The following is a 72089-nucleotide window of genomic DNA, read 5'->3' as shown; positions in this document are numbered from 1 at the left end:
AACTCTGTTAGCTGAATGCACAGATCAGAAAGAAGTTTCACAGAATGATTCTGTGTAGTTCATATTTGGAGACATTCCTTTTTCCACTATTACCCCCTTAGCGCTCCGAATATCCACTTGCATTTTCTACAGAAAGACTGTTTCAGAACGGCTCAATCAAAACTAAGGTTCAACTCTTTTAGTTGAACAAACAGAACAGAAAGAAGTTTCACACAATTCTTCTGTGTAGTTTTTATTTGTAGACATTCTTTTTCCCAATATAGGCCTCTTAGCGCTCAGAATGTCCAATTGCAGTTTCTACAGAAAGAGTGTTTCAGAACGGCTCAATCAAAAGTAAGGTTCAACTCTGTTAGTTGAATGCACAGAACAGAAAGAAGTTTCATACAATGCATCTGTGTAGTTTATATTTGAACATATTCTTTTTTCCACTATTACCCACTTAGCGCTACGAATGTCCAGTTGCATTTTCTACAGACAGAGTGTTTCAAAACTGCTCAATCAAAAGTATGGTTTAACTCTGTTAGCTGAATGCACAGATCAGAAAGAAGTTTCACCGAATGATTCTGTGTAGTTTATATTTGAAGACATTCCTTTTTCCACTATTACCCACTTAGCGCTCCGAAACTCCACTTGCATTTTCTACAAAAAGAGTGTTTCATAACTGCTCATTCAAAAATATGTTTTATCTCTGTTAACTGAATTTACAGATCAGAAATAAGTTTCACAGAATGCATCTGTGTAGTTTTTATTTGAAGATATTCTTTTTCCCAATGTAGGCCTCTTAGCGCTTAGCATGTCCAATTGCAGTTTCTACAGAAAGAGTGTTTCAGAACGGCTCAATCAAAAGTAAGGTTCAACTCTGTTAGTTGAATGCACAGAACAGAAAGAATTTTCACAGAATGCTACTGTGTAGTTTATATTTGAATATATTCTTTTTCCACTATTACCCTCTTAGCGCTCCGAATGTCCACTTGCATTTTCTACAGAAAGAGTGTTCAGAACTGCGCAATCAAAAGTATGATTTAACTCTGTTAGCTTAATGAACATATCAGAAATAAGTTTCACACAATGCTTCTGTGTAGTTTTTATTTGAAGATATTATTTTTCCCAATAGAGGCCTCTTAGCGCTCAGAATGTCTAATTGCTGTTTCTACAGAAAGAGTGTTTCAGAAAGGCTCAATCAAAAGTAAGGTTCAACTCTGTTAGTTGAATGCACAGAACAGAAAGAAGTTTCATACAATGCTTCTGTGTAGTTTATATTTGAACATATTCTTTTTTCCACTATTACCCACTTAGCGCCACGAATGTCCAGTTGCATTTTCTACAGACAGAGTGTTTCAAAACTGCTCAATCAAAAGTATGGTTTAACTCTGTTAGCTGAATGCTCAGATCAGAAAGAAGTTTCACAGAATGCTTCTGTGTAGTTTATATTTGAATATATTCCTTTTTCCACTACTACTCTCTTAGCGCTCCAAATGTCCAGTTGCATTTTCTACCGAAAGAGTGTTCAGATCTGCTCAATCAAAAGTATGGTTTAACTCTGTTAGCTGAATGCACAGATCAGAAAGAAGTTTCACAGAATGATTCTGTGTAGTTTATATTTGGAGACATTCCTTTTTCGACTATTACCCTCTTAGCGCTCCGAATCTCCACTTGCATTTTCTACAGAAAGAGTGTTTCAGAACGGCTCAATCAAAACTAAGGTTCAACTCTTTTAGTTGAACAAACAGAACAGAAAGAAGTTTCACACAATTCTTCTGTGTAGTTTTTATTTGTAGACATTCTTTTTCCCAATATAGGCCTCTTAGCGCTCAGAATGTCCAATTGCAGTTTCTACAGAAAGAGTGTTTCAGAACGGCTCAATCAAAAGTAAGGTTCAACTCTGTTAGTTGAATGCACAGAACAGAAAGAAGTTTCATACAATGCTTCTGTGTAGTTTATATTTGAACATATTCTTTTTTCCACTATTACCCACTTAGCGCTACGAATGTCAAGTTGCATTTTCTACAGACAGAGTGTTTCAAAACTGCTCAATCAAAAGTATGGTTTAACTCCGTTAGCTGAATGCTCAGATCAGAAAGAAGTTTCACAGAATGCTTCTGTGTAGTTTATATTTGAATATATTCCTTTTTCCACTACTACGCTCTTAGCGCTCCAAATGTCCAGTTGCATTTTCTACAGAAAGAGTGTTCAGATCTGCTCAATCAAAAGTATGGTTTAACTCTGTTAGCTGAATGCTCAGATCAGAAAAAAGTTTCACAGAATGCTTCTGTGTAGTTTATATTTGAATATATTCCTTTTTCCACTACTACGCTCTTAGCGCTCCAAATGTCCAGTTGCATTTTCTACAGAAAGAGTGTTCAGATCTCCTCAATCAAAAGTATGGTTTAACTCTGTTAGCTGAATGCACAGATCAGAAAGAACTTTCACCGAATGATTCTGTGTAGTTTATATTTGAAGACATTCCTTTTTCCACTATTACCCTCTTAGAGCTCCGAATCTCCACTTGCATTTTCTACAAAAAGAGTGTTTCAAAACTGCGCAATCAAAAGTATGGTTTAACTCTGTTAGCTTAATGAACATATCAGAAAGAAGTTTCACACAATGCTTCTGTGTAGTTTTTATTTGAAGATATTATATTTCCCAATAGAGGCGTCTTAGCGCTCAGAATGTCCAATTGCAGTTTCTACAGAAAGAGTGTTTCAGAAAGGCTCAATCAAAAGTAAGGTTCAACTCTGTTAGTTGAATGCACAGAACAGAAAGAAGTTTCATACACTGCTTCTGTGTAGTTTATATTTGAACATATTCTTTTTTCCACTATTACCCACTTAGCGCTACGAATGTCCAGTTGCATTTTCTACAGACAGAGTGTTTCAAAACTGCTCAATCAAAAGTATGGTTTAACTCTGTTAGCTGAATGCTCAGATCAGAAAGAAGTTTCACAGAATCCTTCTGTGTAGTTTATATTTGAATATATTCCTTTTTCCACTACTACACTCTTAGCGCTCCAAATGTCCAGTTGCATTTTCTACAGAAAGAGAGTTCAGATCTGCTCAATCAAAAGTATGGTTTAACTCTGTTAGCTGAATGCACAGATCAGAAAGAAGTTTCACAGAATGATTCTGTGTAGTTTATATTTGGAGACATTCCTTTTTCGACTATTACCCTCTTAGCGCTCCGAATCTCCACTTGCATTTTCTACAGAAAGAGTGTTTCAGAACGGCTCAATCAAAACTAAGGTTCAACTCTTTTAGTTGAACAAACAGAACAGAAAGACGTTTCACACAATTCTTCTGTGTAGTTTTTATTTGTAGACATTCTTTTTCCCAATATAGGCCTCTTAGCGCTCAGAATGTCCAATTGCAGTTTCTACAGAAAGAGTGTTTCAGAACGGCTCAATCAAAAGTAAGGTTCAACTCTGTTAGTTGAATGCACAGAACAGAAAGAAGTTTCATACAATGCTTCTGTGTAGTTTATATTTGAACATATTCTTTTTTCCACTATTACCCACTTAGCGCTCCGAATGTCAAGTTGCATTTTCTACAGACAGAGTGTTTCAAAACTGCTCAATCAAAAGTATGGTTTAACTCTGTTAGCTGAATGCTCAGATCAGAAAGAAGTTTCACAGAATGCTTCTGTGTAGTTTATATTTGAATATATTCCTTTTTCCACTACTACGCTCTTAGCGCTCCAAATGTCCAGTTGCATTTTCTACAGAAAGAGTGTTCAGATCTGCTCAATCAAAAGTATGGTTTAACTCTGTTAGCTGAATGCTCAGATCAGAAAAAAGTTTCACAGAATGCTTCTGTGTAGTTTATATTTGAATATATTCCTTTTTCCACTACTACGCTCTTAGCGCTCCAAATGTCCAGTTGCATTTTCTACAGAAAGAGTGTTCAGATCTCCTCAATCAAAAGTATGGTTTAACTCTGTTAGCTGAATGCACAGATCAGAAAGAAGTTTCACCGAATGATTCTGTGTAGTTTATATTTGAAGACATTCCTTTTTCCACTATTACCCTCTTAGCGCTCCGAATCTCCACTTGCATTTTCTACAAAAAGAGTGTTTCAAAACTGCGCAATCAAAAGTATGGTTTAACTCTGTTAGCTTAATGAACATATCAGAAAGAAGTTTCACACAATGCTTCTGTGTAGTTTTTATTTGAAGATATTATTTTTCCCAATAGAGGCGTCTTAGCGCTCAGAATGTCCAATTGCAGTTTCTACAGAAAGAGTGTTTCAGAAAGGCTCAATCAAAAGTAAGGTTCAACTCTGTTAGTTGAATGCACAGAACAGAAAGAAGTTTCATACACTGCTTCTGTGTAGTTTATATTTGAACATATTCTTTTTTCCACTATTACCCACTTAGCGCTACGAATGTCCAGTTGCATTTTCTACAGACAGAGTGTTTCAAAACTGCTCAATCAAAAGTATGGTTTAACTCTGTTAGCTGAATGCTCAGATCAGAAAGAAGTTTCACAGAATCCTTCTGTGTAGTTTATATTTGAATATATTCCTTTTTCCACTACTACTCTCTTAGCGCTCCAAATGTCCAGTTGCATTTTCTACAGAAAGAGAGTTCAGATCTGCTCAATCAAAAGTATGGTTTAACTCTGTTAGCTGAATGCACAGATCAGAAAGTAGTTTCACCGAATGATTCTGTGTAGTTTATATTTGAAGACATTCCTTTTTCCACTATTACCCTCTTAGCGCTCCGAATCTCCACTTGCATTTTCTACAAAAAGAGTGTTTCATAACTGCTCATTCAAAAATATGTTTTATCTCTGTTAACTGAATTTACAGATCAGAAATAAGTTTCACAGAATGCATCTGTGTAGTTTATATTTGAAGATATTCTTTTTCCCAATGTAGGCCTCTTAGCGCTTAGCATGTCCAATTGCAGTTTCTACAGAAAGTGTTTCAGAACGGCTCAATCAAAAGTAAGGTTCAACTCTGTTAGTTGAATGCACAGAACAGAAAGAATTTTCACAGAATGCTACTGTGTAGTTTATATTTGAATATATTCCTTTTTCCACTATTACCCTCTTAGCGCTCCGAATGTCCACTTGCATTTTCTACCGAAAGAGTGCTCAGAACTGCGCAATCAAAAGTATGGTTTAACTCTGTTAGCTTAATGAACGTATCAGAAAGAAGTTTCACACAATGCTTCTGTGTAGTTTTTATTTGAAGATATTATTTTTCCCAATAGAGGCCTCTTAGCGCTCAGAATGTCCAATTGCAGTTTCTACAGAAAGAGTGTTTCAGAAAGGCTCAATCAAAAGTAAGGTTCAACTCTGTTAGTTGAATGCACAGAACAGAAAGAAGTTTCATACACTGCTTCTGTGTAGTTTATATTTGAACATATTCTTTTTTCCACTATTACCCACTTAGCGCTACGAATGTCCAGTTGCATTTTCTACAGACAGAGTGTTTCAAAACTGCTCCATCAAAAGTATGGTTTAACTCTGTTAGCTGAATGCACAGATCAGAAAGAAGTTTCACAGAATGATTCTGTGTAGTTTATATTTGGAGACATTCCTTTTTCCACTATTACCTTCTTAGCGCTCCGAATCTCCACTTGCATTTTCTACAGAAAGTGTGTTTCAGAACGGCTCAATCAAAACTAAGGTTCAACTCTTTTAGTTGAACAAACAGAACAGAAAGAAGTTTCACACAATTCTTCTGTGTAGTTTTTATTTGTAGACATTCTTTTTCCCAATATAGGCCTCTTAGCGCTCAGAATGTCCAATTGCAGTTTCTACAGAAAGAGTGTTTCAGAACGGCTCAATCAAAAGTAAGGTTCAACTCTGTTAGTTGAATGCACAGAACAGAAAGAAGTTTCATACAATGCTTCTGTGTAGTTTATATTTGAACATATTCTTTTTTCCACTATTACCCACTTAGCGCTACAAATGTCAAGTTGCATTATCTACAGACAGAGTGTTTCAAAACTGCTCAATCAAAAGTATGGTTTAACTCTGTTAGCTGAATGCTCAGATCAGAAAGAAGTTTCACAGAATGCTTCTGTGTAGTTTATATTTGAATATATTCCTTTTTCCACTACTACGCTCTTAGCGCTCAAAATGTCCAGTTGCATTTTCTACAGAAAGAGTGTTCAGATCTGCTCAATCAAAAGTATGGTTTAACTCTGTTAGCTGAATGCACAGATCAGAAAGAAGTTTCACCGAATGATTCTGTGTAGTTTATATTTGAAGATATTCCTTTTTCCACTATTACCCTCTTAGCGCTCCGAATCTCCACTTGCATTTTCTACAAAAAGAGTGTTTCATAACTGCTCAATCAAAAATATGTTTTATCTCTGTTAACTGAATTTACAGATCAGAAATAAGTTTCACAGAATGCATCTGTGTAGTTTTTATTTGAAGATATTCTTTTTCCCAATGTAGGCCTCTTAGCGCTTAGCATGTCCAATTGCAGTTTCTACAGAAAGAGTGTTTCAGAACGGCTCAATCAAAAGTAAGGTTCAACTCTGTTAGTTGAATGCACAGAACAGAAAGAATTTTCACAGAATGCTACTGTGTAGTTTATATTTGAATATATCCCTTTTTCCACTATTACCCTCTTAGCGCTCCGAATGTCCACTTGCATTTTCTACCGAAAGAGTGTTCAGAACTGCGCAATCAAAAGTATGGTTTAACTCTGTTAGCTTAATGAACATATCAGAAAGAAGTTTCACACAATGCTTCTGTGTAGTTTTTATTTGAAGATATTATTTTTCCCAATAGAGGCCTCTTAGCGCTCAGAATGTCCAATTGCAGTTTCTACAGAAAGAGTGTTTCAGAAAGGCTCAATCAAAAGTAAGGTTCAACTCTGTTAGTTGAATGCACAGAACAGAAAGAAGTTTCATACACTGCTTCTGTGTAGTTTATATTTGAAAATATTCTTTTTTCCACTATTACCCACTTAGCGCTACGAATGTCCAGTTGCATTTCCTACAGACAGAGTGTTTCAAAACTGCTCAATCAAAAGTATGGTTTAACTCTGTTAGCTGAATGCTCAGATCAGAAAGAAGTTTCACAGAATCCTTCTGTGTAGTTTATATTTGAATATATTCCTTTTTCCACTACTACTCTCTTAGCGCTCCAAATGTCCAGTTGCATTTTCTACAGAAAGAGAGTTCAGATCTGCTCAATCAAAAGTATGGTTTAACTCTGTTAGCTGAATGCACAGATCAGAAAGAAGTTTCACAGAATGATTCTGTGTAGTTTATATTTGGAGACATTCCTATTTCCACTATTACCCTCTTAGCGCTCCGAATCTCCACTTGCATTTTCTACAGAAAGAGTGTTTCAGAAAGGCTCAATCAAAAGTAAGGTTCAACTCTGTTAGTTGAATGCACAGAACAGAAAGAAGTTTCATACAATGCTTCTGTGTAGTTTATATTTGAACATATTCTTTTTTCCACTATTACCCACTTAGCGCTACGAATGTCCAGTTGCATTTTCTACAGACAGAGAGTTTCAAAACTGCTCAATCAAAAGTATGGTTTAACTCTGTTATATGAATGCTCAGATCAGAAAAAAGTTTCACAGAATGCTTCTGTGTAGTTTATATTTGAATATATTCCTTTTTCCACTACTACGCTATTAGCGCTCCAAATGTCCAGTTGCATTTTCTAGAGAAAGAGTGTTCAGATCTGCTCAATCAAAAGTATGGTTTAACTCTGTTAGCTGAATGCACAGATCAGAAAGAAGTTTCACCGAATGATTCTGTGTAGTTTATATTTGAAGACATTCCTTTATCCACTATTACCCTCTTAGCGCTCCGAATCTCCACTTGCATTTTCTACAAAAAGAGTGTTTCATAACTGCTCAATCAAAAATATGTTTTATCTCTGTTAACTGAATTTACAGATCAGAAATTAGTTTCACAGAATGCATCTGTGTAGTTTTTATTTGAAGATATTCTTTTTCCCAATGTAGGCCTCTTAGCGCTTAGCATGTCCAATTGCAGTTTCTACAGAAAGAGTGTTTCAGAACGGCTCAATCAAAAGTAAGGTTCAACTCTGTTAGTTGAATGCACAGAACAGAAAGAATTTTCACAGAATGCTACTGTGTAGTTTATATTTGAATATATTCCTTTTTCCACTATTACCCTCTTAGCGCTGTGAATGTCCACTTGCATTTTCTACAGAAAGAGTGTTCAGAACTGCGCAATCAAAAGTATGGTTTAACTCTGTTAGCTTAATGAACATATCAGAAATAAGTTTCACACAATGCTTCTGTGTAGTTTTTATTTGAAGATATTATTTTTCCCAATAGAGGTCTCTTAGCGCTCAGAATGTCCAATTGCAGTTTCTACAGAAAGAGTGTTTCAGAAAGGCTCAATCAAAAGTAAGGTTCAACTCTGTTAGTTGAATGCACAGAACAGAAAGAAGTTTCATACACTGCTTCTGTGTAGTTTATATTTGAACATATTCTTTTTTCCACTATTACCCACTTAGCGCTACGAATGTCTAGTTGCATTTTCTACAGACAGAGTGTTTCAAAACTGCTCAATCAAAAGTATGGTTTAACTCTGTTAGCTGAATGCTCAGATCAGAAAGAAGTTTCACAGAATCCTTCTGTGCAGTTTATATTTGAATATATTCCTTTTTCCACTACTACTCTCTTAGCGCTCCAAATGTCCAGTTGCATTTTCTACAGAAAGAGAGTTCAGATCTGCTCAATCAAAAGTATGGTTTAACTCTGTTAGCTGAATGCACAGATCAGAAAGAAGTTTCACAGAATGATTCTGTGTAGTTTATATTTGGAGACATTCCTTTTTCCACTATTACCCCGTTAGCGCTCCGAATCTCCACTTGCATTTTCTACAGAAAGAGTGTTTCAGAACGGCTCAATCAAAACTAAGGTTCAACTCTTTTAGTTGAACAAACAGAACAGAAAGAAGTTTCACACAATTCTTCTGTGTAGTTTTTGTTTGTAGACATTCTTTTTCCCAATATAGGCCTCTTAGCGCTCAGAATGTCCAATTGCAGTTTCTACAGAAAGAGTGTTTCAGAAAGGCTCAATCAAAAGTAAGGTTCAACTCTGTTAGTTGAATGCACAGAACAGAAAGAAGTTTCATACAATGCTTCTGTGTAGTTTATATTTGAACATATTCTTTTTTCCACTATTACCCACTTAGCTCTACGAATGTCCAGTTGCATTTTCTACAGACAGAGTGTTTCAAAATTGCTCAATCAAAAGTATGGTTTAACTCTGTTAGATGAATGCTCAGATCAGAAAAAAGTTTTACAGAATGCTTCTGTGTAGTTTATATTTGAATATATTCCTTTTTCCACTACTACGCTCTTAGCGCTGCAAATGTCCAGTTGCATTTTCTAGAGAAAGAGTGTTAAGATCTGCTCAATCAAAACTATGGTTTAACTCTGTTAGCTGAATGCACAGATCAGAAAGAAGTTTCACCGAATGATTCTGTGTAGTTTATATTTGAAGACATTCCTTTTTCCACTATTACCCTCTTAGCGCTCCGAATCTCCACTTGCATTTTCTACAAAAAGAGTGTTTCATAACTGCTCAGTCAAAAATATGTTTTATCTCTGTTAACTGAATTTACAGATCAGAAATAAGTTTCACAGAATGCATCTGTGTAGTTTTTATTTGAAGATATTCTTTTTCCCAATGTAGGCCTCTTAGCGCTGAGCATGTCCAATTGCAGTTTCTACAGAAAGAGTGTTTCAGAACGGCTCAATCAAAAGTAAGGTTCAACTCTGTTAGTTGAATGCACAGAACAGAAAGAATTTTCACAGAATGCTACTGTGTAGTTTATATTTGAATATATTCCTTTTTCCACTATTACCCTCTTAGCGCTCCGAATGTCCACTTGCATTTTCTACAGAAAGAGTGTTCAGAACTGCGCAATCAAAAGTATGGTTTAACTCTGTTAGCTTAATGAACATATCAGAAATAAGTTTCACACAATTCTTCTGTGTAGTTTTTATTTGAAGATATTATTTTTCCCAATATAGGCCTCTTAGCGCTCAGAATGTCGAATTGCAGTTTCTACACAAAGATTGTTTCAGAAAGGCTCAATCAAAAGTAAGGTTCAACTCTGTTAGTTGAATGCACAGAACAGAAAGAAGTTTCATACAATGCTTCTGTGTAGTTTATATTTGAACATATTCTTTTTTCCACTATTACCCACTTAGCGCTACGAATGTCCAGTTGCATTTTCTACAGACAGAGTGTTTCAAAACTGCTCAATCAAAAGTATGGTTTAACTCTGTTAGCTGAATGCTCAGATCAGAAAGAAGTTTCACAGAATGCTTCTGTGTAGTTTATATTTGAATATATTCCTTTTTCCACTACTACTCTCTTAGCGCTCCAAATGTCCAGTTGCATTTTCTACAGAAAGAGAGTTCAGATCTGCTCAATCAAAAGTATGGTTTAACTCTTTTAGCTGAATGCACAGATCAGAAAGAAGTTTCACCGAATGATTCTGTGTAGTTTATATTTGGAGACATTCCTTTTTCCACTATTACCCTCTTAGCGCTCCGAATCTCCACTTGCATTTTCTACAGAAAGAGTGTTTCAGAACGGCTCAATCAAAACTAAGGTTCAACTCTTTTAGTTGAAAAAACAGAACAGAAAGAAGTTTCACACAATTCTTCTGTGTAGTTTTTATTTGTAGACATTCTTTTTCCCAATATAGGCCTCTTAGCGCTCAGAATGTCCAATTGCAGTTTCTACAGAAAGAGTGTTTCAGAACGGCTCAATCAAAAGTAAGGTTCAACTCTGTTAGTTCAATGCACAGAACAGAAAGAAGTTTCATACAATGCTTCTGTGTAGTTTATATTTGAACATATTCTTTTTTCCACTATTACCCACTTAGCGCTACGAATGTCCAGTTGCATTTTCTACAGACAGAGTGTTTCAAAACTGCTCAATCAAAAGTATGGTTTAACTCTGTTAGCTGAATGCTCAGATCAGAAAGAAGTTTGACAGAAGGCTTCTGTGTAGTTTATATTTGAATATATTCCTTTTTCCACTACTACGCTCTTAGCGCTCCAAATGTCCAGTTGCATTTTCTACAGAAAGAGTGTTCAGATCTGCTCAATCAAAAGTATGGTTTAACTCTGTTAGCTGAATGCACAGATCAGAAAGAAGTTTCACCGAATGATTCTGTGCAGTTTATATTTGAAGACATTCCTTTTTCCACTATTACCCTCTTAGCGCTCCGAATCTCCACTTGCATTTTCTACAAAAAGAGTGTTTCATAACTGCTCAATCAAAAATATGTTTTATCTCTGTTAACTGAATTTACAGATCAGAAATAAGTATCACAGAATGCATCTGTGTAGTTTTTATTTGAAGATATTCTTTTTCAAAATGTAGGCCTCTTAGCGCTTAGCATGTCCAATTGCAGTTTCTACAGAAAGAGTGTTTCAGAACGGCTCAATCAAAAGTAAGGTTCAACTCTGTTAGTTGAATGCACAGAACAGAAAGAATTTTCACAGAATGCTACTGTGTAGTTTATAGTTGAATATATTCCTTTTTCCACTATTACCCTCTTAGCGCTCCGAATGTCCACTTGCATTTTCTACAGAAAGAGTGTTCAGAACTGCGCAATCAAAAGTATGGTTTAACTCTGTTAGCTTAATGAACATATCAGAAATAAGTTTCACACAATGCTTCTGTGTAGTTTTTATTTGTAGATATTATTTTTCCCAATATAGGCCTCTTAGCGCTCAGAATGTCGAATTGCAGTTTCTACAGAAAGAGTGTTTCAGAAAGGCTCAATCAAAAGTAAGGTTCAACTCTGTTAGTTGAATGCACAGAACAGAAAGAAGTTTCATACAATGCTTCTGTGTAGTTTATATTTGAACATATACTTTTTTCCACTATTACCCACTTAGCGCTACGAATGTCCAGTTGCATTTTCTACAGACAGAGTGTTTCAAAACTGCTCAATCAAAAGTATGGTTAAACTCTGTTAGCTGAATGCCCAGATCAGAAAGAAGTTTCACAGAATGCTTCTGTGTAGTTTATATTTGAATATATTCCTTTTTCCACTACTAATCTCTTAGCGCTCCAAATGTCCAGTTGCATTTTCTACAGAAAGAGAGTTCAGATCTGCTCAATCAAAAGTATGGTTTAACCCTGATAGCTGAATGCACAGATCAGAAAGAAGTTTCACCGAATGATTCTGTGTAGTTTATATTTGGAGACATTCCTTTTTCCACTATTACCCTCTTAGCGCTCCGAATCTCCACTTGCATTTTCTACAGAAAGAGTGTTTCAGAACGGCTCAATCAAAACTAAGGTTCAACTCTTTTAGTTGAACAAACAGAACAGAAAGTAGTTTCACACAATTCTTCTGTGTAGTTTTTATTTGTAGACATTCTTTTTCCCAATATAGGCCTCTTAGCGCTCAGAATGTCCAATTGCAGTTTCTACAGAAAGAGTGTTTCAGAACGGCTCAATCAAAAGTAAGGTTCAACTCTGTTAGTTGAATGCACAGAACAGAAAGAAGTTTCATACAATGCTTCTGTGTAGTTTATATTTGAACATATTCTTTTTTCCACTATTACCCACTTAGCGCTACGAATGTCCAGTTGCATTTTCTACAGACAGAGTGTTTCAAAACTGCTCAATCAAAAGTATGGTTTAACTCTGTTAGCTGAATGCTCAGATCAGAAAGAAGTTTCACAGAATGCTTCTGTGTAGTTTATATTTGAAAATATTCCTTTTTCCACTACTACGCCCTTAGCGCTCCGAATCTCCACTTGCATTTTCTACAAAGGAGTGTTTCATAACTGCTCAATCAAAAATATGTTTTATCTCTGTTAACTGAATTTACAGATCAGAAATAAGTTTCACAGAATGCATCTGTGTAGTTTTTATTTGAAGATATTCTTTTTCCCAATGTAGGCCTCTTAGCGCTTAGCATGTCCAATTGCAGTTTCTACAGAAAGAGTGTTTCAGAACGGCTCAATCAAAAGTAAGGTTCAACTCTGTTAGTTGAATGCACAGAACAGAAAGAATTTTCACAGAATGCTACTGTGTAGTTTATATTTGAATATATTCCTTTTTCCACTATTACCCTCTTAGCGCTCCGAATGTCCACTTGCATTTTCTACAGAAAGAGTGTTCAGAACTGCGCAATCAAAAGTATGGTTTAACTCTGTTAGCTTAATGAACATATCAGAAATAAGTTTCACACAATGCTTCTGTGTAATTTTTATTTGAAGATATTATTTTTCCCAATAGAGGCCTCTTAGCGCTCAGAATGTCCAATTGCAGTTTCTACAGAAAGAGTGTTTCAGAAAGGCTCAATCAAAAGTAAGGTTCAACTCTGTTAGTTGAATGCACAGAACAGAAAGAAGTTTCATACAATGCTTCTGTGTAGTTTATATTTGAACATATTCTTTTTTCCACTATTACCCACTTAGCGCTACGAATGTCCAGTTGCATTTTCTACAGACAGAGTGTTTCAAAACTGCTCAATCAAAAGTATGGTTTAACTCTGTTAGCTGAATGCTCAGATCAGAAAGAAGTTTGACAGAAGGCTTCTGTGTAGTTTATATTTGAATATATTCCTTTTTCCACTACTACGCTCTTAGCGCTCCAAATGTCCAGTTGCATTTTCTACAGAAAGAGTGTTCAGATCTGCTCAATCAAAAGTATGGTTTAACTCTGTTAGCTGAATGCACAGATCAGAAAGAAGTTTCACCGAATGATTCTGTGCAGTTTATATTTGAAGACATTCCTTTTTCCACTATTACCCTCTTAGCGCTCCGAATCTCCACTTGCATTTTCTACAAAAAGAGTGTTTCATAACTGCTCAATCAAAAATATGTTTTATCTCTGTTAACTGAATTTACAGATCAGAAATAAGTTTCACAGAATACATCTGTGTAGTTTTTATTTGAAGATATTCTTTTTCCCTATGTAGGCCTCTTAGCGCTTAGCATGTCCAATTGCAGTTTCTACAGAAAGAGTGTTTCAGAACGGCTCAATCAAAAGTAAGGTTCAACTCTGTTAGTTGAATGCACAGAACAGAAAGAATTTTCACAGAATGCTACTGTGTAGTTTATATTTGAATATATTCCTTTTTCCACTATTACCCTCTTAGCGCTCCGAATGTCCACTTGCATTATCTACAGAAAGAGTGTTCAGAACTGCGCAATCAAAAGTATGGTTTAACTGTGTTAGCTTAATGAACATATCAGAAATAAGTTTCACACAATGCTTCTGTGTAGTTTTTATTTGAAGATATTATTTTTCCCAATATAGGCCTCTTAGCGCTCAGAATGTCCAATTGCAGTTTCTACAGAAAGAGTGTTTCACAAAGGCTCAATCAAAAATAAGGTTCAACTCTGTTAGTTGAATGCACAGAACAGAAAGAAGTTTCATACAATGCTTCTGTGTAGTTTATATTTGAACATATTCTTTTTTCCACTATTACCCACTTAGCGCTACGAATGTCCAGTTGCATTTTCTACAGACAGAGTGTTTCAAAACTGCTCAATCAAAAGTATGGTTTAACTCTGTTAGCTGAATGCTCAGATCAGAAAGAAGTTTCACAGAATGCTTCTGTGTAGTTTATATTTGAATATATTCCTTTTTCCACTACTACGCTCTTAGCGCTCCAAATGTCCAGTTGCATTTTCTACAGAAAGAGAGTTCAGATCTGCTCAATCAAAAGTATGGTTTAACTCTGTTAGCTGAATGCACAGATCAGAAAGAAGTTTCACAGAATGATTCTGTGTAGTTTATATTTGGAGACATTCCTTTTTCCACTATTACCCCCTTAGCGCTCCGAATCTCCACTTGCATTTTCTACAGAAAGAGTGTTTCAGAACGGCTCAATCAAAACTAAGGTTCAACTCTTTTAGTTGAACAAACAGAACAGAAAGAAGTTTCACACAATTCTTCTGTGTAGTTTTTATTTGTAGACATTCTTTTTCCCAATATAGGCCTCTTAGCGCTCAGAATGTCAAATTGCAGTTTCTACAGAAAGAGTGTTTCAGAACGGCTCAATCAAAAGTAAGGTTCAACTCTGTTAGTTGAATGCGCAGAACAGAAAGAAGTTTCATACAATGCTTCTGTGTAGTTTATATTTGAACATATTCTTTTTTCCACTATTACCCACTTAGCGCTACGAATGTCCAGTTGCATTTTCTACAGACAGAGTGTTTCAAAACTGCTCAATCAAAAGTATGGTTTAACTCTGTTAGATGAATGCTCAGATCAGAAAAAAGTTTCACAGAATGCTTCTGTGTAGTTTATATTTGAATATATTCCTTTTTCCACTACTACGCTATTAGCGCTCCAAATGTCCAGTTGCATTTTCTAGAGAAAGAGTGTTCAGATCTGCTCAATCAAAAGTATGGTTTAACTCTGTTAGCTGAATGCACAGATCAGAAAGAAGTTTCAGCGAATGATTCTGTGTAGTTGATATTTGAAGACATTCCTTTTTCCACTATTACCCTCTTAGCGCTCCGAATCTCCACTTGCATTTTCTACAAAAAGAGTGTTTCATAACTGCTCAATCAAAAATATGTTTTATCTCTGTTAACTGAATTTACAGATCAGAAATAAGTTTCACAGAATGCATCTGTGTAGTTTTTATTTGAAGATATTCTTTTTCCCAATGTAGGCCTCTTAGCGCTTAGCATGTCCAATTGCAGTTTCTACAGAAAGAGTGTTTCAGAACGGCTCAATCAAAAGTAAGGTTCAACTCTGTTAGTTGAATGCACAGAACAGAAAGAATTTTCACAGAATGCTACTGTGTAGTTTATATTTGAATATATTCCTTTTTCCACTATTACCCTCTTAGCGCTCCGAATGTCCACTTGCATTTTCTACAGAAAGAGTGTTCAGAACTGCGCAATCAAAAGTATGGTTTAACTCTGTTAGCTTAATGAACATATCAGAAATAAGTTTCACACAATGCTTCTGTGTACTTTTTATTTGAAGATATTATTTTTCCCAATATAGGCCTCTTAGCGCTCAGAATGTCGAATTGCAGTTTCTACACAAAGATTGTTTCAGAAAGGCTCAATCAAAAGTAAGGTTCAACTCTGTTAGTTGAATGCACAGAACAGAAAGAAGTTTCATACAATGCTTCTGTGTAGTTTATATTTGAACATATTCTTTTTTCCACTATTACCCACTTAGCGCTACGAATGTCCAGTTGCATTTTCTACAGACAGAGTGTTTCAAAACTGCTCAATCAAAAGTATGGTTTAACTCTGTTAGCTGAATGCTCAGATCAGAAAGAAGTTTCACAGAATGCTTCTGTGTAGTTTATATTTGAATATATTCCTTTTTCCACTACTACTCTCTTAGCGCTCCAAATGTCCAGTTGCATTTTCTACAGAAAGAGAGTTCAGATCTGCTCAATCAAAAGTATGGTTTAACTCTTTTAGCTGAATGCACAGATCAGAAAGAAGTTTCACCGAATGATTCTGTGTAGTTTATATTTGGAGACATTCCTTTTTCCACTATTACCCTCTTAGCGCTCCGAATCTCCACTTGCATTTTCTACAGAAAGAGTGTTTCAGAACGGCTCAATCAAAACTAAGGTTCAACTCTTTTAGTTGAAAAAACAGAACAGAAAGAAGTTTCACACAATTCTTCTGTGTAGTTTTTATTTGTAGACATTCTTTTTCCCAATATAGGCCTCTTAGCGCTCAGAATGTCCAATTGCAGTTTCTACAGAAAGAGTGTTTCAGAACGGCTCAATCAAAAGTAAGGTTCAACTCTGTTAGTTCAATGCACAGAACAGAAAGAAGTTTCATACAATGCTTCTGTGTAGTTTATATTTGAACATATTCTTTTTTCCACTATTACCCACTTAGCGCTACGAATGTCCAGTTGCATTTTCTACAGACAGAGTGTTTCAAAACTGCTCAATCAAAAGTATGGTTTAACTCTGTTAGCTGAATGCTCAGATCAGAAAGAAGTTTCACAGAATGCTTCTGTGTAGTTTATATTTGAATATATTCCTTTTTCCACTACTACGCTCTTAGCGCTCCAAATGTCCAGTTGCATTTTCTACAGAAAGAGTGTTCAGATCTGCTCAATCAAAAGTATGGTTTAACTCTGTTAGCTGAATGCACAGATCAGAAAGAAGTTTCACCGAATGATTCTGTGTAGTTTATATTTGAAGACATTCCTTTTTCCACTATTACCCTCTTAGCGCTCCGAATCTCCACTTGCATTTTCTACAAAAAGAGTGTTTCATAACTGCTAAATCAAAAATATGTTTTATCTCTGTTAACTGAATTTACAGATCAGAAATAAGTATCACAGAATGCATCTGTGTAGTTTTTATTTGAAGATATTCTTTTTCAAAATGTAGGCCTCTTAGCGCTTAGCATGTCCAATTGCAGTTTCTACAGAAAGAGTGTTTCAGAACGGCTCAATCAAAAGTAAGGTTCAACTCTGTTAGTTGAATGCACAGAACAGAAAGAATTTTCACAGAATGCTACTGTGTAGTTTATATTTGAATATATTCCTTTTTCCACTATTACCCTCTTAGCGCTCCGAATGTCCACTTGCATTTTCTACAGAAAGAGTGTTCAGAACTGCGCAATCAAAAGTATGGTTTAACTCTGTTAGCTTAATGAACATATCAGAAATAAGTTTCACACAATGCTTCTGTGTAGTTTTTATTTGTAGATATTATTTTTCCCAATATAGGCCTCTTAGCGCTCAGAATGTCGAATTGCAGTTTCTACAGAAAGAGTGTTTCAGAAAGGCTCAATCAAAAGTAAGGTTCAACTCTGTTAGTTGAATGCACAGAACAGAAAGAAGTTTCATACAATGCTTCTGTGTAGTTTATATTTGAACATATACTTTTTTCCACTATTACCCACTTAGCGCTACGAATGTCCAGTTGCATTTTCTACAGACAGAGTGTTTCAAAACTGCTCAATCAAAAGTATGGTTAAACTCTGTTAGCTGAATGCCCAGATCAGAAAGAAGTTTCACAGAATGCTTCTGTGTAGTTTATATTTGAATATATTCCTTTTTCCACTACTAATCTCTTAGCGCTCCAAATGTCCAGTTGCATTTTCTACAGAAAGAGAGTTCAGATCTGCTCAATCAAAAGTATGGTTTAACCCTGATAGCTGAATGCACAGATCAGAAAGAAGTTTCACCGAATGATTCTGTGTAGTTTATATTTGGAGACATTCCTTTTTCCACTATTACCCTCTTAGCGCTCCGAATCTCCACTTGCATTTTCTACAGAAAGAGTGTTTCAGAACGGCTCAATCAAAACTAAGGTTCAACTCTTTTAGTTGAACAAACAGAACAGAAAGTAGTTTCACACAATTCTTCTGTGTAGTTTTTATTTGTAGACATTCTTTTTCCCAATATAGGCCTCTTAGCGCTCAGAATGTCCAATTGCAGTTTCTACAGAAAGAGTGTTTCAGAACGGCTCAATCAAAAGTAAGGTTCAACTCTGTTAGTTGAATGCACAGAACAGAAAGAAGTTTCATACAATGCTTCTGTGTAGTTTATATTTGAACATATTCTTTTTTCCACTATTACCCACTTAGCGCTACGAATGTCCAGTTGCATTTTCTACAGACAGAGTGTTTCAAAACTGCTCAATCAAAAGTATGGTTTAACTCTGTTAGCTGAATGCTCAGATCAGAAAGAAGTTTCACAGAATGCTTCTGTGTAGTTTATATTTGAAAATATTCCTTTTTCCACTACTACGCCCTTAGCGCTCCGAATCTCCACTTGCATTTTCTACAAAGGAGTGTTTCATAACTGCTCAATCAAAAATATGTTTTATCTCTGTTAACTGAATTTACAGATCAGAAATAAGTTTCACAGAATGCATCTGTGTAGTTTTTATTTGAAGATATTCTTTTTCCCAATGTAGGCCTCTTAGCGCTTAGCATGTCCAATTGCAGTTTCTACAGAAAGAGTGTTTCAGAACGGCTCAATCAAAAGTAAGGTTCAACTCTGTTAGTTGAATGCACAGAACAGAAAGAATTTTCACAGAATGCTACTGTGTAGTTTATATTTGAATATATTCCTTTTTCCACTATTACCCTCTTAGCGCTCCGAATGTCCACTTGCATTTTCTACAGAAAGAGTGTTCAGAACTGCGCAATCAAAAGTATGGTTTAACTCTGTTAGCTTAATGAACATATCAGAAATAAGTTTCACACAATGCTTCTGTGTAATTTTTATTTGAAGATATTATTTTTCCCAATAGAGGCCTCTTAGCGCTCAGAATGTCCAATTGCAGTTTCTACAGAAAGAGTGTTTCAGAAAGGCTCAATCAAAAGTAAGGTTCAACTCTGTTAGTTGAATGCACAGAACAGAAAGAAGTTTCATACAATGCTTCTGTGTAGTTTATATTTGAACATATTCTTTTTTCCACTATTACCCACTTAGCGCTACGAATGTCCAGTTGCATTTTCTACAGACAGAGTGTTTCAAAACTGCTCAATCAAAAGTATGGTTTAACTCTGTTAGCTGAATGCTCAGATCAGAAAGAAGTTTGACAGAAGGCTTCTGTGTAGTTTATATTTGAATATATTCCTTTTTCCACTACTACGCTCTTAGCGCTCCAAATGTCCAGTTGCATTTTCTACAGAAAGAGTGTTCAGATCTGCTCAATCAAAAGTATGGTTTAACTCTGTTAGCTGAATGCACAGATCAGAAAGAAGTTTCACCGAATGATTCTGTGCAGTTTATATTTGAAGACATTCCTTTTTCCACTATTACCCTCTTAGCGCTCCGAATCTCCACTTGCATTTTCTACAAAAAGAGTGTTTCATAACTGCTCAATCAAAAATATGTTTTATCTCTGTTAACTGAATTTACAGATCAGAAATAAGTTTCACAGAATACATCTGTGTAGTTTTTATTTGAAGATATTCTTTTTCCCTATGTAGGCCTCTTAGCGCTTAGCATGTCCAATTGCAGTTTCTACAGAAAGAGTGTTTCAGAACGGCTCAATCAAAAGTAAGGTTCAACTCTGTTAGTTGAATGCACAGAACAGAAAGAATTTTCACAGAATGCTACTGTGTAGTTTATATTTGAATATATTCCTTTTTCCACTATTACCCTCTTAGCGCTCCGAATGTCCACTTGCATTATCTACAGAAAGAGTGTTCAGAACTGCGCAATCAAAAGTATGGTTTAACTGTGTTAGCTTAATGAACATATCAGAAATAAGTTTCACACAATGCTTCTGTGTAGTTTTTATTTGAAGATATTATTTTTCCCAATATAGGCCTCTTAGCGCTCAGAATGTCCAATTGCAGTTTCTACAGAAAGAGTGTTTCACAAAGGCTCAATCAAAAATAAGGTTCAACTCTGTTAGTTGAATGCACAGAACAGAAAGAAGTTTCATACAATGCTTCTGTGTAGTTTATATTTGAACATATTCTTTTTTCCACTATTACCCACTTAGCGCTACGAATGTCCAGTTGCATTTTCTACAGACAGAGTGTTTCAAAACTGCTCAATCAAAAGTATGGTTTAACTCTGTTAGCTGAATGCTCAGATCAGAAAGAAGTTTCACAGAATGCTTCTGTGTAGTTTATATTTGAATATATTCCTTTTTCCACTACTACGCTCTTAGCGCTCCAAATGTCCAGTTGCATTTTCTACAGAAAGAGAGTTCAGATCTGCTCAATCAAAAGTATGGTTTAACTCTGTTAGCTGAATGCACAGATCAGAAAGAAGTTTCACAGAATGATTCTGTGTAGTTTATATTTGGAGACATTCCTTTTTCCACTATTACCCCCTTAGCGCTCCGAATCTCCACTTGCATTTTCTACAGAAAGAGTGTTTCAGAACGGCTCAATCAAAACTAAGGTTCAACTCTTTTAGTTGAACAAACAGAACAGAAAGAAGTTTCACACAATTCTTCTGTGTAGTTTTTATTTGTAGACATTCTTTTTCCCAATATAGGCCTCTTAGCGCTCAGAATGTCAAATTGCAGTTTCTACAGAAAGAGTGTTTCAGAACGGCTCAATCAAAAGTAAGGTTCAACTCTGTTAGTTGAATGCGCAGAACAGAAAGAAGTTTCATACAATGCTTCTGTGTAGTTTATATTTGAACATATTCTTTTTTCCACTATTACCCACTTAGCGCTACGAATGTCCAGTTGCATTTTCTACAGACAGAGTGTTTCAAAACTGCTCAATCAAAAGTATGGTTTAACTCTGTTAGATGAATGCTCAGATCAGAAAAAAGTTTCACAGAATGCTTCTGTGTAGTTTATATTTGAATATATTCCTTTTTCCACTACTACGCTATTAGCGCTCCAAATGTCCAGTTGCATTTTCTAGAGAAAGAGTGTTCAGATCTGCTCAATCAAAAGTATGGTTTAACTCTGTTAGCTGAATGCACAGATCAGAAAGAAGTTTCAGCGAATGATTCTGTGTAGTTGATATTTGAAGACATTCCTTTTTCCACTATTACCCTCTTAGCGCTCCGAATCTCCACTTGCATTTTCTACAAAAAGAGTGTTTCATAACTGCTCAATCAAAAATATGTTTTATCTCTGTTAACTGAATTTACAGATCAGAAATAAGTTTCACAGAATGCATCTGTGTAGTTTTTATTTGAAGATATTCTTTTTCCCAATGTAGGCCTCTTAGCGCTTAGCATGTCCAATTGCAGTTTCTACAGAAAGAGTGTTTCAGAACGGCTCAATCAAAAGTAAGGTTCAACTCTGTTAGTTGAATGCACAGAACAGAAAGAATTTTCACAGAATGCTACTGTGTAGTTTATATTTGAATATATTCCTTTTTCCACTATTACCCTCTTAGCGCTCCGAATGTCCACTTGCATTTTCTACAGAAAGAGTGTTCAGAACTGCGCAATCAAAAGTATGGTTTAACTCTGTTAGCTTAATGAACATATCAGAAATAAGTTTCACACAATGCTTCTGTGTACTTTTTATTTGAAGATATTATTTTTCCCAATATAGGCCTCTTAGCGCTCAGAATGTCGAATTGCAGTTTCTACACAAAGATTGTTTCAGAAAGGCTCAATCAAAAGTAAGGTTCAACTCTGTTAGTTGAATGCACAGAACAGAAAGAAGTTTCATACAATGCTTCTGTGTAGTTTATATTTGAACATATTCTTTTTTCCACTATTACCCACTTAGCGCTACGAATGTCCAGTTGCATTTTCTACAGACAGAGTGTTTCAAAACTGCTCAATCAAAAGTATGGTTTAACTCTGTTAGCTGAATGCTCAGATCAGAAAGAAGTTTCACAGAATGCTTCTGTGTAGTTTATATTTGAATATATTCCTTTTTCCACTACTACTCTCTTAGCGCTCCAAATGTCCAGTTGCATTTTCTACAGAAAGAGAGTTCAGATCTGCTCAATCAAAAGTATGGTTTAACTCTTTTAGCTGAATGCACAGATCAGAAAGAAGTTTCACCGAATGATTCTGTGTAGTTTATATTTGGAGACATTCCTTTTTCCACTATTACCCTCTTAGCGCTCCGAATCTCCACTTGCATTTTCTACAGAAAGAGTGTTTCAGAACGGCTCAATCAAAACTAAGGTTCAACTCTTTTAGTTGAAAAAACAGAACAGAAAGAAGTTTCACACAATTCTTCTGTGTAGTTTTTATTTGTAGACATTCTTTTTCCCAATATAGGCCTCTTAGCGCTCAGAATGTCCAATTGCAGTTTCTACAGAAAGAGTGTTTCAGAACGGCTCAATCAAAAGTAAGGTTCAACTCTGTTAGTTCAATGCACAGAACAGAAAGAAGTTTCATACAATGCTTCTGTGTAGTTTATATTTGAACATATTCTTTTTTCCACTATTACCCACTTAGCGCTACGAATGTCCAGTTGCATTTTCTACAGACAGAGTGTTTCAAAACTGCTCAATCAAAAGTATGGTTTAACTCTGTTAGCTGAATGCTCAGATCAGAAAGAAGTTTCACAGAATGCTTCTGTGTAGTTTATATTTGAATATATTCCTTTTTCCACTACTACGCTCTTAGCGCTCCAAATGTCCAGTTGCATTTACTACAGAAAGAGTGTTCAGATCTGCTCAATCAAAAGTATGGTTTAACTCTGTTAGCTGAATGCACAGATCAGAAAGAAGTTTCACCGAATGATTCTGTGTAGTTTATATTTGAAGACATTCCTTTTTCCACTATTACCCTCTTAGCGCTCCGAATCTCCACTTGCATTTTCTACAAAAAGAGTGTTTCATAACTGCTAAATCAAAAATATGTTTTATCTCTGTTAACTGAATTTACAGATCAGAAATAAGTATCACAGAATGCATCTGTGTAGTTTTTATTTGAAGATATTCTTTTTCAAAATGTAGGCCTCTTAGCGCTTAGCATGTCCAATTGCAGTTTCTACAGAAAGAGTGTTTCAGAACGGCTCAATCAAAAGTAAGGTTCAACTCTGTTAGTTGAATGCACAGAACAGAAAGAATTTTCACAGAATGCTACTGTGTAGTTTATATTTGAATATATTCCTTTTTCCACTATTACCCTCTTAGCGCTCCGAATGTCCACTTGCATTTTCTACAGAAAGAGTGTTCAGAACTGCGCAATCAAAAGTATGGTTTAACTCTGTTAGCTTAATGAACATATCAGAAATAAGTTTCACACAATGCTTCTGTGTAGTTTTTATTTGTAGATATTATTTTTCCCAATATAGGCCTCTTAGCGCTCAGAATGTCGAATTGCAGTTTCTACAGAAAGAGTGTTTCAGAAAGGCTCAATCAAAAGTAAGGTTCAACTCTGTTAGTTGAATGCACAGAACAGAAAGAAGTTTCATACAATGCTTCTGTGTAGTTTATATTTGAACATATACTTTTTTCCACTATTACCCACTTAGCGCTACGAATGTCCAGTTGCATTTTCTACAGACAGAGTGTTTCAAAACTGCTCAATCAAAAGTATGGTTAAACTCTGTTAGCTGAATGCCCAGATCAGAAAGAAGTTTCACAGAATGCTTCTGTGTAGTTTATATTTGAATATATTCCTTTTTCCACTACTAATCTCTTAGCGCTCCAAATGTCCAGTTGCATTTTCTACAGAAAGAGAGTTCAGATCTGCTCAATCAAAAGTATGGTTTAACCCTGATAGCTGAATGCACAGATCAGAAAGAAGTTTCACCGAATGATTCTGTGTAGTTTATATTTGGAGACATTCCTTTTTCCACTATTACCCTCTTAGCGCTCCGAATCTCCACTTGCATTTTCTACAGAAAGAGTGTTTCAGAACGGCTCAATCAAAACTAAGGTTCAACTCTTTTAGTTGAACAAACAGAACAGAAAGTAGTTTCACACAATTCTTCTGTGTAGTTTTTATTTGTAGACATTCTTTTTCCCAATATAGGCCTCTTAGCGCTCAGAATGTCCAATTGCAGTTTCTACAGAAAGAGTGTTTCAGAACGGCTCAATCAAAAGTAAGGTTCAACTCTGTTAGTTGAATGCACAGAACAGAAAGAAGTTTCATACAATGCTTCTGTGTAGTTTATATTTGAACATATTCTTTTTTCCACTATTACCCACTTAGCGCTACGAATGTCCAGTTGCATTTTCTACAGACAGAGTGTTTCAAAACTGCTCAATCAAAAGTATGGTTTAACTCTGTTAGCTGAATGCTCAGATCAGAAAGAAGTTTCACAGAATGCTTCTGTGTAGTTTATATTTGAAAATATTCCTTTTTCCACTACTACGCCCTTAGCGCTCCGAATCTCCACTTGCATTTTCTACAAAGGAGTGTTTCATAACTGCTCAATCAAAAATATGTTTTATCTCTGTTAACTGAATTTACAGATCAGAAATAAGTTTCACAGAATGCATCTGTGTAGTTTTTATTTGAAGATATTCTTTTTCCCAATGTAGGCCTCTTAGCGCTTAGCATGTCCAATTGCAGTTTCTACAGAAAGAGTGTTTCAGAACGGCTCAATCAAAAGTAAGGTTCAACTCTGTTAGTTGAATGCACAGAACAGAAAGAATTTTCACAGAATGCTACTGTGTAGTTTATATTTGAATATATTCCTTTTTCCACTATTACCCTCTTAGCGCTCCGAATGTCCACTTGCATTTTCTACAGAAAGAGTGTTCAGAACTGCGCAATCAAAAGTATGGTTTAACTCTGTTAGCTTAATGAACATATCAGAAATAAGTTTCACACAATGCTTCTGTGTAATTTTTATTTGAAGATATTATTTTTCCCAATAGAGGCCTCTTAGCGCTCAGAATGTCCAATTGCAGTTTCTACAGAAAGAGTGTTTCAGAAAGGCTCAATCAAAAGTAAGGTTCAACTCTGTTAGTTGAATGCACAGAACAGAAAGAAGTTTCATACAATGCTTCTGTGTAGTTTATATTTGAACATATTCTTTTTTCCACTATTACCCACTTAGCGCTACGAATGTCCAGTTGCATTTTCTACAGACAGAGTGTTTCAAAACTGCTCAATCAAAAGTATGGTTTAACTCTGTTAGCTGAATGCTCAGATCAGAAAGAAGTTTGACAGAAGGCTTCTGTGTAGTTTATATTTGAATATATTCCTTTTTCCACTACTACGCTCTTAGCGCTCCAAATGTCCAGTTGCATTTTCTACAGAAAGAGTGTTCAGATCTGCTCAATCAAAAGTATGGTTTAACTCTGTTAGCTGAATGCACAGATCAGAAAGAAGTTTCACCGAATGATTCTGTGCAGTTTATATTTGAAGACATTCCTTTTTCCACTATTACCCTCTTAGCGCTCCGAATCTCCACTTGCATTTTCTACAAAAAGAGTGTTTCATAACTGCTCAATCAAAAATATGTTTTATCTCTGTTAACTGAATTTACAGATCAGAAATAAGTATCACAGAATGCATCTGTGTAGTTTTTATTTGAAGATATTCTTTTTCAAAATGTAGGCCTCTTAGCGCTTAGCATGTCCAATTGCAGTTTCTACAGAAAGAGTGTTTCAGAACGGCTCAATCAAAAGTAAGGTTCAACTCTGTTAGTTGAATGCACAGAACAGAAAGAATTTTCACAGAATGCTACTGTGTAGTTTATAGTTGAATATATTCCTTTTTCCACTATTACCCTCTTAGCGCTCCGAATGTCCACTTGCATTTTCTACAGAAAGAGTGTTCAGAACTGCGCAATCAAAAGTATGGTTTAACTCTGTTAGCTTAATGAACATATCAGAAATAAGTTTCACACAATGCTTCTGTGTAGTTTTTATTTGTAGATATTATTTTTCCCAATATAGGCCTCTTAGCGCTCAGAATGTCGAATTGCAGTTTCTACAGAAAGAGTGTTTCAGAAAGGCTCAATCAAAAGTAAGGTTCAACTCTGTTAGTTGAATGCACAGAACAGAAAGAAGTTTCATACAATGCTTCTGTGTAGTTTATATTTGAACATATACTTTTTTCCACTATTACCCACTTAGCGCTACGAATGTCCAGTTGCATTTTCTACAGACAGAGTGTTTCAAAACTGCTCAATCAAAAGTATGGTTAAACTCTGTTAGCTGAATGCCCAGATCAGAAAGAAGTTTCACAGAATGCTTCTGTGTAGTTTATATTTGAATATATTCCTTTTTCCACTACTAATCTCTTAGCGCTCCAAATGTCCAGTTGCATTTTCTACAGAAAGAGAGTTCAGATCTGCTCAATCAAAAGTATGGTTTAACCCTGATAGCTGAATGCACAGATCAGAAAGAAGTTTCACCGAATGATTCTGTGTAGTTTATATTTGGAGACATTCCTTTTTCCACTATTACCCTCTTAGCGCTCCGAATCTCCACTTGCATTTTCTACAGAAAGAGTGTTTCAGAACGGCTCAATCAAAACTAAGGTTCAACTCTTTTAGTTGAACAAACAGAACAGAAAGTAGTTTCACACAATTCTTCTGTGTAGTTTTTATTTGTAGACATTCTTTTTCCCAATATAGGCCTCTTAGCGCTCAGAATGTCCAATTGCAGTTTCTACAGAAAGAGTGTTTCAGAACGGCTCAATCAAAAGTAAGGTTCAACTCTGTTAGTTGAATGCACAGAACAGAAAGAAGTTTCATACAATGCTTCTGTGTAGTTTATATTTGAACATATTCTTTTTTCCACTATTACCCACTTAGCGCTACGAATGTCCAGTTGCATTTTCTACAGACAGAGTGTTTCAAAACTGCTCAATCAAAAGTATGGTTTAACTCTGTTAGCTGAATGCTCAGATCAGAAAGAAGTTTCACAGAATGCTTCTGTGTAGTTTATATTTGAAAATATTCCTTTTTCCACTACTACGCCCTTAGCGCTCCGAATCTCCACTTGCATTTTCTACAAAGGAGTGTTTCATAACTGCTCAATCAAAAATATGTTTTATCTCTGTTAACTGAATTTACAGATCAGAAATAAGTTTCACAGAATGCATCTGTGTAGTTTTTATTTGAAGATATTCTTTTTCCCAATGTAGGCCTCTTAGCGCTTAGCATGTCCAATTGCAGTTTCTACAGAAAGAGTGTTTCAGAACGGCTCAATCAAAAGTAAGGTTCAACTCTGTTAGTTGAATGCACAGAACAGAAAGAATTTTCACAGAATGCTACTGTGTAGTTTATATTTGAATATATTCCTTTTTCCACTATTACCCTCTTAGCGCTCCGAATGTCCACTTGCATTTTCTACAGAAAGAGTGTTCAGAACTGCGCAATCAAAAGTATGGTTTAACTCTGTTAGCTTAATGAACATATCAGAAATAAGTTTCACACAATGCTTCTGTGTAATTTTTATTTGAAGATATTATTTTTCCCAATAGAGGCCTCTTAGCGCTCAGAATGTCCAATTGCAGTTTCTACAGAAAGAGTGTTTCAGAAAGGCTCAATCAAAAGTAAGGTTCAACTCTGTTAGTTGAATGCACAGAACAGAAAGAAGTTTCATACAATGCTTCTGTGTAGTTTATATTTGAACATATTCTTTTTTCCACTATTACCCACTTAGCGCTACGAATGTCCAGTTGCATTTTCTACAGACAGAGTGTTTCAAAACTGCTCAATCAAAAGTATGGTTTAACTCTGTTAGCTGAATGCTCAGATCAGAAAGAAGTTTGACAGAAGGCTTCTGTGTAGTTTATATTTGAATATATTCCTTTTTCCACTACTACGCTCTTAGCGCTCCAAATGTCCAGTTGCATTTTCTACAGAAAGAGTGTTCAGATCTGCTCAATCAAAAGTATGGTTTAACTCTGTTAGCTGAATGCACAGATCAGAAAGAAGTTTCACCGAATGATTCTGTGCAGTTTATATTTGAAGACATTCCTTTTTCCACTATTACCCTCTTAGCGCTCCGAATCTCCACTTGCATTTTCTACAAAAAGAGTGTTTCATAACTGCTCAATCAAAAATATGTTTTATCTCTGTTAACTGAATTTACAGATCAGAAATAAGTTTCACAGAATACATCTGTGTAGTTTTTATTTGAAGATATTCTTTTTCCCTATGTAGGCCTCTTAGCGCTTAGCATGTCCAATTGCAGTTTCTACAGAAAGAGTGTTTCAGAACGGCTCAATCAAAAGTAAGGTTCAACTCTGTTAGTTGAATGCACAGAACAGAAAGAATTTTCACAGAATGCTACTGTGTAGTTTATATTTGAATATATTCCTTTTTCCACTATTACCCTCTTAGCGCTCCGAATGTCCACTTGCATTATCTACAGAAAGAGTGTTCAGAACTGCGCAATCAAAAGTATGGTTTAACTGTGTTAGCTTAATGAACATATCAGAAATAAGTTTCACACAATGCTTCTGTGTAGTTTTTATTTGAAGATATTATTTTTCCCAATATAGGCCTCTTAGCGCTCAGAATGTCCAATTGCAGTTTCTACAGAAAGAGTGTTTCACAAAGGCTCAATCAAAAATAAGGTTCAACTCTGTTAGTTGAATGCACAGAACAGAAAGAAGTTTCATACAATGCTTCTGTGTAGTTTATATTTGAACATATTCTTTTTTCCACTATTACCCACTTAGCGCTACGAATGTCCAGTTGCATTTTCTACAGACAGAGTGTTTCAAAACTGCTCAATCAAAAGTATGGTTTAACTCTGTTAGCTGAATGCTCAGATCAGAAAGAAGTTTCACAGAATGCTTCTGTGTAGTTTATATTTGAATATATTCCTTTTTCCACTACTACGCTCTTAGCGCTCCAAATGTCCAGTTGCATTTTCTACAGAAAGAGAGTTCAGATCTGCTCAATCAAAAGTATGGTTTAACTCTGTTAGCTGAATGCACAGATCAGAAAGAAGTTTCACAGAATGATTCTGTGTAGTTTATATTTGGAGACATTCCTTTTTCCACTATTACCCCCTTAGCGCTCCGAATCTCCACTTGCATTTTCTACAGAAAGAGTGTTTCAGAACGGCTCAATCAAAACTAAGGTTCAACTCTTTTAGTTGAACAAACAGAACAGAAAGAAGTTTCACACAATTCTTCTGTGTAGTTTTTATTTGTAGACATTCTTTTTCCCAATATAGGCCTCTTAGCGCTCAGAATGTCAAATTGCAGTTTCTACAGAAAGAGTGTTTCAGAACGGCTCAATCAAAAGTAAGGTTCAACTCTGTTAGTTGAATGCGCAGAACAGAAAGAAGTTTCATACAATGCTTCTGTGTAGTTTATATTTGAACATATTCTTTTTTCCACTATTACCCACTTAGCGCTACGAATGTCCAGTTGCATTTTCTACAGACAGAGTGTTTCAAAACTGCTCAATCAAAAGTATGGTTTAACTCTGTTAGATGAATGCTCAGATCAGAAAAAGTTTCACAGAATGCTTCTGTGTAGTTTATATTTGAATATATTCCTTTTTCCACTACTACGCTATTAGCGCTCCAAATGTCCAGTTGCATTTTCTAGAGAAAGAGTGTTCAGATCTGCTCAATCAAAAGTATGGTTTAACTCTGTTAGCTGAATGCACAGATCAGAAAGAAGTTTCAGCGAATGATTCTGTGTAGTTGATATTTGAAGACATTCCTTTTTCCACTATTACCCTCTTAGCGCTCCGAATCTCCACTTGCATTTTCTACAAAAAGAGTGTTTCATAACTGCTCAATCAAAAATATGTTTTATCTCTGTTAACTGAATTTACAGATCAGAAATAAGTTTCACAGAATGCATCTGTGTAGTTTTTATTTGAAGATATTCTTTTTCCCAATGTAGGCCTCTTAGCGCTTAGCATGTCCAATTGCAGTTTCTACAGAAAGAGTGTTTCAGAACGGCTCAATCAAAAGTAAGGTTCAACTCTGTTAGTTGAATGCACAGAACAGAAAGAATTTTCACAGAATGCTACTGTGTAGTTTATATTTGAATATATTCCTTTTTCCACTATTACCCTCTTAGCGCTCCGAATGTCCACTTGCATTTTCTACAGAAAGAGTGTTCAGAACTGCGCAATCAAAAGTATGGTTTAACTCTGTTAGCTTAATGAACATATCAGAAATAAGTTTCACACAATGCTTCTGTGTACTTTTTATTTGAAGATATTATTTTTCCCAATATAGGCCTCTTAGCGCTCAGAATGTCGAATTGCAGTTTCTACACAAAGATTGTTTCAGAAAGGCTCAATCAAAAGTAAGGTTCAACTCTGTTAGTTGAATGCACAGAACAGAAAGAAGTTTCATACAATGCTTCTGTGTAGTTTATATTTGAACATATTCTTTTTTCCACTATTACCCACTTAGCGCTACGAATGTCCAGTTGCATTTTCTACAGACAGAGTGTTTCAAAACTGCTCAATCAAAAGTATGGTTTAACTCTGTTAGCTGAATGCTCAGATCAGAAAGAAGTTTCACAGAATGCTTCTGTGTAGTTTATATTTGAATATATTCCTTTTTCCACTACTACTCTCTTAGCGCTCCAAATGTCCAGTTGCATTTTCTACAGAAAGAGAGTTCAGATCTGCTCAATCAAAAGTATGGTTTAACTCTTTTAGCTGAATGCACAGATCAGAAAGAAGTTTCACCGAATGATTCTGTGTAGTTTATATTTGGAGACATTCCTTTTTCCACTATTACCCTCTTAGCGCTCCGAATCTCCACTTGCATTTTCTACAGAAAGAGTGTTTCAGAACGGCTCAATCAAAACTAAGGTTCAACTCTTTTAGTTGAAAAAACAGAACAGAAAGAAGTTTCACACAATTCTTCTGTGTAGTTTTTATTTGTAGACATTCTTTTTCCCAATATAGGCCTCTTAGCGCTCAGAATGTCCAATTGCAGTTTCTACAGAAAGAGTGTTTCAGAACGGCTCAATCAAAAGTAAGGTTCAACTCTGTTAGTTCAATGCACAGAACAGAAAGAAGTTTCATACAATGCTTCTGTGTAGTTTATATTTGAACATATTCTTTTTTCCACTATTACCCACTTAGCGCTACGAATGTCCAGTTGCATTTTCTACAGACAGAGTGTTTCAAAACTGCTCAATCAAAAGTATGGTTTAACTCTGTTAGCTGAATGCTCAGATCAGAAAGAAGTTTCACAGAATGCTTCTGTGTAGTTTATATTTGAATATATTCCTTTTTCCACTACTACGCTCTTAGCGCTCCAAATGTCCAGTTGCATTTTCTACAGAAAGAGTGTTCAGATCTGCTCAATCAAAAGTATGGTTTAACTCTGTTAGCTGAATGCACAGATCAGAAAGAAGTTTCACCGAATGATTCTGTGTAGTTTATATTTGAAGACATTCCTTTTTCCACTATTACCCTCTTAGCGCTCCGAATCTCCACTTGCATTTTCTACAAAAAGAGTGTTTCATAACTGCTAAATCAAAAATATGTTTTATCTCTGTTAACTGAATTTACAGATCAGAAATAAGTATCACAGAATGCATCTGTGTAGTTTTTATTTGAAGATATTCTTTTTCAAAATGTAGGCCTCTTAGCGCTTAGCATGTCCAATTGCAGTTTCTACAGAAAGAGTGTTTCAGAACGGCTCAATCAAAAGTAAGGTTCAACTCTGTTAGTTGAATGCACAGAACAGAAAGAATTTTCACAGAATGCTACTGTGTAGTTTATATTTGAATATATTCCTTTTTCCACTATTACCCTCTTAGCGCTCCGAATGTCCACTTGCATTTTCTACAGAAAGAGTGTTCAGAACTGCGCAATCAAAAGTATGGTTTAACTCTGTTAGCTTAATGAACATATCAGAAATAAGTTTCACACAATGCTTCTGTGTAGTTTTTATTTGTAGATATTATTTTTCCCAATATAGGCCTCTTAGCGCTCAGAATGTCGAATTGCAGTTTCTACAGAAAGAGTGTTTCAGAAAGGCTCAATCAAAAGTAAGGTTCAACTCTGTTAGTTGAATGCACAGAACAGAAAGAAGTTTCATACAATGCTTCTGTGTAGTTTATATTTGAACATATACTTTTTTCCACTATTACCCACTTAGCGCTACGAATGTCCAGTTGCATTTTCTACAGACAGAGTGTTTCAAAACTGCTCAATCAAAAGTATGGTTAAACTCTGTTAGCTGAATGCCCAGATCAGAAAGAAGTTTCACAGAATGCTTCTGTGTAGTTTATATTTGAATATATTCCTTTTTCCACTACTAATCTCTTAGCGCTCCAAATGTCCAGTTGCATTTTCTACAGAAAGAGAGTTCAGATCTGCTCAATCAAAAGTATGGTTTAACCCTGATAGCTGAATGCACAGATCAGAAAGAAGTTTCACCGAATGATTCTGTGTAGTTTATATTTGGAGACATTCCTTTTTCCACTATTACCCTCTTAGCGCTCCGAATCTCCACTTGCATTTTCTACAGAAAGAGTGTTTCAGAACGGCTCAATCAAAACTAAGGTTCAACTCTTTTAGTTGAACAAACAGAACAGAAAGTAGTTTCACACAATTCTTCTGTGTAGTTTTTATTTGTAGACATTCTTTTTCCCAATATAGGCCTCTTAGCGCTCAGAATGTCCAATTGCAGTTTCTACAGAAAGAGTGTTTCAGAACGGCTCAATCAAAAGTAAGGTTCAACTCTGTTAGTTGAATGCACAGAACAGAAAGAAGTTTCATACAATGCTTCTGTGTAGTTTATATTTGAACATATTCTTTTTTCCACTATTACCCACTTAGCGCTACGAATGTCCAGTTGCATTTTCTACAGACAGAGTGTTTCAAAACTGCTCAATCAAAAGTATGGTTTAACTCTGTTAGCTGAATGCTCAGATCAGAAAGAAGTTTCACAGAATGCTTCTGTGTAGTTTATATTTGAAAATATTCCTTTTTCCACTACTACGCCCTTAGCGCTCCGAATCTCCACTTGCATTTTCTACAAAGGAGTGTTTCATAACTGCTCAATCAAAAATATGTTTTATCTCTGTTAACTGAATTTACAGATCAGAAATAAGTTTCACAGAATGCATCTGTGTAGTTTTTATTTGAAGATATTCTTTTTCCCAATGTAGGCCTCTTAGCGCTTAGCATGTCCAATTGCAGTTTCTACAGAAAGAGTGTTTCAGAACGGCTCAATCAAAAGTAAGGTTCAACTCTGTTAGTTGAATGCACAGAACAGAAAGAATTTTCACAGAATGCTACTGTGTAGTTTATATTTGAATATATTCCTTTTTCCACTATTACCCTCTTAGCGCTCCGAATGTCCACTTGCATTTTCTACAGAAAGAGTGTTCAGAACTGCGCAATCAAAAGTATGGTTTAACTCTGTTAGCTTAATGAACATATCAGAAATAAGTTTCACACAATGCTTCTGTGTAATTTTTATTTGAAGATATTATTTTTCCCAATAGAGGCCTCTTAGCGCTCAGAATGTCCAATTGCAGTTTCTACAGAAAGAGTGTTTCAGAAAGGCTCAATCAAAAGTAAGGTTCAACTCTGTTAGTTGAATGCACAGAACAGAAAGAAGTTTCATACAATGCTTCTGTGTAGTTTATATTTGAACATATTCTTTTTTCCACTATTACCCACTTAGCGCTACGAATGTCCAGTTGCATTTTCTACAGACAGAGTGTTTCAAAACTGCTCAATCAAAAGTATGGTTTAACTCTGTTAGCTGAATGCTCAGATCAGAAAGAAGTTTGACAGAAGGCTTCTGTGTAGTTTATATTTGAATATATTCCTTTTTCCACTACTACGCTCTTAGCGCTCCAAATGTCCAGTTGCATTTTCTACAGAAAGAGTGTTCAGATCTGCTCAATCAAAAGTATGGTTTAACTCTGTTAGCTGAATGCACAGATCAGAAAGAAGTTTCACCGAATGATTCTGTGCAGTTTATATTTGAAGACATTCCTTTTTCCACTATTACCCTCTTAGCGCTCCGAATCTCCACTTGCATTTTCTACAAAAAGAGTGTTTCATAACTGCTCAATCAAAAATATGTTTTATCTCTGTTAACTGAATTTACAGATCAGAAATAAGTTTCACAGAATACATCTGTGTAGTTTTTATTTGAAGATATTCTTTTTCCCTATGTAGGCCTCTTAGCGCTTAGCATGTCCAATTGCAGTTTCTACAGAAAGAGTGTTTCAGAACGGCTCAATCAAAAGTAAGGTTCAACTCTGTTAGTTGAATGCACAGAACAGAAAGAATTTTCACAGAATGCTACTGTGTAGTTTATATTTGAATATATTCCTTTTTCCACTATTACCCTCTTAGCGCTCCGAATGTCCACTTGCATTATCTACAGAAAGAGTGTTCAGAACTGCGCAATCAAAAGTATGGTTTAACTGTGTTAGCTTAATGAACATATCAGAAATAAGTTTCACACAATGCTTCTGTGTAGTTTTTATTTGAAGATATTATTTTTCCCAATATAGGCCTCTTAGCGCTCAGAATGTCCAATTGCAGTTTCTACAGAAAGAGTGTTTCACAAAGGCTCAATCAAAAATAAGGTTCAACTCTGTTAGTTGAATGCACAGAACAGAAAGAAGTTTCATACAATGCTTCTGTGTAGTTTATATTTGAACATATTCTTTTTTCCACTATTACCCACTTAGCGCTACGAATGTCCAGTTGCATTTTCTACAGACAGAGTGTTTCAAAACTGCTCAATCAAAAGTATGGTTTAACTCTGTTAGCTGAATGCTCAGATCAGAAAGAAGTTTCACAGAATGCTTCTGTGTAGTTTATATTTGAATATATTCCTTTTTCCACTACTACGCTCTTAGCGCTCCAAATGTCCAGTTGCATTTTCTACAGAAAGAGAGTTCAGATCTGCTCAATCAAAAGTATGGTTTAACTCTGTTAGCTGAATGCACAGATCAGAAAGAAGTTTCACAGAATGATTCTGTGTAGTTTATATTTGGAGACATTCCTTTTTCCACTATTACCCCCTTAGCGCTCCGAATCTCCACTTGCATTTTCTACAGAAAGAGTGTTTCAGAACGGCTCAATCAAAACTAAGGTTCAACTCTTTTAGTTGAACAAACAGAACAGAAAGAAGTTTCACACAATTCTTCTGTGTAGTTTTTATTTGTAGACATTCTTTTTCCCAATATAGGCCTCTTAGCGCTCAGAATGTCAAATTGCAGTTTCTACAGAAAGAGTGTTTCAGAACGGCTCAATCAAAAGTAAGGTTCAACTCTGTTAGTTGAATGCGCAGAACAGAAAGAAGTTTCATACAATGCTTCTGTGTAGTTTATATTTGAACATATTCTTTTTTCCACTATTACCCACTTAGCGCTACGAATGTCCAGTTGCATTTTCTACAGACAGAGTGTTTCAAAACTGCTCAATCAAAAGTATGGTTTAACTCTGTTAGATGAATGCTCAGATCAGAAAAAAGTTTCACAGAATGCTTCTGTGTAGTTTATATTTGAATATATTCCTTTTTCCACTACTACGCTATTAGCGCTCCAAATGTCCAGTTGCATTTTCTAGAGAAAGAGTGTTCAGATCTGCTCAATCAAAAGTATGGTTTAACTCTGTTAGCTGAATGCACAGATCAGAAAGAAGTTTCAGCGAATGATTCTGTGTAGTTGATATTTGAAGACATTCCTTTTTCCACTATTACCCTCTTAGCGCTCCGAATCTCCACTTGCATTTTCTACAAAAAGAGTGTTTCATAACTGCTCAATCAAAAATATGTTTTATCTCTGTTAACTGAATTTACAGATCAGAAATAAGTTTCACAGAATGCATCTGTGTAGTTTTTATTTGAAGATATTCTTTTTCCCAATGTAGGCCTCTTAGCGCTTAGCATGTCCAATTGCAGTTTCTACAGAAAGAGTGTTTCAGAACGGCTCAATCAAAAGTAAGGTTCAACTCTGTTAGTTGAATGCACAGAACAGAAAGAATTTTCACAGAATGCTACTGTGTAGTTTATATTTGAATATATTCCTTTTTCCACTATTACCCTCTTAGCGCTCCGAATGTCCACTTGCATTTTCTACAGAAAGAGTGTTCAGAACTGCGCAATCAAAAGTATGGTTTAACTCTGTTAGCTTAATGAACATATCAGAAATAAGTTTCACACAATGCTTCTGTGTACTTTTTATTTGAAGATATTATTTTTCCCAATATAGGCCTCTTAGCGCTCAGAATGTCGAATTGCAGTTTCTACACAAAGATTGTTTCAGAAAGGCTCAATCAAAAGTAAGGTTCAACTCTGTTAGTTGAATGCACAGAACAGAAAGAAGTTTCATACAATGCTTCTGTGTAGTTTATATTTGAACATATTCTTTTTTCCACTATTACCCACTTAGCGCTACGAATGTCCAGTTGCATTTTCTACAGACAGAGTGTTTCAAAACTGCTCAATCAAAAGTATGGTTTAACTCTGTTAGCTGAATGCTCAGATCAGAAAGAAGTTTCACAGAATGCTTCTGTGTAGTTTATATTTGAATATATTCCTTTTTCCACTACTACTCTCTTAGCGCTCCAAATGTCCAGTTGCATTTTCTACAGAAAGAGAGTTCAGATCTGCTCAATCAAAAGTATGGTTTAACTCTTTTAGCTGAATGCACAGATCAGAAAGAAGTTTCACCGAATGATTCTGTGTAGTTTATATTTGGAGACATTCCTTTTTCCACTATTACCCTCTTAGCGCTCCGAATCTCCACTTGCATTTTCTACAGAAAGAGTGTTTCAGAACGGCTCAATCAAAACTAAGGTTCAACTCTTTTAGTTGAAAAAACAGAACAGAAAGAAGTTTCACACAATTCTTCTGTGTAGTTTTTATTTGTAGACATTCTTTTTCCCAATATAGGCCTCTTAGCGCTCAGAATGTCCAATTGCAGTTTCTACAGAAAGAGTGTTTCAGAACGGCTCAATCAAAAGTAAGGTTCAACTCTGTTAGTTCAATGCACAGAACAGAAAGAAGTTTCATACAATGCTTCTGTGTAGTTTATATTTGAACATATTCTTTTTTCCACTATTACCCACTTAGCGCTACGAATGTCCAGTTGCATTTTCTACAGACAGAGTGTTTCAAAACTGCTCAATCAAAAGTATGGTTTAACTCTGTTAGCTGAATGCTCAGATCAGAAAGAAGTTTCACAGAATGCTTCTGTGTAGTTTATATTTGAATATATTCCTTTTTCCACTACTACGCTCTTAGCGCTCCAAATGTCCAGTTGCATTTTCTACAGAAAGAGTGTTCAGATCTGCTCAATCAAAAGTATGGTTTAACTCTGTTAGCTGAATGCACAGATCAGAAAGAAGTTTCACCGAATGATTCTGTGTAGTTTATATTTGAAGACATTCCTTTTTCCACTATTACCCTCTTAGCGCTCCGAATCTCCACTTGCATTTTCTACAAAAAGAGTGTTTCATAACTGCTAAATCAAAAATATGTTTTATCTCTGTTAACTGAATTTACAGATCAGAAATAAGTATCACAGAATGCATCTGTGTAGTTTTTATTTGAAGATATTCTTTTTCAAAATGTAGGCCTCTTAGCGCTTAGCATGTCCAATTGCAGTTTCTACAGAAAGAGTGTTTCAGAACGGCTCAATCAAAAGTAAGGTTCAACTCTGTTAGTTGAATGCACAGAACAGAAAGAATTTTCACAGAATGCTACTGTGTAGTTTATATTTGAATATATTCCTTTTTCCACTATTACCCTCTTAGCGCTCCGAATGTCCACTTGCATTTTCTACAGAAAGAGTGTTCAGAACTGCGCAATCAAAAGTATGGTTTAACTCTGTTAGCTTAATGAACATATCAGAAATAAGTTTCACACAATGCTTCTGTGTAGTTTTTATTTGTAGATATTATTTTTCCCAATATAGGCCTCTTAGCGCTCAGAATGTCGAATTGCAGTTTCTACAGAAAGAGTGTTTCAGAAAGGCTCAATCAAAAGTAAGGTTCAACTCTGTTAGTTGAATGCACAGAACAGAAAGAAGTTTCATACAATGCTTCTGTGTAGTTTATATTTGAACATATACTTTTTTCCACTATTACCCACTTAGCGCTACGAATGTCCAGTTGCATTTTCTACAGACAGAGTGTTTCAAAACTGCTCAATCAAAAGTATGGTTAAACTCTGTTAGCTGAATGCCCAGATCAGAAAGAAGTTTCACAGAATGCTTCTGTGTAGTTTATATTTGAATATATTCCTTTTTCCACTACTAATCTCTTAGCGCTCCAAATGTCCAGTTGCATTTTCTACAGAAAGAGAGTTCAGATCTGCTCAATCAAAAGTATGGTTTAACCCTGATAGCTGAATGCACAGATCAGAAAGAAGTTTCACCGAATGATTCTGTGTAGTTTATATTTGGAGACATTCCTTTTTCCACTATTACCCCCTTAGCGCTCCGAATCTCCACTTGCATTTTCTACAGAAAGAGTGTTTCAGAACGGCTCAATCAAAACTAAGGTTCAACTCTTTTAGTTGAACAAACAGAACAGAAAGTAGTTTCACACAATTCTTCTGTGTAGTTTTTATTTGTAGACATTCTTTTTCCCAATATAGGCCTCTTAGCGCTCAGAATGTCCAATTGCAGTTTCTACAGAAAGAGTGTTTCAGAACGGCTCAATCAAAAGTAAGGTTCAACTCTGTTAGTTGAATGCACAGAACAGAAAGAAGTTTCATACAATGCTTCTGTGTAGTTTATATTTGAACATATTCTTTTTTCCACTATTACCCACTTAGCGCTACGAATGTCCAGTTGCATTTTCTACAGACAGAGTGTTTCAAAACTGCTCAATCAAAAGTATGGTTTAACTCTGTTAGCTGAATGCTCAGATCAGAAAGAAGTTTGACAGAAGGCTTCTGTGTAGTTTATATTTGAATATATTCCTTTTTCCACTACTACGCTCTTAGCGCTCCAAATGTCCAGTTGCATTTTCTACAGAAAGAGTGTTCAGATCTGCTCAATCAAAAGTATGGTTTAACTCTGTTAGCTGAATGCACAGATCAGAAAGAAGTTTCACCGAATGATTCTGTGCAGTTTATATTTGAAGACATTCCTTTTTCCACTATTACCCTCTTAGCGCTCCGAATCTCCACTTGCATTTTCTACAAAAAGAGTGTTTCATAACTGCTCAATCAAAAATATGTTTTATCTCTGTTAACTGAATTTACAGATCACAAATAAGTTTCACAGAATACATCTGTGTAGTTTTTATTTGAAGATATTCTTTTTCCCTATGTAGGCCTCTTAGCGCTTAGCATGTCCAATTGCAGTTTCTACAGAAAGAGTGTTTCAGAACGGCTCAATCAAAAGTAAGGTTCAACTCTGTTAGTTGAATGCACAGAACAGAAAGAATTTTCACAGAATGCTACTGTGTAGTTTATATTTGAATATATTCCTTTTTCCACTATTACCCTCTTAGCGCTCCGAATGTCCACTTGCATTATCTACAGAAAGAGTGTTCAGAACTGCGCAATCAAAAGTATGGTTTAACTGTGTTAGCTTAATGAACATATCAGAAATAAGTTTCACACAATGCTTCTGTGTAGTTTTTATTTGAAGATATTATTTTTCCCAATATAGGCCTCTTAGCGCTCAGAATGTCCAATTGCAGTTTCTACAGAAAGAGTGTTTCACAAAGGCTCAATCAAAAATAAGGTTCAACTCTGTTAGTTGAATGCACAGAACAGAAAGAAGTTTCATACAATGCTTCTGTGTAGTTTATATTTGAACATATTCTTTTTTCCACTATTACCCACTTAGCGCTACGAATGTCCAGTTGCATTTTCTACAGACAGAGTGTTTCAAAACTGCTCAATCAAAAGTATGGTTTAACTCTGTTAGCTGAATGCTCAGATCAGAAAGAAGTTTCACAGAATGCTTCTGTGTAGTTTATATTTGAATATATTCCTTTTTCCACTACTACGCTCTTAGCGCTCCAAATGTCCAGTTGCATTTTCTACAGAAAGAGAGTTCAGATCTGCTCAATCAAAAGTATGGTTTAACTCTGTTAGCTGAATGCACAGATCAGAAAGAAGTTTCACAGAATGATTCTGTGTAGTTTATATTTGGAGACATTCCTTTTTCCACTATTACCCCCTTAGCGCTCCGAATCTCCACTTGAATTTTCTACAGAAAGAGTGTTTCAGAACGGCTCAATCAAAACTAAGGTTCAACTCTTTTAGTTGAACAAACAGAACAGAAAGAAGTTTCACACAATTCTTCTGTGTAGTTTTTATTTGTAGACATTCTTTTTCCCAATATAGGCCTCTTAGCGCTCAGAATGTCAAATTGCAGTTTCTACAGAAAGAGTGTTTCAGAACGGCTCAATCAAAAGTAAGGTTCAACTCTGTTAGTTGAATGCGCAGAACAGAAAGAAGTTTCATACAATGCTTCTGTGTAGTTTATATTTGAACATATTCTTTTTTCCACTATTACCCACTTAGCGCTACGAATGTCCAGTTGCATTTTCTACAGACAGAGTGTTTCAAAACTGCTCAATCAAAAGTATGGTTTAACTCTGTTAGATGAATGCTCAGATCAGAAAAAAGTTTCACAGAATGCTTCTGTGTAGTTTATATTTGAATATATTCCTTTTTCCACTACTAATCTCTTAGCGCTCCAAATGTCCAGTTGCATTTTCTACAGAAAGAGAGTTCAGATCTGCTCAATCAAAAGTATGGTTTAACCCTGATAGCTGAATGCACAGATCAGAAAGAAGTTTCACCGAATGATTCTGTGTAGTTTATATTTGGAGACATTCCTTTTTCCACTATTACCCTCTTAGCGCTCCGAATCTCCACTTGCATTTTCTACAGAAAGAGTGTTTCAGAACGGCTCAATCAAAACTAAGGTTCAACTCTTTTAGTTGAACAAACAGAAAAGAAAGTAGTTTCACACAATTCTTCTGTGTAGTTTTTATTTGTAGACATTCTTTTTCCCAATATAGGCCTCTTAGCGCTCAGAATGTCCAATTGCAGTTTCTACAGAAAGAGTGTTTCAGAACGGCTCAATCAAAAGTAAGGTTCAACTCTGTTAGTTGAATGCACAGAACAGAAAGAAGTTTCATACAATGCTTCTGTGTAGTTTATATTTGAACATATTCTTTTTTCCACTATTACCCACTTAGCGCTACGAATGTCCAGTTGCATTTTCTACAGACAGAGTGTTTCAAAACTGCTCAATCAAAAGTATGGTTTAACTCTGTTAGCTGAATGCTCAGATCAGAAAGAAGTTTCACAGAATGCTTCTGTGTAGTTTATATTTGAAAATATTCCTTTTTCCACTACTACGCCCTTAGCGCTCCGAATCTCCACTTGCATTTTCTACAAAGGAGTGTTTCATAACTGCTCAATCAAAAATATGTTTTATCTCTGTTAACTGAATTTACAGATCAGAAATAAGTTTCACAGAATGCATCTGTGTAGTTTTTATTTGAAGATATTCTTTTTCCCAATGTAGGCCTCTTAGCGCTTAGCATGTCCAATTGCAGTTTCTACAGAAAGAGTGTTTCAGAACGGCTCAATCAAAAGTAAGGTTCAACTCTGTTAGTTGAATGCACAGAACAGAAAGAATTTTCACAGAATGCTACTGTGTAGTTTATATTTGAATATATTCCTTTTTCCACTATTACCCTCTTAGCGCTCCGAATGTCCACTTGCATTTTCTACAGAAAGAGTGTTCAGAACTGCGCAATCAAAAGTATGGTTTAACTCTGTTAGCTTAATGAACATATCAGAAATAAGTTTCACACAATGCTTCTGTGTAATTTTTATTTGAAGATATTATTTTTCCCAATAGAGGCCTCTTAGCGCTCAGAATGTCCAATTGCAGTTTCTACAGAAAGAGTGTTTCAGAAAGGCTCAATCAAAAGTAAGGTTCAACTCTGTTAGTTGAATGCACAGAACAGAAAGAAGTTTCATACAATGCTTCTGTGTAGTTTATATTTGAACATATTCTTTTTTCCACTATTACCCACTTAGCGCTACGAATGTCCAGTTGCATTTTCTACAGACAGAGTGTTTCAAAACTGCTCAATCAAAAGTATGGTTTAACTCTGTTAGCTGAATGCTCAGATCAGAAAGAAGTTTGACAGAAGGCTTCTGTGTAGTTTATATTTGAATATATTCCTTTTTCCACTACTACGCTCTTAGCGCTCCAAATGTCCAGTTGCATTTTCTACAGAAAGAGTGTTCAGATCTGCTCAATCAAAAGTATGGTTTAACTCTGTTAGCTGAATGCACAGATCAGAAAGAAGTTTCACCGAATGATTCTGTGCAGTTTATATTTGAAGACATTCCTTTTTCCACTATTACCCTCTTAGCGCTCCGAATCTCCACTTGCATTTTCTACAAAAAGAGTGTTTCATAACTGCTCAATCAAAAATATGTTTTATCTCTGTTAACTGAATTTACAGATCAGAAATAAGTTTCACAGAATACATCTGTGTAGTTTTTATTTGAAGATATTCTTTTTCCCTATGTAGGCCTCTTAGCGCTTAGCATGTCCAATTGCAGTTTCTACAGAAAGAGTGTTTCAGAACGGCTCAATCAAAAGTAAGGTTCAACTCTGTTAGTTGAATGCACAGAACAGAAAGAATTTTCACAGAATGCTACTGTGTAGTTTATATTTGAATATATTCCTTTTTCCACTATTACCCTCTTAGCGCTCCGAATGTCCACTTGCATTATCTACAGAAAGAGTGTTCAGAACTGCGCAATCAAAAGTATGGTTTAACTGTGTTAGCTTAATGAACATATCAGAAATAAGTTTCACACAATGCTTCTGTGTAGTTTTTATTTGAAGATATTATTTTTCCCAATATAGGCCTCTTAGCGCTCAGAATGTCCAATTGCAGTTTCTACAGAAAGAGTGTTTCACAAAGGCTCAATCAAAAATAAGGTTCAACTCTGTTAGTTGAATGCACAGAACAGAAAGAAGTTTCATACAATGCTTCTGTGTAGTTTATATTTGAACATATTCTTTTTTCCACTATTACCCACTTAGCGCTACGAATGTCCAGTTGCATTTTCTACAGACAGAGTGTTTCAAAACTGCTCAATCAAAAGTATGGTTTAACTCTGTTAGCTGAATGCTCAGATCAGAAAGAAGTTTCACAGAATGCTTCTGTGTAGTTTATATTTGAATATATTCCTTTTTCCACTACTACGCTCTTAGCGCTCCAAATGTCCAGTTGCATTTTCTACAGAAAGAGAGTTCAGATCTGCTCAATCAAAAGTATGGTTTAACTCTGTTAGCTGAATGCACAGATCAGAAAGAAGTTTCACAGAATGATTCTGTGTAGTTTATATTTGGAGACATTCCTTTTTCCACTATTACCCCCTTAGCGCTCCGAATCTCCACTTGCATTTTCTACAGAAAGAGTGTTTCAGAACGGCTCAATCAAAACTAAGTTTCAACTCTTTTAGTTGAACAAACAGAACAGAAAGAAGTTTCACACAATTCTTCTGTGTAGTTTTTATTTGTAGACATTCTTTTTCCCAATATAGGCCTCTTAGCGCTCAGAATGTCAAATTGCAGTTTCTACAGAAAGAGTGTTTCAGAACGGCTCAATCAAAAGTAAGGTTCAACTCTGTTAGTTGAATGCGCAGAACAGAAAGAAGTTTCATACAATGCTTCTGTGTAGTTTATATTTGAACATATTCTTTTTTCCACTATTACCCACTTAGCGCTACGAATGTCCAGTTGCATTTTCTACAGACAGAGTGTTTCAAAACTGCTCAATCAAAAGTATGGTTTAACTCTGTTAGATGAATGCTCAGATCAGAAAAAAGTTTCACAGAATGCTTCTGTGTAGTTTATATTTGAATATATTCCTTTTTCCACTACTACGCTATTAGCGCTCCAAATGTCCAGTTGCATTTTCTAGAGAAAGAGTGTTCAGATCTGCTCAATCAAAAGTATGGTTTAACTCTGTTAGCTGAATGCACAGATCAGAAAGAAGTTTCAGCGAATGATTCTGTGTAGTTGATATTTGAAGACATTCCTTTTTCCACTATTACCCTCTTAGCGCTCCGAATCTCCACTTGCATTTTCTACAAAAAGAGTGTTTCATAACTGCTCAATCAAAAATATGTTTTATCTCTGTTAACTGAATTTACAGATCAGAAATAAGTTTCACAGAATGCATCTGTGTAGTTTTTATTTGAAGATATTCTTTTTCCCAATGTAGGCCTCTTAGCGCTTAGCATGTCCAATTGCAGTTTCTACAGAAAGAGTGTTTCAGAACGGCTCAATCAAAAGTAAGGTTCAACTCTGTTAGTTGAATGCACAGAAGAGAAAGAATTTTCACAGAATGCTACTGTGTAGTTTATATTTGAATATATTCCTTTTTCCACTATTACCCTCTTAGCGCTCCGAATGTCCACTTGCATTTTCTACAGAAAGAGTGTTCAGAACTGCGCAATCAAAAGTATGGTTTAACTCTGTTAGCTTAATGAACATATCAGAAATAAGTTTCACACAATGCTTCTGTGTACTTTTTATTTGAAGATATTATTTTTCCCAATATAGGCCTCTTAGCGCTCAGAATGTCGAATTGCAGTTTCTACACAAAGATTGTTTCAGAAAGGCTCAATCAAAAGTAAGGTTCAACTCTGTTAGTTGAATGCACAGAACAGAAAGAAGTTTCATACAATGCTTCTGTGTAGTTTATATTTGAACATATTCTTTTTTCCACTATTACCCACTTAGCGCTACGAATGTCCAGTTGCATTTTCTACAGACAGAGTGTTTCAAAACTGCTCAATCAAAAGTATGGTTTAACTCTGTTAGCTGAATGCTCAGATCAGAAAGAAGTTTCACAGAATGCTTCTGTGTAGTTTATATTTGAATATATTCCTTTTTCCACTACTACTCTCTTAGCGCTCCAAATGTCCAGTTGCATTTTCTACAGAAAGAGAGTTCAGATCTGCTCAATCAAAAGTATGGTTTAACTCTTTTAGCTGAATGCACAGATCAGAAAGAAGTTTCACCGAATGATTCTGTGTAGTTTATATTTGGAGACATTCCTTTTTCCACTATTACCCTCTTAGCGCTCCGAATCTCCACTTGCATTTTCTACAGAAAGAGTGTTTCAGAACGGCTCAATCAAAACTAAGGTTCAACTCTTTTAGTTGAAAAAACAGAACAGAAAGAAGTTTCACACAATTCTTCTGTGTAGTTTTTATTTGTAGACATTCTTTTTCCCAATATAGGCCTCTTAGCGCTCAGAATGTCCAATTGCAGTTTCTACAGAAAGAGTGTTTCAGAACGGCTCAATCAAAAGTAAGGTTCAACTCTGTTAGTTCAATGCACAGAACAGAAAGAAGTTTCATACAATGCTTCTGTGTAGTTTATATTTGAACATATTCTTTTTTCCACTATTACCCACTTAGCGCTACGAATGTCCAGTTGCATTTTCTACAGACAGAGTGTTTCAAAACTGCTCAATCAAAAGTATGGTTTAACTCTGTTAGCTGAATGCTCAGATCAGAAAGAAGTTTCACAGAATGCTTCTGTGTAGTTTATATTTGAATATATTCCTTTTTCCACTACTACGCTCTTAGCGCTCCAAATGTCCAGTTGCATTTTCTACAGAAAGAGAGTTCAGATCTGCTCAATCAAAAGTATGGTTTAACTCTGTTAGCTGAATGCACAGATCAGAAAGAAGTTTCACAGAATGATTCTGTGTAGTTTATATTTGGAGACATTCCTTTTTCCACTATTACCCCCTTAGCGCTCCGAATCTCCACTTGCATTTTCTACAGAAAGAGTGTTTCAGAACGGCTCAATCAAAACTAAGGTTCAACTCTTTTAGTTGAACAAACAGAACAGAAAGAAGTTTCACACAATTCTTCTGTGTAGTTTTTATTTGTAGACATTCTTTTTCCCAATATAGGCCTCTTAGCGCTCAGAATGTCAAATTGCAGTTTCTACAGAAAGAGTGTTTCAGAACGGCTCAATCAAAAGTAAGGTTCAACTCTGTTAGTTGAATGCGCAGAACAGAAAGAAGTTTCATACAATGCTTCTGTGTAGTTTATATTTGAACATATTCTTTTTTCCACTATTACCCACTTAGCGCTACGAATGTCCAGTTGCATTTTCTACAGACAGAGTGTTTCAAAACTGCTCAATCAAAAGTATGGTTTAACTCTGTTAGATGAATGCTCAGATCAGAAAAAAGTTTCACAGAATGCTTCTGTGTAGTTTATATTTGAATATATTCCTTTTTCCACTACTACGCTATTAGCGCTCCAAATGTCCAGTTGCATTTTCTAGAGAAAGAGTGTTCAGATCTGCTCAATCAAAAGTATGGTTTAACTCTGTTAGCTGAATGCACAGATCAGAAAGAAGTTTCAGCGAATGATTCTGTGTAGTTGATATTTGAAGACATTCCTTTTTCCACTATTACCCTCTTAGCGCTCCGAATCTCCACTTGCATTTTCTACAAAAAGAGTGTTTCATAACTGCTCAATCAAAAATATGTTTTATCTCTGTTAACTGAATTTACAGATCAGAAATAAGTTTCACAGAATGCATCTGTGTAGTTTTTATTTGAAGATATTCTTTTTCCCAATGTAGGCCTCTTAGCGCTTAGCATGTCCAATTGCAGTTTCTACAGAAAGAGTGTTTCAGAACGGCTCAATCAAAAGTAAGGTTCAACTCTGTTAGTTGAATGCACAGAACAGAAAGAATTTTCACAGAATGCTACTGTGTAGTTTATATTTGAATATATTCCTTTTTCCACTATTACCCTCTTAGCGCTCCGAATGTCCACTTGCATTTTCTACAGAAAGAGTGTTCAGAACTGCGCAATCAAAAGTATGGTTTAACTCTGTTAGCTTAATGAACATATCAGAAATAAGTTTCACACAATGCTTCTGTGTACTTTTTATTTGAAGATATTATTTTTCCCAATATAGGCCTCTTAGCGCTCAGAATGTCGAATTGCAGTTTCTACACAAAGATTGTTTCAGAAAGGCTCAATCAAAAGTAAGGTTCAACTCTGTTAGTTGAATGCACAGAACAGAAAGAAGTTTCATACAATGCTTCTGTGTAGTTTATATTTGAACATATTCTTTTTTCCACTATTACCCACTTAGCGCTACGAATGTCCAGTTGCATTTTCTACAGACAGAGTGTTTCAAAACTGCTCAATCAAAAGTATGGTTTAACTCTGTTAGCTGAATGCTCAGATCAGAAAGAAGTTTCACAGAATGCTTCTGTGTAGTTTATATTTGAATATATTCCTTTTTCCACTACTACTCTCTTAGCGCTCCAAATGTCCAGTTGCATTTTCTACAGAAAGAGAGTTCAGATCTGCTCAATCAAAAGTATGGTTTAACTCTTTTAGCTGAATGCACAGATCAGAAAGAAGTTTCACCGAATGATTCTGTGTAGTTTATATTTGGAGACATTCCTTTTTCCACTATTACCCTCTTAGCGCTCCGAATCTCCACTTGCATTTTCTACAGAAAGAGTGTTTCAGAACGGCTCAATCAAAACTAAGGTTCAACTCTTTTAGTTGAAAAAACAGAACAGAAAGAAGTTTCACACAATTCTTCTGTGTAGTTTTTATTTGTAGACATTCTTTTTCCCAATATAGGCCTCTTAGCGCTCAGAATGTCCAATTGCAGTTTCTACAGAAAGAGTGTTTCAGAACGGCTCAATCAAAAGTAAGGTTCAACTCTGTTAGTTCAATGCACAGAACAGAAAGAAGTTTCATACAATGCTTCTGTGTAGTTTATATTTGAACATATTCTTTTTTCCACTATTACCCACTTAGCGCTACGAATGTCCAGTTGCATTTTCTACAGACAGAGTGTTTCAAAACTGCTCAATCAAAAGTATGGTTTAACTCTGTTAGCTGAATGCTCAGATCAGAAAGAAGTTTCACAGAATGCTTCTGTGTAGTTTATATTTGAATATATTCCTTTTTCCACTACTACGCTCTTAGCGCTCCAAATGTCCAGTTGCATTTTCTACAGAAAGAGTGTTCAGATCTGCTCAATCAAAAGTATGGTTTAACTCTGTTAGCTGAATGCACAGATCAGAAAGAAGTTTCACCGAATGATTCTGTGTAGTTTATATTTGAAGACATTCCTTTTTCCACTATTACCCTCTTAGCGCTCCGAATCTCCACTTGCATTTTCTACAAAAAGAGTGTTTCATAACTGCTAAATCAAAAATATGTTTTATCTCTGTTAACTGAATTTACAGATCAGAAATAAGTATCACAGAATGCATCTGTGTAGTTTTTATTTGAAGATATTCTTTTTCAAAATGTAGGCCTCTTAGCGCTTAGCATGTCCAATTGCAGTTTCTACAGAAAGAGTGTTTCAGAACGGCTCAATCAAAAGTAAGGTTCAACTCTGTTAGTTGAATGCACAGAACAGAAAGAATTTTCACAGAATGCTACTGTGTAGTTTATATTTGAATATATTCCTTTTTCCACTATTACCCTCTTAGCGCTCCGAATGTCCACTTGCATTTTCTACAGAAAGAGTGTTCAGAACTGCGCAATCAAAAGTATGGTTTAACTCTGTTAGCTTAATGAACATATCAGAAATAAGTTTCACACAATGCTTCTGTGTAGTTTTTATTTGTAGATATTATTTTTCCCAATATAGGCCTCTTAGCGCTCAGAATGTCGAATTGCAGTTTCTACAGAAAGAGTGTTTCAGAAAGGCTCAATCAAAAGTAAGGTTCAACTCTGTTAGTTGAATGCACAGAACAGAAAGAAGTTTCATACAATGCTTCTGTGTAGTTTATATTTGAACATATACTTTTTTCCACTATTACCCACTTAGCGCTACGAATGTCCAGTTGCATTTTCTACAGACAGAGTGTTTCAAAACTGCTCAATCAAAAGTATGGTTAAACTCTGTTAGCTGAATGCCCAGATCAGAAAGAAGTTTCACAGAATGCTTCTGTGTAGTTTATATTTGAATATATTCCTTTTTCCACTACTAATCTCTTAGCGCTCCAAATGTCCAGTTGCATTTTCTACAGAAAGAGAGTTCAGATCTGCTCAATCAAAAGTATGGTTTAACCCTGATAGCTGAATGCACAGATCAGAAAGAAGTTTCACCGAATGATTCTGTGTAGTTTATATTTGGAGACATTCCTTTTTCCACTATTACCCTCTTAGCGCTCCGAATCTCCACTTGCATTTTCTACAGAAAGAGTGTTTCAGAACGGCTCAATCAAAACTAAGGTTCAACTCTTTTAGTTGAACAAACAGAACAGAAAGTAGTTTCACACAATTCTTCTGTGTAGTTTTTATTTGTAGACATTCTTTTTCCCAATATAGGCCTCTTAGCGCTCAGAATGTCCAATTGCAGTTTCTACAGAAAGAGTGTTTCAGAACGGCTCAATCAAAAGTAAGGTTCAACTCTGTTAGTTGAATGCACAGAACAGAAAGAAGTTTCATACAATGCTTCTGTGTAGTTTATATTTGAACATATTCTTTTTTCCACTATTACCCACTTAGCGCTACGAATGTCCAGTTGCATTTTCTACAGACAGAGTGTTTCAAAACTGCTCAATCAAAAGTATGGTTTAACTCTGTTAGCTGAATGCTCAGATCAGAAAGAAGTTTCACAGAATGCTTCTGTGTAGTTTATATTTGAAAATATTCCTTTTTCCACTACTACGCCCTTAGCGCTCCGAATCTCCACTTGCATTTTCTACAAAGGAGTGTTTCATAACTGCTCAATCAAAAATATGTTTTATCTCTGTTAACTGAATTTACAGATCAGAAATAAGTTTCACAGAATGCATCTGTGTAGTTTTTATTTGAAGATATTCTTTTTCCCAATGTAGGCCTCTTAGCGCTTAGCATGTCCAATTGCAGTTTCTACAGAAAGAGTGTTTCAGAACGGCTCAATCAAAAGTAAGGTTCAACTCTGTTAGTTGAATGCACAGAACAGAAAGAATTTTCACAGAATGCTACTGTGTAGTTTATATTTGAATATATTCCTTTTTCCACTATTACCCTCTTAGCGCTCCGAATGTCCACTTGCATTTTCTACAGAAAGAGTGTTCAGAACTGCGCAATCAAAAGTATGGTTTAACTCTGTTAGCTTAATGAACATATCAGAAATAAGTTTCACACAATGCTTCTGTGTAATTTTTATTTGAAGATATTATTTTTCCCAATAGAGGCCTCTTAGCGCTCAGAATGTCCAATTGCAGTTTCTACAGAAAGAGTGTTTCAGAAAGGCTCAATCAAAAGTAAGGTTCAACTCTGTTAGTTGAATGCACAGAACAGAAAGAAGTTTCATACAATGCTTCTGTGTAGTTTATATTTGAACATATTCTTTTTTCCACTATTACCCACTTAGCGCTACGAATGTCCAGTTGCATTTTCTACAGACAGAGTGTTTCAAAACTGCTCAATCAAAAGTATGGTTTAACTCTGTTAGCTGAATGCTCAGATCAGAAAGAAGTTTGACAGAAGGCTTCTGTGTAGTTTATATTTGAATATATTCCTTTTTCCACTACTACGCTCTTAGCGCTCCAAATGTCCAGTTGCATTTTCTACAGAAAGAGTGTTCAGATCTGCTCAATCAAAAGTATGGTTTAACTCTGTTAGCTGAATGCACAGATCAGAAAGAAGTTTCACCGAATGATTCTGTGCAGTTTATATTTGAAGACATTCCTTTTTCCACTATTACCCTCTTAGCGCTCCGAATCTCCACTTGCATTTTCTACAAAAAGAGTGTTTCATAACTGCTCAATCAAAAATATGTTTTATCTCTGTTAACTGAATTTACAGATCAGAAATAAGTTTCACAGAATACATCTGTGTAGTTTTTATTTGAAGATATTCTTTTTCCCTATGTAGGCCTCTTAGCGCTTAGCATGTCCAATTGCAGTTTCTACAGAAAGAGTGTTTCAGAACGGCTCAATCAAAAGTAAGGTTCAACTCTGTTAGTTGAATGCACAGAACAGAAAGAATTTTCACAGAATGCTACTGTGTAGTTTATATTTGAATATATTCCTTTTTCCACTATTACCCTCTTAGCGCTCCGAATGTCCACTTGCATTATCTACAGAAAGAGTGTTCAGAACTGCGCAATCAAAAGTATGGTTTAACTGTGTTAGCTTAATGAACATATCAGAAATAAGTTTCACACAATGCTTCTGTGTAGTTTTTATTTGAAGATATTATTTTTCCCAATATAGGCCTCTTAGCGCTCAGAATGTCCAATTGCAGTTTCTACAGAAAGAGTGTTTCACAAAGGCTCAATCAAAAATAAGGTTCAACTCTGTTAGTTGAATGCACAGAACAGAAAGAAGTTTCATACAATGCTTCTGTGTAGTTTATATTTGAACATATTCTTTTTTCCACTATTACCCACTTAGCGCTACGAATGTCCAGTTGCATTTTCTACAGACAGAGTGTTTCAAAACTGCTCAATCAAAAGTATGGTTTAACTCTGTTAGCTGAATGCTCAGATCAGAAAGAAGTTTCACAGAATGCTTCTGTGTAGTTTATATTTGAATATATTCCTTTTTCCACTACTACGCTCTTAGCGCTCCAAATGTCCAGTTGCATTTTCTACAGAAAGAGAGTTCAGATCTGCTCAATCAAAAGTATGGTTTAACTCTGTTAGCTGAATGCACAGATCAGAAAGAAGTTTCACAGAATGATTCTGTGTAGTTTATATTTGGAGACATTCCTTTTTCCACTATTACCCCCTTAGCGCTCCGAATCTCCACTTGCATTTTCTACAGAAAGAGTGTTTCAGAACGGCTCAATCAAAACTAAGGTTCAACTCTTTTAGTTGAACAAACAGAACAGAAAGAAGTTTCACACAATTCTTCTGTGTAGTTTTTATTTGTAGACATTCTTTTTCCCAATATAGGCCTCTTAGCGCTCAGAATGTCAAATTGCAGTTTCTACAGAAAGAGTGTTTCAGAACGGCTCAATCAAAAGTAAGGTTCAACTCTGTTAGTTGAATGCGCAGAACAGAAAGAAGTTTCATACAATGCTTCTGTGTAGTTTATATTTGAACATATTCTTTTTTCCACTATTACCCACTTAGCGCTACGAATGTCCAGTTGCATTTTCTACAGACAGAGTGTTTCAAAACTGCTCAATCAAAAGTATGGTTTAACTCTGTTAGATGAATGCTCAGATCAGAAAAAAGTTTCACAGAATGCTTCTGTGTAGTTTATATTTGAATATATTCCTTTTTCCACTACTACGCTATTAGCGCTCCAAATGTCCAGTTGCATTTTCTAGAGAAAGAGTGTTCAGATCTGCTCAATCAAAAGTATGGTTTAACTCTGTTAGCTGAATGCACAGATCAGAAAGAAGTTTCAGCGAATGATTCTGTGTAGTTGATATTTGAAGACATTCCTTTTTCCACTATTACCCTCTTAGCGCTCCGAATCTCCACTTGCATTTTCTACAAAAAGAGTGTTTCATAACTGCTCAATCAAAAATATGTTTTATCTCTGTTAACTGAATTTACAGATCAGAAATAAGTTTCACAGAATGCATCTGTGTAGTTTTTATTTGAAGATATTCTTTTTCCCAATGTAGGCCTCTTAGCGCTTAGCATGTCCAATTGCAGTTTCTACAGAAAGAGTGTTTCAGAACGGCTCAATCAAAAGTAAGGTTCAACTCTGTTAGTTGAATGCACAGAACAGAAAGAATTTTCACAGAATGCTACTGTGTAGTTTATATTTGAATATATTCCTTTTTCCACTATTACCCTCTTAGCGCTCCGAATGTCCACTTGCATTTTCTACAGAAAGAGTGTTCAGAACTGCGCAATCAAAAGTATGGTTTAACTCTGTTAGCTTAATGAACATATCAGAAATAAGTTTCACACAATGCTTCTGTGTACTTTTTATTTGAAGATATTATTTTTCCCAATATAGGCCTCTTAGCGCTCAGAATGTCGAATTGCAGTTTCTACACAAAGATTGTTTCAGAAAGGCTCAATCAAAAGTAAGGTTCAACTCTGTTAGTTGAATGCACAGAACAGAAAGAAGTTTCATACAATGCTTCTGTGTAGTTTATATTTGAACATATTCTTTTTTCCACTATTACCCACTTAGCGCTACGAATGTCCAGTTGCATTTTCTACAGACAGAGTGTTTCAAAACTGCTCAATCAAAAGTATGGTTTAACTCTGTTAGCTGAATGCTCAGATCAGAAAGAAGTTTCACAGAATGCTTCTGTGTAGTTTATATTTGAATATATTCCTTTTTCCACTACTACTCTCTTAGCGCTCCAAATGTCCAGTTGCATTTTCTACAGAAAGAGAGTTCAGATCTGCTCAATCAAAAGTATGGTTTAACTCTTTTAGCTGAATGCACAGATCAGAAAGAAGTTTCACCGAATGATTCTGTGTAGTTTATATTTGGAGACATTCCTTTTTCCACTATTACCCTCTTAGCGCTCCGAATCTCCACTTGCATTTTCTACAGAAAGAGTGTTTCAGAACGGCTCAATCAAAACTAAGGTTCAACTCTTTTAGTTGAAAAAACAGAACAGAAAGAAGTTTCACACAATTCTTCTGTGTAGTTTTTATTTGTAGACATTCTTTTTCCCAATATAGGCCTCTTAGCGCTCAGAATGTCCAATTGCAGTTTCTACAGAAAGAGTGTTTCAGAACGGCTCAATCAAAAGTAAGGTTCAACTCTGTTAGTTCAATGCACAGAACAGAAAGAAGTTTCATACAATGCTTCTGTGTAGTTTATATTTGAACATATTCTTTTTTCCACTATTACCCACTTAGCGCTACGAATGTCCAGTTGCATTTTCTACAGACAGAGTGTTTCAAAACTGCTCAATCAAAAGTATGGTTTAACTCTGTTAGCTGAATGCTCAGATCAGAAAGAAGTTTCACAGAATGCTTCTGTGTAGTTTATATTTGAATATATTCCTTTTTCCACTACTACGCTCTTAGCGCTCCAAATGTCCAGTTGCATTTTCTACAGAAAGAGTGTTCAGATCTGCTCAATCAAAAGTATGGTTTAACTCTGTTAGCTGAATGCACAGATCAGAAAGAAGTTTCACCGAATGATTCTGTGTAGTTTATATTTGAAGACATTCCTTTTTCCACTATTACCCTCTTAGCGCTCCGAATCTCCACTTGCATTTTCTACAAAAAGAGTGTTTCATAACTGCTAAATCAAAAATATGTTTTATCTCTGTTAACTGAATTTACAGATCAGAAATAAGTATCACAGAATGCATCTGTGTAGTTTTTATTTGAAGATATTCTTTTTCAAAATGTAGGCCTCTTAGCGCTTAGCATGTCCAATTGCAGTTTCTACAGAAAGAGTGTTTCAGAACGGCTCAATCAAAAGTAAGGTTCAACTCTGTTAGTTGAATGCACAGAACAGAAAGAATTTTCACAGAATGCTACTGTGTAGTTTATATTTGAATATATTCCTTTTTCCACTATTACCCTCTTAGCGCTCCGAATGTCCACTTGCATTTTCTACAGAAAGAGTGTTCAGAACTGCGCAATCAAAAGTATGGTTTAACTCTGTTAGCTTAATGAACATATCAGAAATAAGTTTCACACAATGCTTCTGTGTAGTTTTTATTTGTAGATATTATTTTTCCCAATATAGGCCTCTTAGCGCTCAGAATGTCGAATTGCAGTTTCTACAGAAAGAGTGTTTCAGAAAGGCTCAATCAAAAGTAAGGTTCAACTCTGTTAGTTGAATGCACAGAACAGAAAGAAGTTTCATACAATGCTTCTGTGTAGTTTATATTTGAACATATACTTTTTTCCACTATTACCCACTTAGCGCTACGAATGTCCAGTTGCATTTTCTACAGACAGAGTGTTTCAAAACTGCTCAATCAAAAGTATGGTTAAACTCTGTTAGCTGAATGCCCAGATCAGAAAGAAGTTTCACAGAATGCTTCTGTGTAGTTTATATTTGAATATATTCCTTTTTCCACTACTAATCTCTTAGCGCTCCAAATGTCCAGTTGCATTTTCTACAGAAAGAGAGTTCAGATCTGCTCAATCAAAAGTATGGTTTAACCCTGATAGCTGAATGCACAGATCAGAAAGAAGTTTCACCGAATGATTCTGTGTAGTTTATATTTGGAGACATTCCTTTTTCCACTATTACCCTCTTAGCGCTCCGAATCTCCACTTGCATTTTCTACAGAAAGAGTGTTTCAGAACGGCTCAATCAAAACTAAGGTTCAACTCTTTTAGTTGAACAAACAGAACAGAAAGTAGTTTCACACAATTCTTCTGTGTAGTTTTTATTTGTAGACATTCTTTTTCCCAATATAGGCCTCTTAGCGCTCAGAATGTCCAATTGCAGTTTCTACAGAAAGAGTGTTTCAGAACGGCTCAATCAAAAGTAAGGTTCAACTCTGTTAGTTGAATGCACAGAACAGAAAGAAGTTTCATACAATGCTTCTGTGTAGTTTATATTTGAACATATTCTTTTTTCCACTATTACCCACTTAGCGCTACGAATGTCCAGTTGCATTTTCTACAGACAGAGTGTTTCAAAACTGCTCAATCAAAAGTATGGTTTAACTCTGTTAGCTGAATGCTCAGATCAGAAAGAAGTTTCACAGAATGCTTCTGTGTAGTTTATATTTGAAAATATTCCTTTTTCCACTACTACGCCCTTAGCGCTCCGAATCTCCACTTGCATTTTCTACAAAGGAGTGTTTCATAACTGCTCAATCAAAAATATGTTTTATCTCTGTTAACTGAATTTACAGATCAGAAATAAGTTTCACAGAATGCATCTGTGTAGTTTTTATTTGAAGATATTCTTTTTCCCAATGTAGGCCTCTTAGCGCTTAGCATGTCCAATTGCAGTTTCTACAGAAAGAGTGTTTCAGAACGGCTCAATCAAAAGTAAGGTTCAACTCTGTTAGTTGAATGCACAGAACAGAAAGAATTTTCACAGAATGCTACTGTGTAGTTTATATTTGAATATATTCCTTTTTCCACTATTACCCTCTTAGCGCTCCGAATGTCCACTTGCATTTTCTACAGAAAGAGTGTTCAGAACTGCGCAATCAAAAGTATGGTTTAACTCTGTTAGCTTAATGAACATATCAGAAATAAGTTTCACACAATGCTTCTGTGTAATTTTTATTTGAAGATATTATTTTTCCCAATAGAGGCCTCTTAGCGCTCAGAATGTCCAATTGCAGTTTCTACAGAAAGAGTGTTTCAGAAAGGCTCAATCAAAAGTAAGGTTCAACTCTGTTAGTTGAATGCACAGAACAGAAAGAAGTTTCATACAATGCTTCTGTGTAGTTTATATTTGAACATATTCTTTTTTCCACTATTACCCACTTAGCGCTACGAATGTCCAGTTGCATTTTCTACAGACAGAGTGTTTCAAAACTGCTCAATCAAAAGTATGGTTTAACTCTGTTAGCTGAATGCTCAGATCAGAAAGAAGTTTGACAGAAGGCTTCTGTGTAGTTTATATTTGAATATATTCCTTTTTCCACTACTACGCTCTTAGCGCTCCAAATGTCCAGTTGCATTTTCTACAGAAAGAGTGTTCAGATCTGCTCAATCAAAAGTATGGTTTAACTCTGTTAGCTGAATGCACAGATCAGAAAGAAGTTTCACCGAATGATTCTGTGCAGTTTATATTTGAAGACATTCCTTTTTCCACTATTACCCTCTTAGCGCTCCGAATCTCCACTTGCATTTTCTACAAAAAGAGTGTTTCATAACTGCTCAATCAAAAATATGTTTTATCTCTGTTAACTGAATTTACAGATCAGAAATAAGTTTCACAGAATACATCTGTGTAGTTTTTATTTGAAGATATTCTTTTTCCCTATGTAGGCCTCTTAGCGCTTAGCATGTCCAATTGCAGTTTCTACAGAAAGAGTGTTTCAGAACGGCTCAATCAAAAGTAAGGTTCAACTCTGTTAGTTGAATGCACAGAACAGAAAGAATTTTCACAGAATGCTACTGTGTAGTTTATATTTGAATATATTCCTTTTTCCACTATTACCCTCTTAGCGCTCCGAATGTCCACTTGCATTATCTACAGAAAGAGTGTTCAGAACTGCGCAATCAAAAGTATGGTTTAACTGTGTTAGCTTAATGAACATATCAGAAATAAGTTTCACACAATGCTTCTGTGTAGTTTTTATTTGAAGATATTATTTTTCCCAATATAGGCCTCTTAGCGCTCAGAATGTCCAATTGCAGTTTCTACAGAAAGAGTGTTTCACAAAGGCTCAATCAAAAATAAGGTTCAACTCTGTTAGTTGAATGCACAGAACAGAAAGAAGTTTCATACAATGCTTCTGTGTAGTTTATATTTGAACATATTCTTTTTTCCACTATTACCCACTTAGCGCTACGAATGTCCAGTTGCATTTTCTACAGACAGAGTGTTTCAAAACTGCTCAATCAAAAGTATGGTTTAACTCTGTTAGCTGAATGCTCAGATCAGAAAGAAGTTTCACAGAATGCTTCTGTGTAGTTTATATTTGAATATATTCCTTTTTCCACTACTACGCTCTTAGCGCTCCAAATGTCCAGTTGCATTTTCTACAGAAAGAGAGTTCAGATCTGCTCAATCAAAAGTATGGTTTAACTCTGTTAGCTGAATGCACAGATCAGAAAGAAGTTTCACAGAATGATTCTGTGTAGTTTATATTTGGAGACATTCCTTTTTCCACTATTACCCCCTTAGCGCTCCGAATCTCCACTTGCATTTTCTACAGAAAGAGTGTTTCAGAACGGCTCAATCAAAACTAAGGTTCAACTCTTTTAGTTGAACAAACAGAACAGAAAGAAGTTTCACACAATTCTTCTGTGTAGTTTTTATTTGTAGACATTCTTTTTCCCAATATAGGCCTCTTAGCGCTCAGAATGTCAAATTGCAGTTTCTACAGAAAGAGTGTTTCAGAACGGCTCAATCAAAAGTAAGGTTCAACTCTGTTAGTTGAATGCGCAGAACAGAAAGAAGTTTCATACAATGCTTCTGTGTAGTTTATATTTGAACATATTCTTTTTTCCACTATTACCCACTTAGCGCTACGAATGTCCAGTTGCATTTTCTACAGACAGAGTGTTTCAAAACTGCTCAATCAAAAGTATGGTTTAACTCTGTTAGATGAATGCTCAGATCAGAAAAAAGTTTCACAGAATGCTTCTGTGTAGTTTATATTTGAATATATTCCTTTTTCCACTACTACGCTATTAGCGCTCCAAATGTCCAGTTGCATTTTCTAGAGAAAGAGTGTTCAGATCTGCTCAATCAAAAGTATGGTTTAACTCTGTTAGCTGAATGCACAGATCAGAAAGAAGTTTCAGCGAATGATTCTGTGTAGTTGATATTTGAAGACATTCCTTTTTCCACTATTACCCTCTTAGCGCTCCGAATCTCCACTTGCATTTTCTACAAAAAGAGTGTTTCATAACTGCTCAATCAAAAATATGTTTTATCTCTGTTAACTGAATTTACAGATCAGAAATAAGTTTCACAGAATGCATCTGTGTAGTTTTTATTTGAAGATATTCTTTTTCCCAATGTAGGCCTCTTAGCGCTTAGCATGTCCAATTGCAGTTTCTACAGAAAGAGTGTTTCAGAACGGCTCAATCAAAAGTAAGGTTCAACTCTGTTAGTTGAATGCACAGAACAGAAAGAATTTTCACAGAATGCTACTGTGTAGTTTATATTTGAATATATTCCTTTTTCCACTATTACCCTCTTAGCGCTCCGAATGTCCACTTGCATTTTCTACAGAAAGAGTGTTCAGAACTGCGCAATCAAAAGTATGGTTTAACTCTGTTAGCTTAATGAACATATCAGAAATAAGTTTCACACAATGCTTCTGTGTACTTTTTATTTGAAGATATTATTTTTCCCAATATAGGCCTCTTAGCGCTCAGAATGTCGAATTGCAGTTTCTACACAAAGATTGTTTCAGAAAGGCTCAATCAAAAGTAAGGTTCAACTCTGTTAGTTGAATGCACAGAACAGAAAGAAGTTTCATACAATGCTTCTGTGTAGTTTATATTTGAACATATTCTTTTTTCCACTATTACCCACTTAGCGCTACGAATGTCCAGTTGCATTTTCTACAGACAGAGTGTTTCAAAACTGCTCAATCAAAAGTATGGTTTAACTCTGTTAGCTGAATGCTCAGATCAGAAAGAAGTTTCACAGAATGCTTCTGTGTAGTTTATATTTGAATATATTCCTTTTTCCACTACTACTCTCTTAGCGCTCCAAATGTCCAGTTGCATTTTCTACAGAAAGAGAGTTCAGATCTGCTCAATCAAAAGTATGGTTTAACTCTTTTAGCTGAATGCACAGATCAGAAAGAAGTTTCACCGAATGATTCTGTGTAGTTTATATTTGGAGACATTCCTTTTTCCACTATTACCCTCTTAGCGCTCCGAATCTCCACTTGCATTTTCTACAGAAAGAGTGTTTCAGAACGGCTCAATCAAAACTAAGGTTCAACTCTTTTAGTTGAAAAAACAGAACAGAAAGAAGTTTCACACAATTCTTCTGTGTAGTTTTTATTTGTAGACATTCTTTTTCCCAATATAGGCCTCTTAGCGCTCAGAATGTCCAATTGCAGTTTCTACAGAAAGAGTGTTTCAGAACGGCTCAATCAAAAGTAAGGTTCAACTCTGTTAGTTCAATGCACAGAACAGAAAGAAGTTTCATACAATGCTTCTGTGTAGTTTATATTTGAACATATTCTTTTTTCCACTATTACCCACTTAGCGCTACGAATGTCCAGTTGCATTTTCTACAGACAGAGTGTTTCAAAACTGCTCAATCAAAAGTATGGTTTAACTCTGTTAGCTGAATGCTCAGATCAGAAAGAAGTTTCACAGAATGCTTCTGTGTAGTTTATATTTGAATATATTCCTTTTTCCACTACTACGCTCTTAGCGCTCCAAATGTCCAGTTGCATTTTCTACAGAAAGAGTGTTCAGATCTGCTCAATCAAAAGTATGGTTTAACTCTGTTAGCTGAATGCACAGATCAGAAAGAAGTTTCACCGAATGATTCTGTGTAGTTTATATTTGAAGACATTCCTTTTTCCACTATTACCCTCTTAGCGCTCCGAATCTCCACTTGCATTTTCTACAAAAAGAGTGTTTCATAACTGCTAAATCAAAAATATGTTTTATCTCTGTTAACTGAATTTACAGATCAGAAATAAGTATCACAGAATGCATCTGTGTAGTTTTTATTTGAAGATATTCTTTTTCAAAATGTAGGCCTCTTAGCGCTTAGCATGTCCAATTGCAGTTTCTACAGAAAGAGTGTTTCAGAACGGCTCAATCAAAAGTAAGGTTCAACTCTGTTAGTTGAATGCACAGAACAGAAAGAATTTTCACAGAATGCTACTGTGTAGTTTATATTTGAATATATTCCTTTTTCCACTATTACCCTCTTAGCGCTCCGAATGTCCACTTGCATTTTCTACAGAAAGAGTGTTCAGAACTGCGCAATCAAAAGTATGGTTTAACTCTGTTAGCTTAATGAACATATCAGAAATAAGTTTCACACAATGCTTCTGTGTAGTTTTTATTTGTAGATATTATTTTTCCCAATATAGGCCTCTTAGCGCTCAGAATGTCGAATTGCAGTTTCTACAGAAAGAGTGTTTCAGAAAGGCTCAATCAAAAGTAAGGTTCAACTCTGTTAGTTGAATGCACAGAACAGAAAGAAGTTTCATACAATGCTTCTGTGTAGTTTATATTTGAACATATACTTTTTTCCACTATTACCCACTTAGCGCTACGAATGTCCAGTTGCATTTTCTACAGACAGAGTGTTTCAAAACTGCTCAATCAAAAGTATGGTTAAACTCTGTTAGCTGAATGCCCAGATCAGAAAGAAGTTTCACAGAATGCTTCTGTGTAGTTTATATTTGAATATATTCCTTTTTCCACTACTAATCTCTTAGCGCTCCAAATGTCCAGTTGCATTTTCTACAGAAAGAGAGTTCAGATCTGCTCAATCAAAAGTATGGTTTAACCCTGATAGCTGAATGCACAGATCAGAAAGAAGTTTCACCGAATGATTCTGTGTAGTTTATATTTGGAGACATTCCTTTTTCCACTATTACCCTCTTAGCGCTCCGAATCTCCACTTGCATTTTCTACAGAAAGAGTGTTTCAGAACGGCTCAATCAAAACTAAGGTTCAACTCTTTTAGTTGAACAAACAGAACAGAAAGTAGTTTCACACAATTCTTCTGTGTAGTTTTTATTTGTAGACATTCTTTTTCCCAATATAGGCCTCTTAGCGCTCAGAATGTCCAATTGCAGTTTCTACAGAAAGAGTGTTTCAGAACGGCTCAATCAAAAGTAAGGTTCAACTCTGTTAGTTGAATGCACAGAACAGAAAGAAGTTTCATACAATGCTTCTGTGTAGTTTATATTTGAACATATTCTTTTTTCCACTATTACCCACTTAGCGCTACGAATGTCCAGTTGCATTTTCTACAGACAGAGTGTTTCAAAACTGCTCAATCAAAAGTATGGTTTAACTCTGTTAGCTGAATGCTCAGATCAGAAAGAAGTTTCACAGAATGCTTCTGTGTAGTTTATATTTGAAAATATTCCTTTTTCCACTACTACGCCCTTAGCGCTCCGAATCTCCACTTGCATTTTCTACAAAGGAGTGTTTCATAACTGCTCAATCAAAAATATGTTTTATCTCTGTTAACTGAATTTACAGATCAGAAATAAGTTTCACAGAATGCATCTGTGTAGTTTTTATTTGAAGATATTCTTTTTCCCAATGTAGGCCTCTTAGCGCTTAGCATGTCCAATTGCAGTTTCTACAGAAAGAGTGTTTCAGAACGGCTCAATCAAAAGTAAGGTTCAACTCTGTTAGTTGAATGCACAGAACAGAAAGAATTTTCACAGAATGCTACTGTGTAGTTTATATTTGAATATATTCCTTTTTCCACTATTACCCTCTTAGCGCTCCGAATGTCCACTTGCATTTTCTACAGAAAGAGTGTTCAGAACTGCGCAATCAAAAGTATGGTTTAACTCTGTTAGCTTAATGAACATATCAGAAATAAGTTTCACACAATGCTTCTGTGTAATTTTTATTTGAAGATATTATTTTTCCCAATAGAGGCCTCTTAGCGCTCAGAATGTCCAATTGCAGTTTCTACAGAAAGAGTGTTTCAGAAAGGCTCAATCAAAAGTAAGGTTCAACTCTGTTAGTTGAATGCACAGAACAGAAAGAAGTTTCATACAATGCTTCTGTGTAGTTTATATTTGAACATATTCTTTTTTCCACTATTACCCACTTAGCGCTACGAATGTCCAGTTGCATTTTCTACAGACAGAGTGTTTCAAAACTGCTCAATCAAAAGTATGGTTTAACTCTGTTAGCTGAATGCTCAGATCAGAAAGAAGTTTGACAGAAGGCTTCTGTGTAGTTTATATTTGAATATATTCCTTTTTCCACTACTACGCTCTTAGCGCTCCAAATGTCCAGTTGCATTTTCTACAGAAAGAGTGTTCAGATCTGCTCAATCAAAAGTATGGTTTAACTCTGTTAGCTGAATGCACAGATCAGAAAGAAGTTTCACCGAATGATTCTGTGCAGTTTATATTTGAAGACATTCCTTTTTCCACTATTACCCTCTTAGCGCTCCGAATCTCCACTTGCATTTTCTACAAAAAGAGTGTTTCATAACTGCTCAATCAAAAATATGTTTTATCTCTGTTAACTGAATTTACAGATCAGAAATAAGTTTCACAGAATACATCTGTGTAGTTTTTATTTGAAGATATTCTTTTTCCCTATGTAGGCCTCTTAGCGCTTAGCATGTCCAATTGCAGTTTCTACAGAAAGAGTGTTTCAGAACGGCTCAATCAAAAGTAAGGTTCAACTCTGTTAGTTGAATGCACAGAACAGAAAGAATTTTCACAGAATGCTACTGTGTAGTTTATATTTGAATATATTCCTTTTTCCACTATTACCCTCTTAGCGCTCCGAATGTCCACTTGCATTATCTACAGAAAGAGTGTTCAGAACTGCGCAATCAAAAGTATGGTTTAACTGTGTTAGCTTAATGAACATATCAGAAATAAGTTTCACACAATGCTTCTGTGTAGTTTTTATTTGAAGATATTATTTTTCCCAATATAGGCCTCTTAGCGCTCAGAATGTCCAATTGCAGTTTCTACAGAAAGAGTGTTTCACAAAGGCTCAATCAAAAATAAGGTTCAACTCTGTTAGTTGAATGCACAGAACAGAAAGAAGTTTCATACAATGCTTCTGTGTAGTTTATATTTGAACATATTCTTTTTTCCACTATTACCCACTTAGCGCTACGAATGTCCAGTTGCATTTTCTACAGACAGAGTGTTTCAAAACTGCTCAATCAAAAGTATGGTTTAACTCTGTTAGCTGAATGCTCAGATCAGAAAGAAGTTTCACAGAATGCTTCTGTGTAGTTTATATTTGAATATATTCCTTTTTCCACTACTACGCTCTTAGCGCTCCAAATGTCCAGTTGCATTTTCTACAGAAAGAGAGTTCAGATCTGCTCAATCAAAAGTATGGTTTAACTCTGTTAGCTGAATGCACAGATCAGAAAGAAGTTTCACAGAATGATTCTGTGTAGTTTATATTTGGAGACATTCCTTTTTCCACTATTACCCCCTTAGCGCTCCGAATCTCCACTTGCATTTTCTACAGAAAGAGTGTTTCAGAACGGCTCAATCAAAACTAAGGTTCAACTCTTTTAGTTGAACAAACAGAACAGAAAGAAGTTTCACACAATTCTTCTGTGTAGTTTTTATTTGTAGACATTCTTTTTCCCAATATAGGCCTCTTAGCGCTCAGAATGTCAAATTGCAGTTTCTACAGAAAGAGTGTTTCAGAACGGCTCAATCAAAAGTAAGGTTCAACTCTGTTAGTTGAATGCGCAGAACAGAAAGAAGTTTCATACAATGCTTCTGTGTAGTTTATATTTGAACATATTCTTTTTTCCACTATTACCCACTTAGCGCTACGAATGTCCAGTTGCATTTTCTACAGACAGAGTGTTTCAAAACTGCTCAATCAAAAGTATGGTTTAACTCTGTTAGATGAATGCTCAGATCAGAAAAAAGTTTCACAGAATGCTTCTGTGTAGTTTATATTTGAATATATTCCTTTTTCCACTACTACGCTATTAGCGCTCCAAATGTCCAGTTGCATTTTCTAGAGAAAGAGTGTTCAGATCTGCTCAATCAAAAGTATGGTTTAACTCTGTTAGCTGAATGCACAGATCAGAAAGAAGTTTCAGCGAATGATTCTGTGTAGTTGATATTTGAAGACATTCCTTTTTCCACTATTACCCTCTTAGCGCTCCGAATCTCCACTTGCATTTTCTACAAAAAGAGTGTTTCATAACTGCTCAATCAAAAATATGTTTTATCTCTGTTAACTGAATTTACAGATCAGAAATAAGTTTCACAGAATGCATCTGTGTAGTTTTTATTTGAAGATATTCTTTTTCCCAATGTAGGCCTCTTAGCGCTTAGCATGTCCAATTGCAGTTTCTACAGAAAGAGTGTTTCAGAACGGCTCAATCAAAAGTAAGGTTCAACTCTGTTAGTTGAATGCACAGAACAGAAAGAATTTTCACAGAATGCTACTGTGTAGTTTATATTTGAATATATTCCTTTTTCCACTATTACCCTCTTAGCGCTCCGAATGTCCACTTGCATTTTCTACAGAAAGAGTGTTCAGAACTGCGCAATCAAAAGTATGGTTTAACTCTGTTAGCTTAATGAACATATCAGAAATAAGTTTCACACAATGCTTCTGTGTACTTTTTATTTGAAGATATTATTTTTCCCAATATAGGCCTCTTAGCGCTCAGAATGTCGAATTGCAGTTTCTACACAAAGATTGTTTCAGAAAGGCTCAATCAAAAGTAAGGTTCAACTCTGTTAGTTGAATGCACAGAACAGAAAGAAGTTTCATACAATGCTTCTGTGTAGTTTATATTTGAACATATTCTTTTTTCCACTATTACCCACTTAGCGCTACGAATGTCCAGTTGCATTTTCTACAGACAGAGTGTTTCAAAACTGCTCAATCAAAAGTATGGTTTAACTCTGTTAGCTGAATGCTCAGATCAGAAAGAAGTTTCACAGAATGCTTCTGTGTAGTTTATATTTGAATATATTCCTTTTTCCACTACTACTCTCTTAGCGCTCCAAATGTCCAGTTGCATTTTCTACAGAAAGAGAGTTCAGATCTGCTCAATCAAAAGTATGGTTTAACTCTTTTAGCTGAATGCACAGATCAGAAAGAAGTTTCACCGAATGATTCTGTGTAGTTTATATTTGGAGACATTCCTTTTTCCACTATTACCCTCTTAGCGCTCCGAATCTCCACTTGCATTTTCTACAGAAAGAGTGTTTCAGAACGGCTCAATCAAAACTAAGGTTCAACTCTTTTAGTTGAAAAAACAGAACAGAAAGAAGTTTCACACAATTCTTCTGTGTAGTTTTTATTTGTAGACATTCTTTTTCCCAATATAGGCCTCTTAGCGCTCAGAATGTCCAATTGCAGTTTCTACAGAAAGAGTGTTTCAGAACGGCTCAATCAAAAGTAAGGTTCAACTCTGTTAGTTCAATGCACAGAACAGAAAGAAGTTTCATACAATGCTTCTGTGTAGTTTATATTTGAACATATTCTTTTTTCCACTATTACCCACTTAGCGCTACGAATGTCCAGTTGCATTTTCTACAGACAGAGTGTTTCAAAACTGCTCAATCAAAAGTATGGTTTAACTCTGTTAGCTGAATGCTCAGATCAGAAAGAAGTTTCACAGAATGCTTCTGTGTAGTTTATATTTGAATATATTCCTTTTTCCACTACTACGCTCTTAGCGCTCCAAATGTCCAGTTGCATTTTCTACAGAAAGAGTGTTCAGATCTGCTCAATCAAAAGTATGGTTTAACTCTGTTAGCTGAATGCACAGATCAGAAAGAAGTTTCACCGAATGATTCTGTGTAGTTTATATTTGAAGACATTCCTTTTTCCACTATTACCCTCTTAGCGCTCCGAATCTCCACTTGCATTTTCTACAAAAAGAGTGTTTCATAACTGCTAAATCAAAAATATGTTTTATCTCTGTTAACTGAATTTACAGATCAGAAATAAGTATCACAGAATGCATCTGTGTAGTTTTTATTTGAAGATATTCTTTTTCAAAATGTAGGCCTCTTAGCGCTTAGCATGTCCAATTGCAGTTTCTACAGAAAGAGTGTTTCAGAACGGCTCAATCAAAAGTAAGGTTCAACTCTGTTAGTTGAATGCACAGAACAGAAAGAATTTTCACAGAATGCTACTGTGTAGTTTATATTTGAATATATTCCTTTTTCCACTATTACCCTCTTAGCGCTCCGAATGTCCACTTGCATTTTCTACAGAAAGAGTGTTCAGAACTGCGCAATCAAAAGTATGGTTTAACTCTGTTAGCTTAATGAACATATCAGAAATAAGTTTCACACAATGCTTCTGTGTAGTTTTTATTTGTAGATATTATTTTTCCCAATATAGGCCTCTTAGCGCTCAGAATGTCGAATTGCAGTTTCTACAGAAAGAGTGTTTCAGAAAGGCTCAATCAAAAGTAAGGTTCAACTCTGTTAGTTGAATGCACAGAACAGAAAGAAGTTTCATACAATGCTTCTGTGTAGTTTATATTTGAACATATACTTTTTTCCACTATTACCCACTTAGCGCTACGAATGTCCAGTTGCATTTTCTACAGACAGAGTGTTTCAAAACTGCTCAATCAAAAGTATGGTTAAACTCTGTTAGCTGAATGCCCAGATCAGAAAGAAGTTTCACAGAATGCTTCTGTGTAGTTTATATTTGAATATATTCCTTTTTCCACTACTAATCTCTTAGCGCTCCAAATGTCCAGTTGCATTTTCTACAGAAAGAGAGTTCAGATCTGCTCAATCAAAAGTATGGTTTAACCCTGATAGCTGAATGCACAGATCAGAAAGAAGTTTCACCGAATGATTCTGTGTAGTTTATATTTGGAGACATTCCTTTTTCCACTATTACCCTCTTAGCGCTCCGAATCTCCACTTGCATTTTCTACAGAAAGAGTGTTTCAGAACGGCTCAATCAAAACTAAGGTTCAACTCTTTTAGTTGAACAAACAGAACAGAAAGTAGTTTCACACAATTCTTCTGTGTAGTTTTTATTTGTAGACATTCTTTTTCCCAATATAGGCCTCTTAGCGCTCAGAATGTCCAATTGCAGTTTCTACAGAAAGAGTGTTTCAGAACGGCTCAATCAAAAGTAAGGTTCAACTCTGTTAGTTGAATGCACAGAACAGAAAGAAGTTTCATACAATGCTTCTGTGTAGTTTATATTTGAACATATTCTTTTTTCCACTATTACCCACTTAGCGCTACGAATGTCCAGTTGCATTTTCTACAGACAGAGTGTTTCAAAACTGCTCAATCAAAAGTATGGTTTAACTCTGTTAGCTGAATGCTCAGATCAGAAAGAAGTTTCACAGAATGCTTCTGTGTAGTTTATATTTGAAAATATTCCTTTTTCCACTACTACGCCCTTAGCGCTCCGAATCTCCACTTGCATTTTCTACAAAGGAGTGTTTCATAACTGCTCAATCAAAAATATGTTTTATCTCTGTTAACTGAATTTACAGATCAGAAATAAGTTTCACAGAATGCATCTGTGTAGTTTTTATTTGAAGATATTCTTTTTCCCAATGTAGGCCTCTTAGCGCTTAGCATGTCCAATTGCAGTTTCTACAGAAAGAGTGTTTCAGAACGGCTCAATCAAAAGTAAGGTTCAACTCTGTTAGTTGAATGCACAGAACAGAAAGAATTTTCACAGAATGCTACTGTGTAGTTTATATTTGAATATATTCCTTTTTCCACTATTACCCTCTTAGCGCTCCGAATGTCCACTTGCATTTTCTACAGAAAGAGTGTTCAGAACTGCGCAATCAAAAGTATGGTTTAACTCTGTTAGCTTAATGAACATATCAGAAATAAGTTTCACACAATGCTTCTGTGTAATTTTTATTTGAAGATATTATTTTTCCCAATAGAGGCCTCTTAGCGCTCAGAATGTCCAATTGCAGTTTCTACAGAAAGAGTGTTTCAGAAAGGCTCAATCAAAAGTAAGGTTCAACTCTGTTAGTTGAATGCACAGAACAGAAAGAAGTTTCATACAATGCTTCTGTGTAGTTTATATTTGAACATATTCTTTTTTCCACTATTACCCACTTAGCGCTACGAATGTCCAGTTGCATTTTCTACAGACAGAGTGTTTCAAAACTGCTCAATCAAAAGTATGGTTTAACTCTGTTAGCTGAATGCTCAGATCAGAAAGAAGTTTGACAGAAGGCTTCTGTGTAGTTTATATTTGAATATATTCCTTTTTCCACTACTACGCTCTTAGCGCTCCAAATGTCCAGTTGCATTTTCTACAGAAAGAGTGTTCAGATCTGCTCAATCAAAAGTATGGTTTAACTCTGTTAGCTGAATGCACAGATCAGAAAGAAGTTTCACCGAATGATTCTGTGCAGTTTATATTTGAAGACATTCCTTTTTCCACTATTACCCTCTTAGCGCTCCGAATCTCCACTTGCATTTTCTACAAAAAGAGTGTTTCATAACTGCTCAATCAAAAATATGTTTTATCTCTGTTAACTGAATTTACAGATCAGAAATAAGTTTCACAGAATACATCTGTGTAGTTTTTATTTGAAGATATTCTTTTTCCCTATGTAGGCCTCTTAGCGCTTAGCATGTCCAATTGCAGTTTCTACAGAAAGAGTGTTTCAGAACGGCTCAATCAAAAGTAAGGTTCAACTCTGTTAGTTGAATGCACAGAACAGAAAGAATTTTCACAGAATGCTACTGTGTAGTTTATATTTGAATATATTCCTTTTTCCACTATTACCCTCTTAGCGCTCCGAATGTCCACTTGCATTATCTACAGAAAGAGTGTTCAGAACTGCGCAATCAAAAGTATGGTTTAACTGTGTTAGCTTAATGAACATATCAGAAATAAGTTTCACACAATGCTTCTGTGTAGTTTTTATTTGAAGATATTATTTTTCCCAATATAGGCCTCTTAGCGCTCAGAATGTCCAATTGCAGTTTCTACAGAAAGAGTGTTTCACAAAGGCTCAATCAAAAATAAGGTTCAACTCTGTTAGTTGAATGCACAGAACAGAAAGAAGTTTCATACAATGCTTCTGTGTAGTTTATATTTGAACATATTCTTTTTTCCACTATTACCCACTTAGCGCTACGAATGTCCAGTTGCATTTTCTACAGACAGAGTGTTTCAAAACTGCTCAATCAACAGTATGGTTTAACTCTGTTAGCTGAATGCTCAGATCAGAAAGAAGTTTCACAGAATGCTTCTGTGTAGTTTATATTTGAATATATTCCTTTTTCCACTACTACGCTCTTAGCGCTCCAAATGTCCAGTTGCATTTTCTACAGAAAGAGAGTTCAGATCTGCTCAATCAAAAGTATGGTTTAACTCTGTTAGCTGAATGCACAGATCAGAAAGAAGTTTCACAGAATGATTCTGTGTAGTTTATATTTGGAGACATTCCTTTTTCCACTATTACCCACTTAGCGCTCCGAATCTCCACTTGCATTTTCTACAGAAAGAGTGTTTCAGAACGGCTCAATCAAAACTAAGGTTCAACTCTTTTAGTTGAACAAACAGAACAGAAAGAAGTTTCACACAATTCTTCTGTGTAGTTTTTATTTGTAGACATTCTTTTTCCCAATATAGGCCTCTTAGTGCTCAGAATGTCAAATTGCAGTTTCTACAGAAAGAGTGTTTCAGAACGGCTCAATCAAAAGTAAGGTTCAACTCTGTTAGTTGAATGCGCAGAACAGAAAGAAGTTTCATACAATGCTTCTGTGTAGTTTATATTTGAACATATTCTTTTTTCCACTATTACCCACTTAGCGCTACGAATGTCCAGTTGCATTTTCTACAGACAGAGTGTTTCAAAACTGCTCAATCAAAAGTATGGTTTAACTCTGTTAGATGAATGCTCAGATCAGAAAAAAGTTTCACAGAATGCTTCTGTGTAGTTTATATTTGAATATATTCCTTTTTCCACTACTACGCTATTAGCGCTCCAAATGTCCAGTTGCATTTTCTAGAGAAAGAGTGTTCAGATCTGCTCAATCAAAAGTATGGTTTAACTCTGTTAGCTGAATGCACAGATCAGAAAGAAGTTTCAGCGAATGATTCTGTGTAGTTGATATTTGAAGACATTCCTTTTTCCACTATTACCCTCTTAGCGCTCCGAATCTCCACTTGCATTTTCTACAAAAAGAGTGTTTCATAACTGCTCAATCAAAAATATGTTTTATCTCTGTTAACTGAATTTACAGATCAGAAATAAGTTTCACAGAATGCATCTGTGTAGTTTTTATTTGAAGATATTCTTTTTCCCAATGTAGGCCTCTTAGCGCTTAGCATGTCCAATTGCAGTTTCTACAGAAAGAGTGTTTCAGAACGGCTCAATCAAAAGTAAGGTTCAACTCTGTTAGTTGAATGCACAGAACAGAAAGAATTTTCACAGAATGCTACTGTGTAGTTTATATTTGAATATATTCCTTTTTCCACTATTACCCTCTTAGCGCTCCGAATGTCCACTTGCATTTTCTACAGAAAGAGTGTTCAGAACTGCGCAATCAAAAGTATGGTTTAACTCTGTTAGCTTAATGAACATATCAGAAATAAGTTTCACACAATGCTTCTGTGTACTTTTTATTTGAAGATATTATTTTTCCCAATATAGGCCTCTTAGCGCTCAGAATGTCGAATTGCAGTTTCTACACAAAGATTGTTTCAGAAAGGCTCAATCAAAAGTAAGGTTCAACTCTGTTAGTTGAATGCACAGAACAGAAAGAAGTTTCATACAATGCTTCTGTGTAGTTTATATTTGAACATATTCTTTTTTCCACTATTACCCACTTAGCGCTACGAATGTCCAGTTGCATTTTCTACAGACAGAGTGTTTCAAAACTGCTCAATCAAAAGTATGGTTTAACTCTGTTAGCTGAATGCTCAGATCAGAAAGAAGTTTCACAGAATGCTTCTGTGTAGTTTATATTTGAATATATTCCTTTTTCCACTACTACTCTCTTAGCGCTCCAAATGTCCAGTTGCATTTTCTACAGAAAGAGAGTTCAGATCTGCTCAATCAAAAGTATGGTTTAACTCTTTTAGCTGAATGCACAGATCAGAAAGAAGTTTCACCGAATGATTCTGTGTAGTTTATATTTGGAGACATTCCTTTTTCCACTATTACCCTCTTAGCGCTCCGAATCTCCACTTGCATTTTCTACAGAAAGAGTGTTTCAGAACGGCTCAATCAAAACTAAGGTTCAACTCTTTTAGTTGAAAAAACAGAACAGAAAGAAGTTTCACACAATTCTTCTGTGTAGTTTTTATTTGTAGACATTCTTTTTCCCAATATAGGCCTCTTAGCGCTCAGAATGTCCAATTGCAGTTTCTACAGAAAGAGTGTTTCAGAACGGCTCAATCAAAAGTAAGGTTCAACTCTGTTAGTTCAATGCACAGAACAGAAAGAAGTTTCATACAATGCTTCTGTGTAGTTTATATTTGAACATATTCTTTTTTCCACTATTACCCACTTAGCGCTACGAATGTCCAGTTGCATTTTCTACAGACAGAGTGTTTCAAAACTGCTCAATCAAAAGTATGGTTTAACTCTGTTAGCTGAATGCTCAGATCAGAAAGAAGTTTCACAGAATGCTTCTGTGTAGTTT

The sequence above is a fragment of the Symphalangus syndactylus genome, chromosome 7, assembly GCF_028878055.3.
Source record: "Symphalangus syndactylus isolate Jambi chromosome 7, NHGRI_mSymSyn1-v2.1_pri, whole genome shotgun sequence".
Lineage (NCBI taxonomy): Eukaryota > Metazoa > Chordata > Mammalia > Primates > Hylobatidae > Symphalangus > Symphalangus syndactylus.
Note: the sequence above shows the minus strand (reverse complement) of the source record.